The 70522-nt window shown below is 49.5% G+C and overlaps 10 annotated features.

Moving 5' to 3' along the window:
* Positions 1857-2109: a silencer, noted in NCBI's record as "fragment chr16:86960288-86960540 (GRCh37/hg19 assembly coordinates)". NCBI's record gives its function as "represses an EF-1alpha promoter that drives an FKBP-Casp9 reporter gene in an ReSE screen in K562 erythroleukemia cells {active_cell/tissue: K562}" and the evidence as "EXISTENCE:reporter gene assay evidence [ECO:0000049][PMID:32094911]".
* Positions 1857-2874: a biological region, named in NCBI's record as "H3K4me1 hESC enhancer GRCh37_chr16:86959523-86960466".
* Positions 1931-2874: an enhancer, noted in NCBI's record as "H3K4me1 hESC enhancer chr16:86959523-86960466 (GRCh37/hg19 assembly coordinates)". NCBI's record gives its function as "activates a minimal SCP1, AML or CMV promoter by ChIP-STARR-seq in primed H9 embryonic stem cells {active_cell/tissue: H9 hESC(primed)}" and the evidence as "EXISTENCE:reporter gene assay evidence [ECO:0000049][PMID:30033119]".
* Positions 2875-3819: an enhancer, noted in NCBI's record as "H3K4me1 hESC enhancer chr16:86958578-86959522 (GRCh37/hg19 assembly coordinates)". NCBI's record gives its function as "activates a minimal SCP1, AML or CMV promoter by ChIP-STARR-seq in naive and primed H9 embryonic stem cells {active_cell/tissue: H9 hESC(naive and primed)}" and the evidence as "EXISTENCE:reporter gene assay evidence [ECO:0000049][PMID:30033119]".
* Positions 16222-19030: an enhancer, noted in NCBI's record as "VISTA enhancer hs1613". NCBI's record gives its function as "enhancer in: limb[5/6]" and the evidence as "EXISTENCE:transgenic organism evidence [ECO:0001131][PMID:17130149]".
* Positions 26761-27263: an enhancer, noted in NCBI's record as "H3K4me1 hESC enhancer chr16:86935134-86935636 (GRCh37/hg19 assembly coordinates)". NCBI's record gives its function as "activates a minimal SCP1, AML or CMV promoter by ChIP-STARR-seq in naive H9 embryonic stem cells {active_cell/tissue: H9 hESC(naive)}" and the evidence as "EXISTENCE:reporter gene assay evidence [ECO:0000049][PMID:30033119]".
* Positions 27264-27767: an enhancer, noted in NCBI's record as "H3K4me1 hESC enhancer chr16:86934630-86935133 (GRCh37/hg19 assembly coordinates)". NCBI's record gives its function as "activates a minimal SCP1, AML or CMV promoter by ChIP-STARR-seq in naive H9 embryonic stem cells {active_cell/tissue: H9 hESC(naive)}" and the evidence as "EXISTENCE:reporter gene assay evidence [ECO:0000049][PMID:30033119]".
* Positions 32658-33440: an enhancer, noted in NCBI's record as "H3K4me1 hESC enhancer chr16:86928957-86929739 (GRCh37/hg19 assembly coordinates)". NCBI's record gives its function as "activates a minimal SCP1, AML or CMV promoter by ChIP-STARR-seq in naive H9 embryonic stem cells {active_cell/tissue: H9 hESC(naive)}" and the evidence as "EXISTENCE:reporter gene assay evidence [ECO:0000049][PMID:30033119]".
* Positions 58903-59406: an enhancer, noted in NCBI's record as "H3K4me1 hESC enhancer chr16:86902991-86903494 (GRCh37/hg19 assembly coordinates)". NCBI's record gives its function as "activates a minimal SCP1, AML or CMV promoter by ChIP-STARR-seq in naive H9 embryonic stem cells {active_cell/tissue: H9 hESC(naive)}" and the evidence as "EXISTENCE:reporter gene assay evidence [ECO:0000049][PMID:30033119]".
* Positions 59407-59910: an enhancer, noted in NCBI's record as "H3K4me1 hESC enhancer chr16:86902487-86902990 (GRCh37/hg19 assembly coordinates)". NCBI's record gives its function as "activates a minimal SCP1, AML or CMV promoter by ChIP-STARR-seq in naive H9 embryonic stem cells {active_cell/tissue: H9 hESC(naive)}" and the evidence as "EXISTENCE:reporter gene assay evidence [ECO:0000049][PMID:30033119]".

The raw sequence follows: 70522 nt of genomic DNA, 5'->3' as shown, positions 1-70522 counted from the left end.
CCATGTGCACTCTGGCTGATCTTGAATCCTGGGGCTAGGGTTGGACAAGAGGTCAAAAGGTCATTTGGTTCAATCCCCTGCCTCCAGGCAGGATTCCCCCAGCAAAGAGGAATCGTGTGTGTTCCAATATTCAAAGACACACGTGGGGGCTGCAGGAGAGGAAGTGGCCTCCGGAGCACCTGCGGGGGTGGATGAAGTGGTAATCCCCACCAGCTGTGCTGAGTCTCTGAGCCCCAATAGTGCTGTGGGTTTGGAACAACTGCATTGTGGGGAACATCTGTGCAGAAGGGTACGGTGTGTCAGGAGGGCCACTGCCACCCCAATGATGATGACAACGGTAAAAGCAAAAATGAATTGAGCACGCACTGATGCCAGCTGATGTCAAGTGGCTGGACAAATGCTGGTGAATCTCATTTAATCATAAAATAAACCTGGGCAGGGGCTGTCATAATTATGCCCCAACTGAGGCTCAAAGGAAAGGTGTCTGCCGAAGGCACCTGGTTTGTAAGAAGTAGGGTGGGAATGTGAGCCCAGGTGAGGCTGCTTTCAGAGCTCAGGATGGAATAGCTCAACTCTTCTGCCCTAAACACATGTGTTCGATTCATGAAGGTCTCTGTGTCTTGTTTATTGCCTGGTGGACAGGTGGGGGTGGCTGAGGGTGGCACAGGCTACACAGCTAATGAACAAGAGGTCAGGATGCTAACTCATATCTCTAGACCCCACATTCTCACCAACCCCTCCCTGTTCCCCCATAAGCAGTATCCCCCTGGCAAAACATGTTCCCTTTCCATGGGAAAAGTAATATTTATAAAGAAGGGCCTGTCTGCAGGGGACCAGCTAAATACATAGATAATGAACAGGCTGTTCGAGGGAGTAGTATACAGCCATGAAAAGGAATCAGAGCTCTTTACATGCCAACATCTACTTATCACCAAAAGAGATGACTGAAAACAGCAAGGTGCAGGGCAGTGTGGATAGTGTGTGTGTACATACATACATGCATGCGTGTGTGTGTGTATACAGTCAAGCACTGCATAACCACGTTTCAGCCAATGGTGGAGTGCATATACAATGGTGGTCTCATGAGATGATCATGCCATATTTTTATTGTCCTTTTTGTTGTTTAGATACACAAATACTTACCATTGTGTTGCAGTTGCCTACAGTATTCAGTGTATAACATGCTGTACAGGTTTGTAGCCTTGGAGCAATAGACTCTACCGTACAGCCTAGGTGTCTAACAGGCTGTACCATCTAGGTGTGTGTAAGTGCACTCTAAGATGTTAACAGAGTGACAGAAACATGTAGTGATGCATTTGTCAGAATGTATCTCTGTCTTTAGGTGGTGCATGACTGTGTATGTATATATATGTATGTATATACTTACATGTGTGGAAGGATATGCACTTACCTACTTTTATGCATGTAAGTATATGCTTACAGGCCTAAAACATCTGAAAATATAGGCACCCCTGGGAAGGTGGCTGTGGGAACAGGTGAGAGGGAGATACCTTTTTGTATCTTGAATTTTTAGCAAGGTGACTGACCTTAAAAAGAAAACAAAAACTCCATCCTGTTTTTTAAACAGAGTTGTTCTCATGAATAATAAACAGGCCCCCTTTGTGCAAATAAAACCTCTTGTCTTGCCTCCCCAGGTGTCTCAGAAGTGAGCCAAGGGCATACCTGTGGGCAGTGAGTGTCCCAGCCTGGAGCCGGGCATGGGTGCTCGGTGCCCACAGCTGCACCCCTGTCCACCTACCCCTGGATGGAGTTGCTCAGTCCTGGGGCCAGGTGATGCACTAACCCCGACAGGGTTTTGCAGCCCTGAGATTCTAGAACCCCCTATAGAAGCCACAGTCCTCAGTCCCATCAGCGCCCAAGCACACTTTCCTGCTGGTTCAGCAAAAAGTTTCTTGTAAGAACTTTAAATGCCTTCTCTGAGGCAAGAGGCTGGAACCCTGCAGGCGCTGACACCTAAGTATTTACCAGCCTCCCCAGAACTCGGACTTTCTGCCTTGCCCGTGGAGAGGGGCAGGGGTTATCTGCGGGTGGGCAGTTGGGGCTGCCCTGGGCCCTCCCTCCCTGTGGCATCTGCTAAAGCCATTAAGGTCCCTCCCTTCTCAGCAACAGTCAGTGTCTTCTTAGTGCCCAGCTCAGGTTTCTGACCTCCAAGGAGTCCAAAGTCTTCGCAGATCCCAGGGCCAAAAGGACTTTTCATAATTCGGATGAAGAAAGGCAGGGGACTCGGGATGGCCGGGAAGAGGAACAAAGGCAAACGCACCCCCTTCAGAAATAGATCTGAGGCCCCTCGGACGCTGCATGCTCCAAAGACAGCTGGCGGGTGGGAGGGTGACATTTGTTCCTGTCGCCCGGGGTCTGGAGGCAGTGCTGACAAATGGCCATGCCAGTGCCCTGTGGGAGGCTGGGAACAAACTTTTAAAAGTCACGGAGACCCCGGGTCAGACAGCTCGGTGAGGGGCCGGCGCTGCTCGCCGCGGAAGGTTGGACGAGTCAGGCAATGCATGCGGCCTCTGTGTTCCCATCTGCATGATGGGACCAGTAACTCCCGTTTCTCGAGGTGTCATGGTGATTGGATGAGAGGATGCAGGGCAACTGTGTGGCAGAGAAGATGAGCAGGACAGCAGCTCCTGCAGGGCATGCTCACTGCCCACCCTGCTTCTGAGAACTGTGCCCCTAGCAACTCAGTCCTCACACGACGCCCTGCAGCAATCCTCTATTCCCATTTCACAGACAAGGAGGAGCCAAGAGAATGAAGAAACTTGCCCCAGGTCTCAGAGCTAGTGAGTGGCAGAGGCTGGATTCGAACCTGGGCCTAAGCCTGCTGCCTTTATCCGTTGCCCCATCTGCAGCCAAGCCTGGCTTCCCAGAGAGTCACCGATGCGGGCTGCCTCCAAGGGCACGGTGGTTGTCCTCAGCAGCGGGTTCCTGCAAACTCACCCCCATCTGGTCTGTGCAGGTGAGCTTTGATTCAAGGCCTGTGGAGGTTCCCCAGACTCTGCGGAACCTAGAGGATGCCCTTTCTCAAGGCCCGGCGAGGGAGGAATCCATTCTCTCCGCAATCTCCAGAGAGATTTATGCTGCTTGGCGGGCCGGCATGCATGATTACATTTCCTTCTCTCTCATTAATCATCCCTGGGCTCATTCCTCCTGACAGCCAGGAGCCGCAGCCTGCAAGCCAGAGATCTCCAATCTGGCTGTTGAGAACCTGGTGAAGAGGCCGGCGGCTTATCTGCGGAGGAGGGCTTCGCACTGCCCTGCAGAAAGGGTGCTGGGCTGCCTCCCTACCCAAACCTCCGTGTCCTCCAGGAAGGGGCCCCTGCCTCCCTGGAAGCCAGGCACCGACGGGCTTACTCCACACAGGGCAGAAGAACCCCCGATACTGGCCGGCCATCAGCTCCAATGCCATGCTGGGATGGTGGCCATCACTTCTCATTCATTTTCTACTGTTTATTAAGAATTTACAACAAGCTGGTGCTGTGCCAAGCACTTTACTTTTATGGCCTTAGTGAATTGTCTCAAAGTCCTTTGAGGGACATAAAGCCTTCCGTCCTGCCTTCCACCATGGGGCATGGGGTTCCACCCTTCAAACCTGCTTTTTAACAGCTTTAGGGAGATGTAATTCGAATGTCATGCAATTCATCCATTCTAAGTGTCCAGTTCAATGGCTTTTAGTATATTCACAGATATGTACAACCACCACCCCAGTCAATTTTAGAACTTATCACCCCGGAAAGAAACCTTTGCATCCTTTAGCCATGATCACGAATCTTCCCATTCTCCAGCCCTAAATGGCCCTGTCTCTTGGTGCATATTCAGTTAACAGACAGTAATTGCTTATATGCCAGCCTGTGGCCCCAGCCTTTCCTGGGTCCTGGTTCCCTCACCCCAAGTCTCTGCAGCCTCCAAGGCTTCTTGCTGGCGTGCTAGTGAACCTCGGGTGGGGTGTGTGACTCAACCCGCAGAGCCGCCCCAGCTGGGATTCTGACTGGAGGAGGTGGGCGAGATGGGGAGAGGTGGGCTTAAGGCCCAGTGGGAGAGGGGCAGAGGAGTCACCAGGGATTATGACTCAGGGCAGTGAGTAGAGAGGAGCCCTGAGTTGTGTTGACACAGGAGGCATAGCTAGGAGTCGGGGCCAAATGAGGAGGGAACATGGGATAGGTGCTTGGGGTGGGGAAATGGCACTTGCAGAGATGTGGAGGGAAGAACACAGGGTCCCTGTGGAGCTGCAGCAAACTTGGCCTGAAGCTGCAGACCACCAGTGGGGTGAGGGAGGGGAGGGACAGGCAGGAGACAGTCCAGGAGATGAGGGCACGCAGGATCCCAGGGGAAGGGACTTGCCGGGGCTCAGACCACACAGTCTCTGGCCTCACCCTCCCCTGGGCGTAGACCCCTGGAAAGCAGAGATGTTTCAGAGGTCTCCATGTTCCCAGCTCCCAGGCCAGCAACCCAGGATCTCAAAGAGGAGGAGCTGGTTTGGCTGCAGAGCACGATGATGGCACCCACTGGAGGCCTAGTGGCAGTGACCACCTGGACCCAGCCTCGCCAGCACCTCGCCTATGCAGACATCAAAGCTCATGCCACAGGCTGGGTCTGGCTGCCTGAAGTAGGAGATCTGGGCGCATTTGCTGCTGGTGGGTTGCATTGTGAGGCATTTTTGAGGGTACTGGTGCCATAGGGATGGCATAGCTGGCTTTTGCAGATGCCATTATTTTAATACCATCATTGCCCATCATTTGGGAGGTGAGACATGAGCCCCAAATCACAGACTGACAGGACATCACAGAAAACACCCCACCCACGGCAACAGCTCCATGTTTTGCTCAAATGCCTCGCGTGAATGCACTGTTTTATGTGTGACCTCTTTTGCCTTCTCTGGCGGAGACCAATCAGTGGCTCATCAAGCCAGTTTCCTCTTTTTTATCCCCTGGAAATACAGCTGGACTTTCTGTTTCCTAGCCTCCCTTGCAATTAGCTGTGGTAATGTGACTGAGTCTAGCCAATGGCCCAGGAAAATCTCCCTTCCAAGATTCTCTCTTCCTTCCCTATTTTCCAGTGAAATGCAGTAGACTCTGAGGTCCTGGAAGACCACAAGACAAAATTCCCACCAGGAAGAGATCTGCCTGTTAGTTAAGTCAGGAACATTGGTTTGGACTTTACATGATGGAGTTATAAACATCTATTGTGCTAAGCCACTTTTATTTGGGGGGTTGTTACAGCACCTAGCATTAGCCTAATACACCTCTCTGGTTGAAAGATTTTGTCTACCAGAAAATTGAACTTATTTTTTCAAAATGAATTATTTTTTCCATTGTATCAATTAAAGACATATGTAACTTCAAGGTAAATAGGCATTTTTTTTGGAATAGCTATAAAGACTTTATAATAGCTTTCACAACTGTCTTCATCAACTCTTAAGGTTTGGGGCACCCAAGATGGGAACTCCTGGTCCAAGAGATTATAGATAGTGGAAATCCAGACCCAGGAGGGGTGTGTGATTTGTCTGGGATCACACATGTGTGTAGCTGAGTCAGGGCCACATTCCGCTGGGCTCAGGTAGAGGTGGGCTGTGTCTCAGTCTGCTTGGGCTGCCATAACGAAATACACAGACTGGGTGGCTTCAACAACAGATGTTTATTTCTTAGAGTTTTGGAGGCTGTGCATGGTTGGGTCTGGTGATGGTGCTCTTCCCGGCTTGTGGAGGGCTGCCTTCTTGCCAGGTCTTCATGTGGCAGAGAGAAGGGCAGAGAGCTTCCTGGTGTCTCTTCTTTTATGGACACTAATCCCAGCATGAGAGTCCCATCCTCATGACCTCATCTATACTGAATCACCTCCCAAATACCATTACGTTGTGGATGAGGGCTTCAACATATGAACCGGGGGGACACTGTTCAGTCCTTAGTAGATTGTGTCTGCATTCTCTCAAACTATTGGTTGATTTTTCCCTCTATTTTTGTCCAGAAGATTTTTGCTGCAAGGAATAGCCTTCAACTTTGAAGTGATGAATCAATAATGTATATCTGCATTTCCCATTTCATGAGCCATTTTCCAAGAACATTATTTTCCATGTTTACATCATGTTCGGTTTTAATATGCATGTCAGAATTTACATAGCCAATCTCTTATTGTTCGACATTTAGGTTCTCTATTTTTGAAAAGCAACTGGGCTTCTGGGGAACATTTTGCATTTTGCAGTCCTTCAGCCTTATTTCTTATCACTGTGGTTTTGCAGGCACGGCTTCCTATTGAATAAATTTTCTAAGGTTTTGGCAAGCCCCCGATCTTGGTCTTTAAAGTTAGATGCTGTTTTTGACCAGCATGAAAGCAACACTAGAGAGTGAGAGAGAAGGTCTCAGCCAGGGCAGAGGAAGTCTGTCCTCCCCTCCCCACCCTCCCAGCCACTCCCGGGGTCACCGAGAGAAAGAGTGGCCGGGAACCCTGCAGGTTATGATGGCACCCTGGTAACCCCTGAATGTCCTAGGACAGGAAGTGACCAGAATTGCTTTCAGTGACTTGAGGAATATTCAAGACCAGTCCATTGGTGACTTCGCATGCCATGACTTGAAGCTTGAAAATAATCTGGGTTGACTTCCTTAGCTTAAAAATCAGTTATAAAGGTGAAAAGACACTCGCCATTCTCTTAAAACATTTAGGATTTACCATCTTCCCTTTCCTTCCCCTTCCCCTTCCTCCTTCCCCAGAATTGGGAGATTGCTAATGTCTTCTTCTAGCTCTTTATTGTGGTAACTAATTCTCTCTCTCTCTCTCACACACACTCTCATGGATATGTATATATATATATACTTTACACATGAGGACATATATATCCATAAGAAATAATTGATGGTTTGTATGTGTGTTTATATAAATCATATCATACTATATGTATCAACCTAAAATTTAAGTTTTTTCAGAAGCTCTGTTACTGTGGACAGATCTAACTTGTTCTTCTTAACGGCTGCAGCATGCATCATCTGAATAGCTTTAGAAGTCTGTTAAAATGCACATGGGTCCCTAGGGGGAAGGCCTTCGAAATCAAAGTGGGGTGGTCTCCCTGCTTTTCTAAGTTGCCCTCTGCTTGGGGCCAGAGAGATCTGAACACAACTGGAATTTGAAGGGACAAAAGCTCAACAAGGCTCAGCGGAACGTGCAGGACAGGACCCATCCCAGGCGAGTGAGAGGGGAGTGGCTGGATAAGTCTCAATGCACTCAAAATAATGCAAATCTTAGCAGCCACAGCAGTAAGGACCACCAGTTACTGAATAACCGCCATGCAGAGCACAGCCTCATTCAGAGTCTCATCACCAGCTTTCACATGGGAATACTGTGTTCCTGTTTCAAAGATGAACACAGACATGGTCAGTAGCTGTTGGCCCAATGTTACAGCTAGTGTGTGGTGGAGCTGGGACTCACCCAGTCCTTCTGCTTTCAAATGCCAGTATGTGAGAGTAGGGGAGCAGCTGTCTGCTGGTTGTCACCTTTTATTTTTAAATAGCATGGAACACAAAGAGTGATGGGGCAGAGGGTGGCACAATAACACACTGAGGTCAGACGTGGTAGTGAACAATGACCTGGGTCCCACTCAGGGCTGGGATCGTCTCCACCTCTGTGCTGGTTGAGAGAACTCCCTCCCCCTCCATTAGAACCTGGTCAGTCAGTTCCAGTTCACCAGATTCTGAGCCCCGGAGCCTCCACCAAATGGAATGTTCCATGAGGTGGAAGGGGAGTACAAGACACGTCGCCACTGAGAAAGTTCGGGAGTTCAGACGCCACTGACTTTTATGTTCCTAAATCAGGGGCCTTCGAGGTTAGCCCTACTATAAAATCACTCTCATTTCAGATTGTCTGCTTGAGTGGGAGACATAGAGCCAAACCCATGGCTTGTCATGGGAAAATCACATGTAACCACCGCTGTACCTGCATGGGCTGCTTACGGGGGTTGGGCTGGAAAACTTGACCATAGTCTACAAGCTCTGCAGTTAACAGGAAGAATCTTCTGCACTCCTTCTGGTCTTACTGCCCAAGTCAAGCCTGGAGGACCTTAAGGAGAGTCACCAGCTTTCTCTTGCTCTGCCGTGTTGGCCAGCATCTATTTTACATTTGAATGACTCCTCAATGCCTACTACTAGGGAGAATCCACCTGGAATCCAGATTTTTCCTTCTAAATACCAGGAGATCTGATCACACCGGGCCCCAAATCCCTCCTGGCAATGACCGGAGCCCATGTTCTCTATAGGCAAGTCCCTGAGAGGCTGTTTTCTTTCTCCTCAAGGCGGGAGGCCAAGGGCCACTCATGCTTCATCTTCTCCCACCTGGCCTGCTTCCCTCACTGAAATAAGGGTTGATGTGTTTATATGTAAATGTATGCAGTACGCAGTCACCTCCCGCCCTGGAAGACCTTGGAGTTGGAGTCTGATCCTTCCTGTGAAGTGTTCATGGTGGACATTGAGCCACAGAGCTCCTGCTGGCAAGATGGCACCTTGGTGCGAAAGACAAAAGGGCCCCCTGGGGGAGCAGACAGTACACAGGTGCCCCCGTGGGTAATGAATTCCCCAGGGCTGTGCTGGGCTTGGCTTCATTCTCCTCAGCAGCCCTATTTGTGTGGCCATGGGTGAATCTGGGAGCCCGACAGCAAGGACATCGCCTGCCGTTACTCAGCTCTTCCGATTCGATGTGCACCGAGCCTGGTCACCTGCTAGCAGGGACACATGCCTGAGGTCCTCCTGCAGGCCAGGTTTCCTGCCAGTGCTGGGAGCCTGGAGTGGGTGTCGGCTAGGGTTTCCTCTGTCCTCCTCCCCACCCCTTGGCTCCCAGACCATCCATCAGCCCACAGCTCACCTGTGAAACCCAAGGCTGGGAACCGCGGTGCTATTCTGTTACAAAATCAAGATTTATCGGAACATGACAGGCCTGGAGGGGTTTTATGACATGCACGGCGCCAATCCCTCCTGTTGACCTATTTGTCCCCGGTGGGGCGGGGCGTTTTACGACTGCCGACACCACTCCATCTGCTCCTGGGCTCGCAGCGTTTTGACAGGGAGGACAAAATGTCCAGCCTGGGCCAGACTCCGCGGGCTGGATTATCACTTCAGCACTGAGCACTCAGCCCCTTCCCCTTGGAGAAAGACCTCAAGCCCCGCTCCCCCCGCCCCGGCTCGGCCTGGTGTGAATGAAATTCAAATCGAGCTCTGACAGCCCCATGAATTGTCTGTTTTCCAACCTGCCTCCCGCTCTTTCATCTTCATGGCAGAAACAGTGAAATCATCCGTTCCCATCTCTACAAAGGCCCCACCACACCCCAATTGCCTGTGTCTCGAGAGAAACGTGGTGTGGGGACCATTTGGAGCCTCTTTAAAAACGAGGTCACCACATCCTGAGGCTGCCTGGGAATTGCCATTCGGCAAGGTAGGGAGGGACCCCGGGGGTGACCAGGACACTGGGCCAGCTCTTCTAATGATTTAGTTAAAGAGTTAAGTCGTGTTTACATGAAATGGAACCCGTCAGGAAATTGGAAGCTCTCGGCCTTGCTGTGAGTTCTGCCTCGTCCAACACTGTTCCCCCACTGTATGTCCGCCCTGGGCGCGGAGCTGGGATGGGTTTTATTTTATTAAAGGGGCAGGGTTTCTTTCTGTTTACTTGGTGTGCTCCCTTCTTTATCAGCCTGAGTCCTGGCTCTGGGATGGGGAAGCTGAGAGATGTTTGATGTTCAGAAAAGGAGGCTGAAAAGGGCTTCTCTTGGGTGGGTAGAAGGGGCAGCACCCCTGAAGATTGCTTCCCGCTGAGAAGGGTCCCGGCCAGAGGGTGACGCAGGCTGGTGTGCGCTGAGACCAGGGTAGGAAGGGAGTGTGTGGGGAGTGAGGAATAAGAACAGCCGTTGATATTGCTGGCAGTGGGCGCTGCCCAGGCCTGGACTCATCATTTCCGGAAGCCAGTGCAGGAGAGAGTTTGTGATTCTCATTTTGCTGGTGAGGCCATCGTGCCACTGACTCACTCAGTATAAAAAAGATGGTCTGCAGCAGGGCTGGGGTGGGAACCCAACTGATGCCACCCTCGTTCCCAGGAGGAAGCAGTTTGGGCCTGCTGATAACAAGATCTTCTATGATTGCCCTGGTGTCATTTAATTGCCACATCTGTACATTGGGCTCGTGAAATCTACCTCACAGGGTTTTCAGTCTCAACTGAGAGTTGACATATTGATAAACATATTCAGTATGCAGTGAGCACTCAATAGTTGTTCACGGACTCTTGTTGTGAGCCTTGGAGTCAAAGGAACTGGGCTGGAAGCCCTGGTTTGGCCCCTAACAGCCGAGTGACCTCGGGCAAGTCGTCACCCGCTGAGCCTCGAGTCACGTTTCTGAGCCTCCGGCTCATATCTGTCCAATCGGGAGACACAGCACCCACCTCCTGGTCACGGGGGCTCTCACAAGATGCTGCAGGTAACATGCTTGGTGAGATGTGCAGTAAGGGCTCACTAGATGTTTGCCCCATGGGGAGAGCCACCAGGGGGTTGTTACTGCTGCGGTTTCCCAGGTCTCCAACTGCATCCCTGGAAAACAGCTGCTGAGAGCCTCCGGGCCGGTAAGCCAGAGGCCAGAGCCCAGAGGCCATGCCTTACCTGGGCGTGGGCTGCTCCTTTCCTGGATCTGCAGATGCTCCCGTGGGCCGGATCACACCACGGCTGTGGTCTGTGGCCCAAGGGCCCACGGGAGCTGCAGCAGCCTTTGCTGGCCTGGATGGTCTGCGTACTTTCGTTTGGAAATCAGAACTAAGAAACACCGGCCCAGGCAGCCCGCACGGTTTCATCCCCAGTGCCCGCTGAAGCCCTCGCCAGGAGACCGTCAGGATGCCAGGGTCTACAGAAGTTAACACAGCTGAACTGGCTGTGACCTGAGCTTAGACTCCGAGGGTGTGCTGTGCTGGGTCCATCTAAATGGGAAGCCCTTCTCCAGGCCCTGCAACCCCGAGGAGACAGCAGAGCTCCGAGGTGGGCCCGACATCACCCTCACAGGCCCCCAAGATGAGAAGGATGTGTGGAAGGATTCACATGGAGGCCATGGCAGCACGCAAGGAGCCCCCCTGCTGTGAGCGCCACCCACGCACCCGCCCGTCCCGCGCCGAGCGCCACCCGCGCGCCCGCCCGTCCTCTAGGCTCTTCAGCGATCACCCACACCTGGATGCGGGCGGTGCTGCTGAAAGGCCATAGAATCACGGGAATGCACAGGGGCACAGCCGCTCTGGAGGACAGTCCGAAAGTTTCCTACAAAACGGAACATGCTCTTACCGCACGCTCCAGCAGTCACGATCCTTGGTATTTACCCAAAGAAGTTGTAAACCTCTGTCCACACAAAAACCTGCACACAGATGTGTCGCAGTTTCATTCTAATTTTCAAAACCCGGAAGCAACCCAGATGTCCTTCAGCACCGAGTGGATAAATACGCGGTGGGACGTGGCCGTGGAATATTATTCAGCAGTAAAAGGAAATGAGCTGCCAGGCCTTGGGAGGACATGGAGAAGCCTTCAATGCCTACTGCTCAGTGGAAGAAGCCCATCGGAAAAGACCACACTCTGTAGGATCCATCTGGATGACATTCTGGAAAAGGCAAAACTACGGAGATAGTGAGAGCATTCGTGGTTGCCAGGGGTGATCGGAGAGAGAGAAGTAGGTCAATCACGGGGCATTTTTAGGGCAGAGAAGCTCTGGGTATGATCCTGTAATCGCGGGGTCAGGTCATTATGCAATTGTCCAAACTCATAGAATGTCCAACGCCAAGAGTGAGCCCTAATGTAAACTATGGACTTAATAATAATCCATTAATATTGGTTAATCACTTGTAACAAATGTACCACACGACGTTACTAGCAGTGGAAACTGTGTGCACATGGGAAAGAATGGAGACTCTCGGTACTTTCTGCTCAATTTCTGTAAGCCTAAAACTGCTCTAAAAATTCCATGACTTTAGAAAATAAGAAGACAGTCTGTGGACCCTGGAGCCACACACCCCAGTGCAAAGCCCTGCCTTCACCACCACGGGGGCCAGTTTTGTGTGTCAACTTGGTGAGGCTTCAGTCCCTGGTGATTCAATCCCACACCTCTGGGTGCTGCTGGGAGGGGATTTTGCAGATGTGAGTAAAGTCCATGATCAGTTGCCCCTCAGTAAGGGAGATTGCTCTAGATGACCTGGGTGGGCCTGAGTGGGTCAGCTGGGGGGCCTTGAGAACCAGACTGAGGCTTTGCTTACCCAAGGAAGGAGAAACCCACCTGTAGGCAGTAGCTCCCCTGCCCGCCCCTCGAAGTGAGCACCCTGCAGATGCTGGACCTGCCCAGCTGGCCCCACCACTGTGAAGCCTACCCTGGCAGTGAATCTCTTAATATGTGTCTTCCACTGATTCTGCATCTCTGCTAGGAACTTAACTGATTCAGCCACATAACAGCTGTGTGACCTAGGGCAAGTGATTTACCCTCCTTGCCTCAGTTTCTTTATCTGTAGAATGGGGTTAATAATAGTGCTCACCTCTGTGCTCTCTAGGACTTTAATACAGTCCTCTAGATGGGGACTGTATTAGTCCATTCTCACACTGCTAATAAAGACATACCCAAGATGGGATAATTTATAAAGAAAAGAGGTTTAATGGACTCATAGTTCCTCTTGGCTGGGGAGGCCTCACAGTGATGGCAGAAGGTGAAGGAAGAGCAAAGTCATGTCTTACGTGGCGGCAGGCAAGAAAGTGTGTGCAGGGCAACTCCCCTTATAAAACCATCAGATCTTGTGAGACTTATTTATTCACTATCACAAGAAGAACAGCACAGGAAACACTTGCCCCCATGATTGAATTACCTCCCAACAGTTCCCTCCCTTGACACATGGGGATTATTACAATTCGAGGTGAGATTTGGCTGAGGACACAGAGCCAAAGCATATCGGGGACGAAGTGAGTTACCACACGTCAGGCAGTGAGAATGGCTGGCACAGAGTGGGTGTAACTGTTTGGATTCCTGCTTTACCAAGGAAGAAACCGAGGCTAAGGAAAGGTGTGTAACTCACATCTTGGCACAGAAGTGGCAGAGTCGGCGTGGGATGCTGAGATCTGACGTGGCACCTGTGGCCTTAATCCAGCTCACACCACCTCCACTTGCAGGCAATACTGATGGCATTTGTAGCCAGAAGGGTCTCAAATGACATACATATTCAGTTCAAAGTCCATGTCCTGCAACAGAGGAAGCTGAGGCTCGGGAAAGTTGTCAGCTCATGAAATAGTCAGGACTTCCCTTTGGACCCTGGGACAGTAAGGTCAGGGTCACTGGGCTCCACAGGGCCAGGCAGGAGATGGAGCTGGAGGAGCCCAACTGTGGCTGGCCATGGCAGGCTGTGCCTGGTCAGCTACCCACTCGGCCCTGGGCAGGACCCCTGGCGCTCAGGTCCTCGCAGCTGGTGCACCTCGTCTTCCCTAGGACAGCGGGAGCTTCCCAGGGGCTTTTATTGGAGACAACAGAGGACCCAGCGGCTGCCGCTGTGCTTGGAGCAGCAGATTTTTCACATTCTTCCTTGACTTGGCACAGCCGGGACACTGTCCCCTAAAAAAATTAATAAATCTGGTATTTGAAATAAAAAAAAAATCACAGGCTTCCTCTCCTGGACTCATTTCCTGTGGTGTTTCCCTGGCCTAATCGAAACCTGACAGGCTGCCGTGTGGAGGAAGCCAGACGCCCCCACATCAGGGCAGAGTTCAGCGTGGAGAATGGTGTTTTTGTTCAGGGGAGTGGGAAGAGGTGACGGAGAGGGGGCTTCCCCCACTGACATCTAAAAGCATAGAGAAGGGCCAGGAGGCAAATGCCCTAGATGCAGTGTTGGACTCCACCCCTGAGGTGGCAGATAGTACCGGGGTGGCAGTGCCAAGAGATGGGCCATTTTGTGAGGGGTCCCTGTTCTCCTCCTCAGCTTGGAGGAACCATCAGAGCTCTTGGAGAGAAGTGACTGTTCCCCCAAAATACTCCTACCAGGACAGACAGCAGCAGATGAGCAAGCTGATTCAAGAAGCCCTCGTCACCCTCATGGGGCTGAATGGGAATAAGCCGATCATCAGCAAGGGAGCCAAGCTCAGAAAAGCCACTGCAGGTGTTCTGGAGGGGAGCAAGCATTTATGGAGGGCCACCCCTGCCCCCAAGAATGATGAAATTGGCCAACACCTTGTTGACCTCATCATAGCTAACCGGTGTCGAGCATTGGCTGTGCAGTGGGCATGGTGTTCAGCACTCTGCAGGCATCACCTCAGTTAATCCACAAAACAATCTTAGGAGGTAGAAGAAAGGATGGCTGCTGCCTGTTATGGAGGGAGGGCTTGGAAATATCACAGCCACAGGACCATGACGTGTCCAGGCCTACACTTTGAGCTAGGAGCTTGATGGTTAAAAGCAATAGTTGGTCACCGAGTGTTAACAGCATGACCCTTGAAGACTTGAACAAGTAATTTTCACTAGAGTCATAAATGGGCAGTGTGTGTATGAACAGGTGACCCAAATCATTACTCACCAGGGAAATCAACCTTAAAGCCACAGCGAGGTAACCACTACCTGCCCAGTATAATGATTGAAATTGAAGAGACTGGGAATGCCTTATTTTGGTGAGGGTGTGAGTTACTGGAGCTCACACCTGGCCTGTGGGGTGTGAACTGACCTGTGGGGTGTGAACTGGCATACTTTGGAGAACCATGTGATAAGAGCTATGGCTTCATCAGCTCTGTATCTCCAGTGCCTGGCGCTTAGTGGATGCTTAATATCTACTACAGCTCCACGTCCTCCTATCGTATGACCCAACGTATGCACCAACCACGTATGCAAGACAAGAATGTTCATAACTGCTTGGTTCATCATCACCCCAAGCCGGAAAACACCATTTGTCCATCCATGTCGAATGCATAAATAATTGAAACGTCTCCACGTAACGGACCACACTCACAGCAGTTACAAGGAATGGAGCACTGCCTCACACGATGTGGGTGAATCTCACATGCTAACGACGAGGGAAGGAATCTCACACACTAAACACAAGAGAACACACCGTATGTCCCTTCATATGAAGAGGGAGGGTGGGAAACACCCGTCTCTGGTGATGGAGATCAGGACAGTGGTGATCCTTGGGAGATGTTTGTTGGGAAGAGGTGCAAGAGGGCCTTCTAGGGTACTGGAAAACCCTCTATTTCATGTGGGTGGTAGTTACACCAGCCTGTACATATGTGAAAATTATTTATTGCTTTACACTTAATAGTTGTGTACTTTACTATATATTTAGAATGTTCCAACTAAAATTAGGGAAATGACACAGGTACTGCCCTCAACTGCGTTACAGCCTAGTTGGGGTGATTGGCACACTCTAGGGAGTTCAGATAAGGAATATGTCAATAGAAACTGGGATGGGACAGGCAGGTGCCATCAAAACCTAAGTTGGGAGACTCCAGAGTCACCTTTAGGCTGCTGTTGGTTCACGAGGGCATCTCTACCCTCATATACTATTTTCAAGGTACACGTCAATGTGTGTGCGTGTGTGTGGGTGTCTCTTTCTCTCCTTCCATCCCCTCTCTCTGTGTGTTGTGGGGCGGGGATTTGAGGTTTTATATACTTGCACCAATTGCAAAAAGTTTGAACTACCAATTTCATTGGCAGTGTTACCACCCGTGGTGTAAGTAGGCAAAGCAATTGTTCCATGGTCCTTGTTTTTCCTAAATACTCAAATCTACCATTAGATCTCTGACCATGTCAGTGTATATTTAGGCAGAGGGGAAAAAAAGGAACTTCCTACTGGCATGGGGCAGGTCTGTGGAGGCAGCCACGGGATGGCGCGGCCATGGCATTCACACTGCCCTTGTCACATATGGGGGCAGTGAGAGCCTTTGGAAAGGTCCTGAGCTTGTCGTTTCTCAGAAGTAACTCTTCCTGGCTAGCTCTCTCAGGCGTCCTTTGTAACATAACAAAACAAAATATGGCCATGAAGGAGGGCAGGTTGTGGGTTGATTATTGGCCAAACTTGGAATGATCCATCTTTCTTAATGGTTCAGAGCAAGTCAGATGAGAAATGGGAAGCTATGAAGTGTGGGGGAAGCAAATAAAGTAATAATGAGAAGATCACCTTTACTCTGTCTTTCAAAAGAAGTGTCAATTTATTTCAAAAGTAACATCAGTTCCCTTTGTACTAGATGTGTCAGCAGTACCTGTGAAACCTGCTGTGAGTAGACAGTACCGCTTGTAGAAGGCACGCACAGATGTCGGCTTGTGGATGGACATCATGTTAGTGAATGGACATTGTTTGAAAAGGTTGGAATCCATATGCATAATTCAGGGAATGTTTTAGACAAAGTTGGTTGTGCCTCGGGCGTACTTCTGCCTGAATTATGGTAACAATAAAATTAAATTTATTAATATGCATGACTCTGTTCAATGGAATGATAAAGCCCTTGAAAGCAATAACTATGGCTTAATCAGCTGTGTATCCCCAGTGACTGGCACCTGGTAGATGCTTAACAAATATTTATTGAAAAATTTAATAAGTGAGTGAGTGTGAGTGACTGAGTGTGCTCTTGGGAAAGCCAGCAGTTTCAAGATTTGGAAAATGAGGATAGTGAGGGCATTGCCTCATGGGGTTATTGTGAGAGCTGGGTGAGATTGTGCTTGTGCACCGTTTGAGGGGCAGGGTGATGATGATGGTGATGATGATGATGATGACAATGATACTGGAGAAAGAGAGTGGGAGGGAGAGAAACTGAGGCCAAAGAATTCACTTTGTTAATGTTCACTAATGAATCAATGTTAAGGTTGGAATTCAGATTCCAGCCCTAATTCTGGAGCTGTTTCTCTAGAAGCCTAAGACAAATGAGGGGCCACCGGCCTCCACAGTGGAACTCCATGTGAACTCACCCCAGTGGGCTGGGGTCAAACTCTGGGCAGTGGATTGGCTCATTAAACAAATGACCTAATTTAGTGCTTAAGACATCCAAAATTTACTAGGCTAATTTGTCAAGTCATCCAGAACAACCAAACCACAAATGGTAAGCCTCGTAGGTTTTAGTGGAATCATAGACGACATTCAGATCACCACTCAGTGAAAGGTTAAGTTAAAGTAGAAGCGACAATTTAGTCTTCAGAGCACTGCAGAGACTTTTATGGGCTGGTGTAAATCTCTTGGCCAACTCTTTCATCTTGTCCTTTCCATTTTTAGCACCTCTCAAGGAGAATGGTTTATGGAACTTGGGAGCAGGAAGCAGGAAGTAGGAAACAGGAAGTAGAAAGGTTCTCCTTTGGATGTGGTCACTGATAAGCACATGAAGTTACCCTTGGAGGGTAACAGTGACAGGGATTGTTCTATTTGCTGGCTCTCAATGGGGACTGAATGAACGAAGGGCATTTGTCGATGGGAACAAGATCCTTTAGCATGAAAAGGCTAGCTACAGAAACATAAAGAGGTGGAGGAAAGTGTGGTCACTATAGAAAGCTGTTACTTTCATTCACTCCTGGAATCAACACCTCTATAATTGCACCTCCTTCTGTAACTAAAGTGATGTTTGTCATTTTGCTGCAGAGGAAGGAGCCCTCACAGAGCTTGTGCATTTTGCTGGTTCAGGAAAGACAATGCAAGCAGTTATCCAAGGCCTTGTTCCTGGGGCTCTGTTATACCTCCCATCATCTGGACAGCTGTCTGTTTACATGGCGAGGGCTGCAAAGCTTCCAACTTAAAGATCCATCTGGTTCTTACATCAACCTAACCCGTAACCTTAAGGAGCAAGCCCAAACACGCCAGGGACATTTGAAAATTTAGGAACGAGCGTGTTTATATTGTATTTGCATTAATGCTTCCTAGAGTTTATTTTCAAAGTGAAGAAAGAACAATGCATAGTAGGCTATTAAACCCAAACATAATCAGTTTAAAGTTAGGGGCATGCTCCTAAGAATATTTTTCTCCTGTTTTGAAGGGTCCACTTGAGAAGGGAGTGGGGAGAAGGGGGTGCAGCGAGGAACCCAGGGCAGGGGAGGGGGTGGAGGGACTGTTCTGAATTCTCCTCAGGGTTTGGCCGGCCCCTGCGGGCCACTGCTGTTTGTCATATGGAATGGATTAGGCCTTCGCTCTCACACTGTCGACTTGGGTGTTCTGCACACAGGCTGTTTTTGCTGGGGTCTTGGTTTTGCTTTTTATAACGGCAGGAAGTGCCCCTCTAGGACCACATGTGAAATCGTGTGGGAACGGTTGGGAGGGGTGGGGGCCTGGAGAAGAGGTGAGTGGGGTGTGGGGATGGAAAACCTCATCTATGGCAGTGTGGGTGGAAGCCGGGGAGGGGAAGATGCTCACTGGCCAATTTAACTTTATGGGGTCTGGTTGGCAGGAGGACGGGGAGGTGGATGCTTCCTTGACGAAACCAGCCTGTCCCTAATAGATCTGCCCTCATATTTTACAATCCCGCACAGGATCGTGGAGGGACCATTAAAGCATGAGGGACTGCAGCTGCTGTTTAATTTGTTCTAAATTTCCTGCCGGCCTCACCAGACGTGTACAGGAAATGGGCGGTAAATGTTTAATAGGTCATACCTAACCAGACAATTAACGGGTGCTGTCATTTAGAAAATCCCAAACTGTGTGTGTGCATATTATGGGGTGGGACCCAACAGGGGACTCGACAGAATACAACTCTAGAGCGGTTTCAAGTGTTAGCCTGCCCGGCACAAGGATCTCACTGTTGCTAAGCTGGGCCTGCGTGTTTCTGCCGCCGCCTCCTATCCCTCCAAGAAGGCTGTCTCAGAGATTTCTGGGCCTGGTACTCAGAAAGCGAGCGGCACTTGTAGCCTCACTGGAGGCAGGAGCGTCCAATTCTCTAAGAAGGTGCCTCCCCACCTGCAGCTCTACTCACCCACCTGTCCTCTCAGTAGGTGAGGGGCAGGCAGGAAGCAGACAATGGCCAAGGGGCCTTCGATGGCAGAGGGCTCGTGGGACGGGGCAAGGAGCCAAACGGAGGCTGAAGCAGAGAGGGAAGGGTGCCTGTGTGTGGGGGTGTGTGTGTGTATGGGTGTTTGTGTGGTTATATGTGTGTTCGGGTGTGCATTTGTGTTTCTGTGTGTCTGTGTTTGTATGTGTGTTTGTGTGTGGGTGTGTTCGTGCATGTTTGTGTGTACGTGCGTTTGTGTATGTTTGTGTGTGTTTGCATGTATTTGTGTGTATGTGTGTGCAGTTGTGTGTGTGTGTTTTTGTGTGTATTTGTGTTTGTGTGTGCCTTTATGTGTTTGTGTGTGTATTCGTGTTTGTGTTTGTGTATGTGTGCATTTGTATATATGTGTGTTTGTGTGTGTATTTGTTTATGTGTGTTTGTATGTGTGTGCATTTATGTGTTTGTGTATTCGTTTCTGTGTGTTTGTATATGTGTGCATTTGTATATGTGTGCGTGTGTGTATGTGTTTGTGTTTGTATGTGTGTGCCTTTGTTTGTGAATGTGTATTGGTGTGTGTTTGTGTGTGCATTTGTGTGTGTGTGTTGTACCTGGGTGGGGGTGGGGCAGGGGTGTCTCAGCTCCCCCAGGTTTATCCTCCTGGTGGGTGCTGACAGTGTTTGTTCATTAGCCCCTTAATTTTGTCTAAGTGCTTTACCAGATTCATCCCTCCAGCCCTAGGAGTTCGGGGGTAGAATCATCTCCATTTTTACAGAAAACAAGGCACCAACCAGATAGGAACCCTGCCCATGGCCAGAGAACCAGCTGGTAGTAGAGCTGAGATTTTACCCAGAAATCTGACTCCCAACTGGCCTTGTGTTGGATTATTTTGCCCAAGGACAAGGAGACTCTGCCACCCAGCACTAACCTGTTATGATTTTGATTCAGTTTCTCTTGTGCTTTTCTGTGTGGAATACTTTTCTACAAAATCAATATTATGCTCTCTATAGTTTTTCAAACTTGCACTTCTAATTATTATTATATGGTGATTTCTTCCTGTTGTTCACATGCAAAAATATGGTTTTTTAATGGCAGCAAATACCTATGCCTAAGGATACACCCTCCATTATTCAGTTAATCCCTTCTTTTGACATTTAGGCTATTTCTAATATACTGAATTGCACATCCTGTTCATATCTCAGATGATGTCTCTGGTTATTTTAATACTTTTATATTGGAATAAAAGAAATATAAACGAAGTTCTCAAATCATTGGTGAGGATGCAGTAAGTGCAGAGAGGATGAGAGAAGAAGAGAATTGCCATCTTTTGGCTCATTTAAGAAGCAAATGGACTTCCAGCTGTGGCCGTGTGGGCTTGGAAGAAGGAGGATTGGGGCATAATCAGGTTCTCCCCTGGGCATTTCCATTGGTTGATTATCCAACAAGTAATCAAGAATATTCTCAGAAATGTAGACTGCACCAAATGGGGAAAGACTGGAAATGCACAGAAATGCTGAGGAAAAGAGAAACGCAAGACCAGGAGCCGTGGTGGGCGAGCCCATGTTAAGTGATGGCCCATTCATTCATTCATCCCTTCTGTTCAGTCATTCATCCCTTCTGTTCATTCATTCACCCCTTCTGTTCATTCATTCATCCCTTCTGTTCATGTGTCCAGTTGGCTCCTTCTGAGGGTCTGCTCATTCCTACAGAAAAAAGATGAGTGAGATCGAATCAGTTACTGCCCCCAGGGAGCCAGTTACCCAGCTCCTGGCTGCCCAAAGCTGGTCACTGAGCCAGCAGCAGTGATATCACCCAGTGCTTGTTAGAGATGCAGGATCTCAGGCCCGCCGAGACCCATGGGATCAGAATCTGCACTTTAACAAGATCTGGAGATTCATGATCTCAGACCCACCCAGACCCATGGGATCAGAACCTGCACTTTAACACAATCCAGGCATTCTCTCGCACAAGTGGAGCCTGAGTGCCAGCTGGAAGTTTTCACCCTGAGACCTCAAGTCAGATTTCTCTATCCCTTTTCTGCCTCCTACAAAACACAACACCAAGGAAGTGTGTGATAATGAGTGTGGCAGGATGACGGTATGGCTGTCCCTGAGTGAACTGGATCAGCATTGACTGCATCAGCATTGAGGGCAGGGCTATCCCCATCCAGCCTAACTTCTGGCTCACAAAAAGCCCCTTGATACGTGTATATTGAAATAAAATCAGCTGAGAGTGCAGCAGCCATATATTGTTCTTCCATGAAAGAACCCACGATGACCTTAGACCCAAGCAATTCTTTGCAACCCTCTTCAGACGTTGTGAGAACTCTAGATCCTTTGTGAGAACTCTAGATCCTCAGGCAGAGGTTTGTGATGCAGAGGACAGTTTCTTGTGAGGCTCTCAGATGATGGGGCTGACCTGACACGTCCACACCACCTCTGCATTCACTGCCAACCTTTGACAGTGAGAGATTGCCTTCGTGGCTCCTGGTTTGATGGGCTTTATAAAATTTAGGGCTGGAGGGAGGGTGGCTACTCGGGTTTTCCTGGGACATGGAACTTCCAGTGAGAAAACTAGGGAAGTTCAAGGCAAACAGGGATGTTGACCACCCTAGACAGAAGACGTCTGTGGAGCCCCAGGTTTAATGCTCCAGTCTTACAGCTGAAGGTGCTGAGGCCTGGACATGCCCGGTGACTTCTCCAGAGCTCTGCAGCTGGTTAGAGGGTAAATTAAAGTGTCCCCCGGCTCTCCCACCCGCCACAGCATCAAGCCTTGACAATCCCGTGCAAACGTCCGGATGGAAATTGCTGCAACGGCTACCAGACGACCCTCAGCTGCCATCCTCCCTGATATTACCTGCATGAAGTTCAAGGCTAATGGAGTTCAAAAGATGATTTAAAAACAACATCTAAAAAGTCTTCTAATAGTCCATGACTAATGGGCTGGGCTTGGCTGTCTAATAAATTGTCTACGGAGCATTTACAGTGACGATCCTCAGACGCCCTTATCAGCACTTGAGGCTCGTGTAAACCAACTCTCATTAATAACAGGATGAAAACAGAGACACTGCGCAGGCCTCCCGCCTGCTGTCCGCATCACGCTTTGAAGTCCAGCTGCTAATAGCAGTGTCGACTACTTACGTAAAGTCGGGTGGCAGGTTATACAGACATGTCCGATTTCAAACAATCGATGTCAGCTGTCATTTCTGCCAGGAGACTTCTCCTTTTCCTGGTCATGGCAGAGCGGGCCGTGTGGGGATGGCTTACAGTTTAGAGGCTCAGTGACGTCCCTACCTCAGATATTCTAATACTGTACAGCAGAGGGTGTGCCTGGTGGGTTGGGAACCGAATCAGTCCATAGATGTGTTTAAATTTTAAAAACTCATCTCACAGCACTTAAAAAGTCCTTCAGGAGCAATTGAAACAGGCTTTACAGCAAGCTGAAAAGGCTCAGCATCAACTTAACTATTTCCTACATCAAGAGAAGTTAGTTAAAAGTGAGGGGAAGACCGAGACAGCAATGGAAGTGGTTAATAGTCAAACAAAAGTGAAAGGTCACGATTCAACAAATATACCATTGGAGAAAGGAACAAGAAAATCACTGGTTTCAGATTCAGGTGGACAAAGGACAAATGATACAATCCAAGGATATCCACAGATCTCTGCCCAAAGTGGGAGACCAATTGAGAAAAGATCCTAATAGAGTTTCTGAAATACTTTGGAAAAGTCTCCCAAACCTTCAGAGAGTGGATGGGAGCGAAGTAAGGAGACCCCACCTGAGCAGATACATGGTATTGCTTACAATAAAGTATATTTTTGCTCTTAAAAAATAATAAACCCTAGATCTCCAGCTTTTCTTGATAAATCAGAAGATCTGGCTGAAGCTGGGCCTTCTGCCTAGCAGACACTGGCTGGAGGTGGGCAGTGGGCATCCCCTTTGGACAAAGCTGTGCTTTCCAGTGTGCCACAGTCCCCACCACACCCAGTTACCTCACATCTGGTGCACTTCATTTATTTAAACCACAGGCCTGGCTTCTGTAGATGTTTGAATCTGGGAGTCTGTGTGGCAGTCTCTCATTTTACTCTTCACATATCCTCAAGGGGAGAAAAGAGACTGAAGTGAGTTCTAATTTTTAGTCTTATAATAAATTTCTAAATTTATCCTCAAGGCCTCCAAATGGACTCACAAAGGAAAGATCATGAGGTGAGAAGCTGCTAGAAACTTGGAAACGTGGAAGAAGTGGAATACTGAAGAAGTCCAATGTTCTGGATTTGCATCTGGGCTCTGCTGCTGACACTGTGTTCCCTTGGGAGGACCTGGCACACTTTACTCTGCTGGTGCTCACGCTGGTGGGACACCGAGCACCACGTGATGCTGGCCCATGTGACGCTGGCCCACGTGATGTCTGATGTCTTGCGTGTGTGAGCACGAGCAGGACAGAGTGATTCCAAGATTTCTGCAATATCCAACTTCTCCTTCTATGACACTTGGAGAGCTCTGTCCTCCACTTCCCTCCCAGAGTGGGGAAACTCGAGCCAAAAGAAAGCAATGAAAGAAAAACCCACATGGGGGTCCCACGTCTGGTGAAGCCCTATCCCCTCCACTCAACAAGGATTACCTGAAGACCTCCTATGAGCCCGGCACTGAGAGGTTACAAGAGCCTGTATGGTCACAGCCTTTAGAAAAGGAGCCCTTATTTTGGGAACAAAATAAGGGCTCAGAACAACCCTCTGAACCTGTCTAGGCCTGGGTTTGCTGGTTTGGAATAGGCAGCATCTGAGGGGTCTTCTCTTTCTGACACCCCCCGAGACTCTGCAGTCCTTAGAGAAGACTGCCCCCTCTGTCTAGGGGGCCTGAGGAGGCTTCTCTGACTATAAAACAGAGGTGTGTCCCACAGCCTTGGAATGCGACTTGGAGAGTTCAGCCTGAAGTGTGGGTTGTGGGGAGAGCTGGAGCGGGGAAGGTGGGATGTTCTCACTGGGAGTTTAATTCCAGATTCCTCACCTCCTGGCTGGGTGATCCAGGCAAGGTTTTCACCTGTCTGGTTTCTGGTTTCTTTGTCTGTTGGATGAGGGTAGTGATACTCATCTTATAAGAGCTGTTATGGAAACACATAGAGTCATGGACATGATAGACTTGGCCCAGTGTCGGCCCTTATAAAATGTTATCTCCATAGTAAATAAAATGTTTCTACCTAAAAAAATCTAACATATTCCCAGAGATACCTGTGTGCTGGGTGGTCACATAACAGCCAAACCAGGAAAACCCAGCACAAATCCTGCAGTTGTGGTTGTTGATGGGAAGAGACATGGCTCACAGACATCGTATCAGCCTTCAGCTTAGAAACCAGACAGCTTAGAATAACCTGGTCACCGCCACTCAACACAGAATAACCCTGTCCCCTCCACTGAACACAGAGCAACTCTGTCTCCTCCACTTAACATACAGCAACCCTGCCCCTCCACTCAACATACAGCAACCCTGTTCCCTCCAGTCAACATACAGCAACTGTGTCCCCCGCACTCAACATAGAGCAACCCTGTTTCCTCCAGTCAATGAGGATTACCTGAAGACCTCCTATGAGCCGAGCACTGAGTGGTTAGAAGTGGTCTCCCGTGTGCTCAGGCAGAAGAGACAGAATTGGTGCACATCTAGCACGTTCTTGCATTGCTATAAAGAACTACCTGAGACTGGGTAATTTATAAAGGAAAGAGGTTTAGTTGGCTCACAGTTCCATAGGCTGTACAGGAAGCATGGCTGGGGAGGCCTCAGGAATCTTACGATCATGGTGGAAGGTGAAGAGGAAGGAGGCACGTCTCACATGGCAGGACCCGGAGGAAGGGAGAGATAGGGAAGGTGCCACACACTTTTAAACAACCAGATCTCGTGAGAACTCACTCACTTTCACAAGAACAGCAAGGGGGAGATCTGCCTCCACGATCCAATCACCTCCCACCAGGTCCCTCCTCCAACGCTGGGGATGACAATTCGACATGGGATTTTAATGGGACCCAGAGCCAAACCATATCAGCATGTTTCCATAAAGACAGGGTCAGAAGAGAGGGTGGAGATCCTATGCAAGGAGCAGTCCTCATTTTGAGGCGGTGGAGCTCACTGGGGAAACTGTCTCTCCATCATTTACCATGATGGGCATAAGATGTTCAAGGGTCAGGTGGTCTCACACCTGGTTGCACATTAGAGTCACCTGGGGAGCTTTTTTAAACGTAACCCTCCCCACCTGCAGAGACCCTAACTTAATTAGCCAGGAGTGGGACCTGGGCTGCTTGGATAATCTGAGTATGCATCTGTATTGAGACCCAGTGATCTAGTGAAAGGGCCCTTTGACAATTGAAGCTGCTTCACCTCTTTATGTCCCAGACTGAGAACCTACAAGACAGCGAGTTTGGACCAAATCATCCCTAAAGCTTCCTGTTCAGTGCCATAATTCCCCATTTTAAAAAACTCCTCACTTGGAACTCCAACTCCTCTAAGAGCACTGTGTGTCCCTTCACTTCTCATTTCTACTATGCTACACCCCAGTAATGGGTCAACAACCCCATGAGAAAGGTATTATTGCTATTTAACAGATGAAGAAAATGGAGAACAGGGAGGTCAAGCAATTTGCCCAAGGTCACACAGCTAGTAAAAGGCAAGGCTGGGACTCAAAGAGGGTTAGTGTCTCCAAAGCCCAGGGGGGTAACAGGTAGTGACTGCGTACCATTTTACCATTCCTCCCCTCTCCAAGATGAAGATGGAGATAGTAATTCTGCCCTAGAAGGAAGAACTCATTGGATACCTGTGAAAGTGTTCAATGGACTCCAGAAAGCAGAGCACATGCAAGTAATTACTCGTATCATTGCCCTCCTGGAATTGTATTTTGAAGGACCAGAGGAAGAGAGAGAAATAGTCTGGTGTAGACATTGATACATGCAATTGGAAGAATGCAAATTCCCCTGAACGTGAGGACAGTGACTTATGTAAAGGGAGACTGAGAGTTGAATACAATCACAGTAACTTTAGAGGCGGGGAAATCCTTGCTAATGAGAATGCAAGCACTGCTGATTTTGAGTACCCGCATTAATGCAAGGATGCAGGGTGTGGGGCACCCAGACATTGAAAGAGCCACACGGCAGGTGTTAATGTGTGGTTGTTTCCATGCCTTTCTTTTTGCATTACAAATTCTTATCCTGGAGTCTCTGGAGATGATTGCCCTGGTACTTGGCAGCACTCTGGCTTCAGTTGGGGAAAGGCTGGGGTGAAGAGGTGTGCTAGGAATGGACTCCAACGCAGCATGTAAGAATGGCTCATTGGCCGGGCGCGGTGGCTCACGCCTGTAATCCCAGCACCTTGGGAGGCCGAGGCGGCCGGATAACCAGGTCAGGAGTTTGAGACCAGCCTGGCCAACATAGTGAAACCTTGTCTGTACTAAAAATACACAAAATTAGCTGAGCGTGATGGCGGGCGCCTGTAGTCCCAGCTACTCGGGAGGCTGAGGCAGGAGAATCGCTTGAACCCGGGAGGCGGGGGTTGCAGTGAGCTGAGATGACATCACTGCACTCCAGCCTGGGCAACAACGCGAGACTCCATCTCAAACAAACAAGAATGGCTCATTTTTCTGGAGTGTCAGTTTTCCTAAAGGATCGGGGAATGTGTTTGCCAAGGTAGTTATCACTTACTGCCATGGTAACTCCCAGAGCCCTGGAGGTGTAAAGCAGTGAGTTCGCTTCTGACTCACGTCACAGACTGATGCCCTCAGGTGCCTCTCCTGGACGGCTGCCCTCCAAGGAATGACTCGGGCTCCCTGATGCTTCCGTCCTGTGACAGTGGCCTCGCTGAGGTCCTGCTCGGAATCCTGCTTCACAGCCTCCACGTTCTCTGCATGAAAAGCAATGAGTGGCCCAGGTCCCTTCCACTCACGATGCATTGGTTGGGACCCAAATAAAGGAGCCCACCCACCTGCAGAGGGGGATGGGAGATGTGGTCTCCCGTGTGCCCAGGCAGAAGAGACGGAATTGGTGCACGTCCAGCGAGTCCCCGCTCAGATAAGGAATGCTCTCAAACAAATGCAGACATGCGATAAGGCAGAATGCAAATGTCAAGCAAGTCTCTAAGGCACAAATTAAAGGCTTTAAAGACAACAGTAGGTTTTGGTGAGTCACTGGAAACTTCTACAAATGCCTGACCTTGGGGTGGAAAGCACAGTGCTGATGTCAGGTGGTTGATATAGTCCCCACACATTTCCTGATAATACTTCCAGTGCCAAGCAAGAGCAGGGCCAGGCCCTGGTACACACAGACCCGTCCTGGGGCCCCCTCCAGTGGACTGCCCAGTCCCAATCACCAGCCTCCCTGCTCCATCCTCCAAGGCTCCCCAGCACTCCTGGGTCAAGACTGGATTGCCAGGTGGCTGTTAAACCCTGAGCAACAGGGCTTGTTCTTTGCCTCTTGTTCAGCCCCACTACCATCATTTTCACACTCACCCTCTGGGGCCATGGGACCCTGACTCCTGTGTTCTCCATGCACATCCTGTGCTTGTCATCTACTGCCTTTCCCAGGCCACTCTCTCTGTCTGGAACCACAAACGTGCTTCCTTAGCTCCTCTCCACCCAACATGCATGTGCCCAGCCAGAACTGGCTCCAACATCATCACCTCCAAGACGCCTTCTGCTCACATGCCATTTTACTTATTAATGGTGAACACGCACATATGCCATGTCTCACCAAATCCACTCCCAGGTATGGACTCGAAAGAAATGTGTGCACCAAGAAATATGCACTGAAGGAATATCCATAGCAGCAGCGCTGTTCGTGACAGCCCTAACCCGACTGCCCAAATGCCCATCAATAGCAAGGTAATCAATTATACGTTCATGCAATATATACTCTAGAAGCACAAACAGCTACACCCAATAACCTGGAGGAAGGTCACAAAAACGTTATTAACCAAAGAAGCCGCACACAAAACGAGTATCTACTGTGTCTCCATCTATGTCAAGGTCAAAAAAATCTGGGAGAATTGTGGCCCTTGGAAGGGCAGAGAGGGCTTCTGGGGACCGCTCTGTCTCTGTTTCTTGGCCTAGGTCCCTATCACAGTTTGCAGAAAGCTGTAAGCTCATACTAGGTGCACTTTCTGTGTGTGCATCACACTTCTAAGACAAGTAATGGGCCGGGCAAGGTGGCTCATGCCTGTAATCCCAGCACTTTGAGTGGCCGAGGTGGGTGGATCACCTGAGGTCAGGAGTTCGAGACCAGCCTGACCAACGTGGCGAAACCCTGTCTCTGCTAAAAATACAAACTTAGCCGGGTGTGATGGTGCATGCTTGTAATCCCAGCTACTCGGCAGGCTGAGGCATGAGAATTGCTTGAACCTGGGATGTGGAGGTTGCAGTGAGCTGAGATCGTGCCATTGCACTCCAGCCTGGGTGACAGAGTGAAACTCCGTCTCAAACAAACAAACAAACAAAAACAAAAAGACAACGAAAAACTCTGTCCTTCCTTTGTGCTTAATTTCATTATCTCTTTTATTATCCTTTAGTTTTATATTTTGTTTCATAGGTAAAATTCACATAACATACAAGGAACCACTTTAAAGAGTGTAGTTCAGGGGCCTTCAGTGTACTCACAGTGCTGTGTCATTGTGTCATCACCACCTCTATCTAGTTTGATGAGATGTTCACCGCCCCCCCAAAAAGAAACCCTCTCCCCATTAACAGTCACTCCTCACATCCTCCATCCCCCAGCAACAGCGAGTCTGTTTTCTGCCTCCATGAACTTACCTATTCTGGACATTCATATAAACTATAAAATATGTGGTTTTTGTGTCTGGCTTCTTTCACGTAGTGTCATATTTTTGAGGTTCATCCACACTGTGGCATGAATCAGCACTTCACTCGTCTTTATGGCTGAATCATATTCCATTGTATGGCATGTTTTTCTTTGTCCATCATCTGTTGACAGACATGTGGACTCTTTCCATATTTTGGTTGTTGTGAATCATGCGGCAGTGAACATTTGTGTGAAAGCATTTGTTTAAATACCTGTTTCATTTCTTTTGGGTAGATACTCAGAGATGGAATTCTTGTATTAGCATGTATTAGCTCTCCTTCCCCCTCCCTATATCCTCCATCAGACTATATATAAATTCTGACTTATCCTTTGTGTCTCCCAGGGTTGATCTAGAGTCTAGCCCTGAGAAGGTCTTTGGTAATATTTATTAAATGGATGAATGAGTAATTAAATGAATGAATGAATGATGGGTCCTATCTATCTCCAGTTAGCTCTTCCCTTGGAAATAGCATATGAAAAAGACAAGCAGAAGAAAAGACTCACCCGCTGGTCCCAGCCCTGCCATCTCCTGGCTGTGTGGCTTGGGGACAGGCTGCCACAGGCCTCTGGCCTCCTTTTCTTTGCTGTCCACCCTGCAGGTTTCTGAGGGGCCTGTGATTCTGCAAGCCCACTTAGTTCCGGTCATGCCCACTTCTCTGCAGCATTGGCTGCTGCCATGGGGAACGCGTTGCAAGGGGCGTGGGTGTGCTGGCAGCCTCCTCCTGCATTTCCTTTGACTCTGACAGCAAGTGGAGCCACGCTGGGCTTGGTGGCCACTGTGGCTGAGCAGACCTCAGGGAGGTGGGGCTTGTACACATCCCTCAGGCCTCATTTCTGGAAGACAATTCCTGGAACAAAGCTGGTCCCCCTTTGGGGCTTCCAGGCACTTTGGGAGCTGCGCCTCTGTGCAAACATGGCTGGGCCTGCCTAGTTTTCAGGGGGTCTCTTTCCACCTATCCTATCCCCATCCCATTCTACCCCGGATGGATATTTGGCTGTGTTGTCGGGGTCAGACCTGTGAGTGCTGAACTCACACAGGAACCTCTGCTGACAGGCAGTCCCTGTTTCTTCTCCGTTCTTCCCTTTGAAGTCAATGGGGGCTCTGTGTGCAGCTGAAAGTGCGTGGGGTGTGGGAGCGAAGAAGCTGGCCTCACTGTTTCTGGCCAGGATGGAGGGCAGAGGTGTCAGAAGTCTCACTGCAGGGCTGGAGGGTGGCAGCCTCCCACTGCAATTTCTCCAATGTGAAAGGTTTGGAAAGGCTTCAGAGAAACCTCTGATGTCCTGGACTCAGAGCCTGACTCCACCTAAAACCACGGCCCACCCCGCTCCAGGAGGACTTTTCCAAGCTCACAGGGGATCTTGGATGGAGTTCCTCTGCAGCCTGCTCCATGGACCTGGGCCGAACCTCAGCGCAGGGAGGAGGTGAAGTCTTTGATGTGCAGCCTCACCCTTCTGTGCCTTCCCCCTCAGGAGGGACTTGTGAGGAGCCACTAATTGGATTTGAGCTTGGCTCCCCTCCTATGGGCTGCTGAGGACTGTGAAGAGAGGCCACCTGGCCCTGGGGCTGGCGTGAGGCCTAGCCTTTCACCAGGCCACAGGTTTGGGCAAATAACCCAGTGCCCTTGCATCCTGAGAAGTGAGTAACTTGGACATGAGGAGAAGGAAGCCAAAGTGCCATGTTGCTCCAAAACCTAGGGTCTTCCAAACAGCCTCTTGTCAGGTAGCACAGAGTAAAGCCACTGGGAGAAAAGACAGCTAATCCTTCAGCCAGCAGATGAGCTGGGTACACACATGTAATCCTAGGGAAATGTGTCTCTAAATGTTTCTCTCTCTCCTGCTCATGTAGGGGAAGGAAGGAATGCAGAAAGAGAGGCAGAGGAAGAGGGGGAGAGGGAGAGGAAAAGTGAGAGGGAGGGAGGGAGGGAGGAACAGGGAGAGAGATTGAGAGAGAGAGAAAGAGAGAGAGGGAGAATGGCTATATACAGGAAACAAAGCATAGACCACATATGACTACAAAATACATTCATTTATTCAACAGCTGTTTACCGAGCATCTCATCTATTCAGGAAACTGTGCTAGGTCTACAGCAGATAGAGGGAAGACAAGAAATAGTTCTTTCCTTCAAAAGTATTGCAGTATAAGATTCTGGATTTGAGTGGGCTTTTAGAGACAGACACAGATCTGGTGGGATTCTGAATCCACCGTCAACTCTGTGGGACCGAGGCAGGCTGTTTTCTCTCTTTGAGCCTCAGTTTCTTTCTCGTGGAGCCGTTCTGAGAATGCAGTGAGGATTTTAGCTTGTGTTAACACTTAATGGGTCAGAAATGGCAACAGCGAGCTGTGGCTGTGGCAGTGACCTGGCAGGGGATGTAACATACATGCACGGATGTGACTCTGTGCAGCTCCCTGGGGTTACCTGGGAGAGATGTAGACACTTTCCCTCCTGTTCCCACATCGCCTTCTTCTTGCCTCCACATAGTCCTTTTCCCACAGCGTGGTGATGATGGTTCCCATATTGGTCTCTCGTGATGGGCCGTGAGCTTCCTGTGCGCAGAAGCCTGGCCTTCCTCCTATCTTAACCCTTGGCTTCCAGCATAGAACTGGCCGGTAGTAAATCCACATGCACACTCTAACCCAGGTCTCCCAACCCCCACCCAGGCCTGGTTCTTTTTTTCCTAGCATGTTCTACAATTTACTTCTTCGCTACGTTTATCTGTCTCTCCCCTCTACAATGCCAGCGTTGGCAGAGCAGGGATTTTTGTCTTTTTTGTTCACTGGTTTATCTTCACCGCCTAGACACATCCTTTGTGCAGATACCTCCCAGTGCCCGACACAATAGCAACCCAGTAAGTATTTGTTGAATGGATTAGTGGATACATTAGTGATACTCTGTGAAATTACTGAGCCGACTATAATTATTTCAGGCAGAAAAGGCCATTAAGAAAGAACAGCCTCCCAATACAAAAGCACAGGGTGCCCAGGGGTCAGGCCGACATGGGTGCTCTGGCCCGCCCCTCTGTGATCCAGCTACGGGACTCACTCAAGCTACTAAACTTCCTGAAGCCTCAGCCAACATGGGTGCTGTGGCCCGCTCCTCCGTGACCCACCTGCGGGACTCACTCAAGTTCCTGAACTTCCCAAAGCCTCAGCTAGCCCACCAGTAGCATGAAAAAATAACAGTGTCTACCTGGCAAGATATTGGGAGAATTAAAAGTAACGATGGGTGTCAGCTGCTTCACAGAAGCCTGGCCCATAAGTCGGGGTGGCCATGTCAGCTGCGGTTTACCACGATAGCTCAATGGTGCCACATCACCCCCGGGAAAGCGAGTGTGTTTGTGGGAGCAGCATTATCTCGTCCCTCTTGTGATAACCAGCCCTGCTCTCTGTATCATCATCTGACTTAAGAGTCAGGGTGGAGTGTCTTCACATCCTCCACCTCTGCAGAACCCTAGTCCGCCGCGTTGCATTTAGTCTACGGTGTAGTTCCGCCAGCAATGTGGCCTCCATCACTACTGTGCAGTGAAACCCTCTGCTCCTTCGCTGTCCCTGCCCCCAGGCAGCCACCAAAATGCTCCAAGTGCAGGGCAGCAGAAACGTCTTTCTAGGGAATTCACACACACGCAGGGCTGGGCCTGAGTGCAAATTCTGCGATTTGGATTTCCACTGTCCAGGTGTGTGTTTACAGTGTGCCTGCTGTGTGCACGGTGGGGCGGCTTGCGGTGTCTTTTCATCCTTGGATCTAGGGCAGCCTGGAGAAGCCCCCAGCCCTCTACCTGGCCTCATCTGGCACTCATTGGTGCCGTCACGACAGTTTGTTTATGTGTAATTTCTGGCTGAGACTTGAAAGTTTAACTACCGATCCTTTCTCTAAACAGCCACTACTGTTATACAAAAAACAGACGACCTCCCTGCTTGGATGTGAGACCAAAATATCTATTCCCGGCGTACCTTGAGAGAGAAATCAAAGGGGCTTGTTTACTCCCAAATGAAAACTTGCAAAATTCCAAATCCTGCAGGATTGGCTTATTTCACTGTGAGGAAAATGCATGCCGAACAGCTCACAGTAAGCCTAAATGTTTGTTTACTGAGATGGCCCCCCCCGGTCAGGAATCAGATATTCTGAAATGCCAGGGCAGGCAGGGGCTGGAGTCCGCCAGCTAGGGACAGGCACTGTGCAGTGAGGGAGGGTCTGGGGCTCCCACCGTGCCCATCCCGCCGTCCTGACCTCCCTGTTTCCTCCCTCTTCTCTCCCTCTTCCCAGGGAAGGTCTGCAGACAGGGCGGGCTCTGAGAGGAAGTCTCCTTTGTTTCTCCCGCAAATGTTTTCATTAGAAAGCTGGTTCTCTTCTATATGTTGTCCCTGGCCCCTCGCAGAACCAGTCATCGGGTTTCAGGACCACGATTTGAACAGCTGCATGTGCTAATTTGATCAGGTATCTGACTTGGGGTCCCAGGGAGGCCATGGTGGCTGCCCTGTCCTGTCCTGCAGGCACAGCCCCTGGAAGTATCTGCCCTTCTGCAGACAGCTGTCCATCAAAACAGCTCCAGCCTGAATATGGGAGAATTCCAGTGTGGTCCAGCTTATAATGTAGTCAATGATGCCCCAAGGGAAAAAGGAAGGGAAAGAAGTAGTGACCGCTTGACTTTCATTTTTCTTTCCTGTGGGGTCTACAGGACCTCCATTCTGATACGGTTTTGGGGCTGGGGTGGCTGACAAGGGGCACAGTTGTTCCCTAATCGATGCCAACAACAACCTGTAGAAGATCCCCCATGCCACCAGCTTCTTGTAGCGGGTGGGACTGGCCCCTGTTATGCACATCTGAGAACCCTTTCTAGAGCTGATATTCACGTCCGGGGCCACTAACAAATGACCACATAACGAATGACCGCAAACGGTGGGGCTTACAGCAGCAGAATCGGGAGTCTGCCATCGAGATGCGGGCAGGGCTGTGCTCCCTCTGAGGGCTCCAGGGCAGGACGCTTCCTGCCTCTTCCAGCTTCCAGTGTCCCTGGCTCTTCTTGGGATTCCTTGACTCCGAGGTGCATTACTGCGGCCTCTGCCGTCTTCACTGTGTGTGTGTCTGTGTCCAAATTTCCCTCTTCCTATGAAGGCACCAGTCCCGTTGGATTAGGTCCACTCTCACCCCATATGAGCACATCTTGACCCAATTATATCTGCAAAGACACTGCTGCCAGATAAGGTCTCCCTCACATGTGCCCAGGGTTAGGACTTGAGCATAACTATGCGGGTGACACAATTCAACCCGGTACAGAGCTGTTTACCACAAGGGCCCTTTTCACATTGATTTCACATTGTCTCAGTTTTTCCATCTGTGAAATGGGGATAATAGTCACATCTTCCTGACTGGGCTAATGTGGGGACTGAATTGGCTCAGAGACGTTGCGTGCTTAGAGCTGTGTTGGACAGGCAGCAAGCACGACGTCAGAGGGCTCTGCTCTTGATCTCATCATCAGCTGCAGGCTTTGGACAGCACAGAGGGAGAGGGTCGGGGGTGGACGCAGGCCCTACTCCATCAGAATAAGATCCATACCTGTAGTGTGACCTTCCAGGCCGGCACCACGTAGCTCCCGGACCTCACCCTGCACCCTCTAGCTGTACCTCATGGTGCCTGGCACGCGGGCCTCTGGTCCTCATCGTGTGGCGGGGTGGTGGCTGCTGCCTGGAACCGTTGTCCTGAGTTCTTGGAGCCCATCAGGGTGGGCTTCCCTGTCCTGGCTTTGCTCCCCTGTGCCTCTTGCCCTGGCTGCTGCTGCTGCCGGCTGTTCCCTTCAGCACATGCGCAGTCGGTGCCTTTGCGCAGGGCGGAGTTTGCTTGTGCTCTGATCTGAATGCGTCTAGACTGTGAGTCCCACGAGGACAGGAGCTGCGTCTGATTTGTTCTTCTCTGCATGCCCTGGCAGTCGGGAGCTCGAAGTAGTCTTGGTACCCGTGCCTATGAATGAGATTGGACTGCTCGGTGAATCACCTGAAACCCTTTCACCGATGGGCGCTGTGTTACAGGGGCAGCCTCCATCCTGGGGGCAGCCCATGAGAGGGGCAGATGGGCAGGGAGGCTTGGCATGGCTCCCCTGGCTGTATTTTTCCCTGTTTTATTTGCTTTTATTAAATTTTTTATTTTCAAAAATGTGAACTTGTAGAAAAATGGTCAAATATTACAATGGCCTGCTATATTCCTTTGGCTGATCTCACCTGTCGCTGGCATTACTCCTGTCGCTGAACTCCCCTGCAGCTGGGCTCACCTGCGGCTGGGCTCACCTGTGGCTGGCATTACTCCTGTTGCTGACCTCCCCTGCAGCTGGGCTCACCTGCGGCTGGGCTCACCTGCGGCTGGCATTACTCCTGTGGCTGGGCTCACCTGTGGCTGACATTTACTGCACTTGCTCTTTGCTCCTTCTCTGTCACCATCAGCATCGTCATTGTCGTTGTTTGTTTATTTTTGGTGAACTCTTTGACGGAACCTGTGGAGGGTGTGTCCCTCGGCTGTGAACACATCTGTGTTCTCCTGAGGACAAGGACGTTCTCCTACATAGCCACAGCACCAGGGTGCTCTTAGCTGGTCTTCCTATTCAAACATCACCATTTGTCCCGATGCTGTGCTTTGGGGCAACTTTTGCCTTCCCATCCAGGCTTCAACCTGGAAGCACACCTTGCATTTGGCTATCTCCTTTGTCTTCTTTAATCTGGAACATTCCTCCATCTTTCTTTGTCTTTACTTCATTGGCATTTTGGAAGAGTGTATGGACTTGCATTTTGCAGTTTCACGTCTATGTGAGTTTGTTTGATTGGATTCAACTAAGGTTTTGTATTTTTGGAAACCTGGTGTTTTTAAAAATGGGGGAATTATGTATTAGGTAAAATATTTTCATCTTTTACAAATTCATAAACTTGGCAACATTGAGCCCCAATTCCCACTTGGCATGTTATCCACAATGTCCCCCTCCCAGCCCCCTGACCCAGGGCTATGAGTGTGTGAGCCCTGATGTCATGGTGGGAGGGAGCCCTGGAGGGGGACAGGAGGCTGGTGCCTGGGCGGGGCCCCCTCTTAACTCACCAGGTGGCTCTGGGCATGCCCCTCACTTCTGTGGGCCTCAGAGAACAGTAACAGAGAAAAAGTTTGATGAGAGTACATCTCTCCAGTGGCAGAGCCCAGAAAATATGATCCTTTCGCTCAAAATCCATGGAAGTCTATAAATAGATGCTCCCACTGCCAGAGAGAGGGGTGTTGCGAAGAAAGATGACACCCATGAGCATGAGCAGCTGGGAGGTTGTGAGGATTTGTGCAATCACAGGAGGCATGGGTGATAACATGATAATGCCGAGAAGTGGCTCTGTCACTCATCCAGGGAGGGCTTATCAGCCACGCTGATCTTTCTCAAGAAGTCGGAGACTGACAGCTTCCTGAAATGAGAGTATCAGTCCCAAAGACAAGGAAGGTTGTGCACATGCGGGTCATGGAGGGTCTTGGCTAGGACAAGCCCCACCCCAACCATGCTTTGCTACAACCTACCTACCCACAGTCAGAGCTGAAACTTCCGAAGTTTAGATGTGGTCAGGCTCTGTGCTGAGCAATCAGCTGGTGTGATGTTCATCCATTTTGAATAAATACATGAATGATTGCATACGTGTAAAGCAGCTGGTTTCTTAACTAACTCTTTGGCTTACTCTCCAAATAAATGTTTCTTAACCTTCTTAAACAGATATCCCCTTTGAGAAACGCAGAAATACATCCCATATTATATGTGATTTATACATCCACTCCCCCAAAGGGCTATGGAGAATATGTCCTCACTAACCATTGTGATCCCACCTAAAAATCTCCACCTGCCAAAAACACTATGTTACTCTGTGTTTTCAAGTTATACAGAGAAAAGTTATTTTCCCTTACATTATATAATATCATAAAATGGAATGTTTGAAACTTTTTAGACTTTAAATCTAACTGGATTGCTGTCCGTCCTACATCTCCACTCTAGTGGTTCAAATTGCCCGCCCTGAAGGTGGGGGAGTGCATGGTCCCTTCCCAGCGAGCACCTCACGCCTAAAGCTTTAGGATGGGGAACCCACCCATGGCCTCCTGAAGCATTAGGATGGGGGAACCCGCTCATGGCCTCCTAAAGCTTTAGGATGGGGGAACCCGCCCATAGCCTCCTAAAGCATTAGGATGGGGAACCCGCCCACGGCCTCCTAAAGCATTAGGATGGGGAACCCGCCCACGACCTCCTAAAGCTTTAGGATGGGGAACCCGCCCACAGCCTCCTGAAGCTTTAGGACGGGGAACCCACCCATGGTCTCCTAAAGCTTTAGGATGGGGGAACCCGCCCACGGCCTCCTTGTGCAGGTGCCTGACTTTGGTGCACCATTGAACCTTGCAGTCACTGTTCTGGGATATTCCCCAGGAAGCTGGGCTCTAGGGCCAAAAGAGCTGGTTTACTCATGGGAACAGGCCTCAGGGATCGGCACGCAGTCCCAGTGCCACCGCTCTGCACCCCATGCTTCTCCCACGTAGAATAAATGCCAAGCCGTGGAAAGGGAAAACAGAAAACAGGGACAGCCGCCACCCAAAATGCTCAACTGCAAATGAAATAAATCATGCATGTTCTCAAAACACAACAGAAAAAGGCGTTTGGGGTGAACTGGGCTGTTTATCTCCATCCCTTCTGTGTGTTTGGTGATAAAGATCTTACTTGGAAACTTTCACAGAGATTAGGACACATTTTCCAGTTCACAATGACAGATATTAGAAAATCGTTAGCTGACTTGGCTACGAGACAGCACAGGAAGGGTTTCCTCTTCATTTTTAGCCATAGTAATAATAGCATCAGCCAATTTGAGAAAAGATCAAATGGAATAGCTGATTCGAATTATCCAACGTAATGGTCCAATGTGCTAAATTAACTGTGAAATCTTCTAATTTTATTCAGGCGTGTAAATAACATTTTTGTGCCTAAGTACATCCAATGGCATGTTTTCAACTAGTTTTCAACAGGCATTCTACATTCAGAGAGGCCCACATTACTAGGGTTCAGAACCCAGGCTCTGGGACCAGATGCTTGGGTTCAAATCCTGCCTCTGCCACTTCCTGCCTGGGTCAGCCTCTAGCAACTTCCTCTCTCTGTGCCTCCGTCTGCTTCTTGGAACAAAGGGAGTAAGGATCATAGTGCCCTCACTGTGCATGGGAGGCTCTGTGGGATTTTGATTTTCACAAAATCGCTTAGTTTCCAACACATGGAAAGTACATAGTAGAAGCTAGAGATGATGGGGAGGAGGAGAATGGTATTTCCTTAATGTACACTGAGCTGTTTGCACCCATAGGTGCCATACAAGTGTGAAACACACACGGGTTCAATTAATTCTCCCAGAAACATTGTTGTTCCTATCTTTTGATCGGAATAGATGAGGTCTAGGGAAGTTAGGAGACTGGAGAGCGGTTGGACCCAGGCCTGTTGGGATCGACTAAGGCCTCTCATGGCCAGTGTTGGGATAGAGATGGACAGGATGTGACCCCTGACTCTAGGGGTCCATGATCCCCCAACAGGCAGGAGGGTACAGATGATCATAAGACAACGTTCTAGTGCTGGCATCCGGGATAGCAGGCGTCATCATTTGAACCCACAGACACCCTGTCATATGTTGGGAGCAGAGACTCTCACATTCATGCAATTAAAGATGTTTTAATTGGCCTATTGGTTGGTTCCAGGCATGAGAATCATCATAGCGCCTGTGAACTGGGTCCAGAAATGAGTCACCATCTCACCTGTTGGCTGGGCACTGGTAGGAGAGTCACATCTCCAACTTTTGACTGCGTTCAGGTGTGAGATTCAGGACCTCACCAGTGGGATGTGTCCACGTGTGAGGGTGACCAACTCCACATGTCTGTGCCCTAACTTAAGTTTATCTACTAATGACTACTTAATTTGCCAATGAGAAGACCAGGTTTCAGTTATCATTTGCAGTCTCAGGTAAAGCTTTGCTTGTTTTTAACTCAATTTCTTCTTTTAATTGACACAATAATTGTACTCATTTAAGCTTAAGTGAGGTTATTGTCCTCAATAGCTCTTAACACAATTTACATCGTAAGTCTTTAGTCATTAGACTTATGATGCTCTTTGATTATAATGAATGTCCCTAATAACATCAAGTGGTTTTGCATCATGTATTTAACATCTATCTATCAATCTATCTATCTATCTATCTATCTATCTAATCTATCATCTATCTCTATCATCTGTCTATATCATCTATGTATCCATCTCTATCATTTGTCTATCTCTATTATCTATTTCTATCTCCGTCTCTCCATCCATCCATCCATCCATCCATCCATCCATTCATTCATCCATTCATCCATCCATCCATCCATCCATCCATCCATCCATTCATCCATCCATTCATCCATCCATCCATCCATCCATCCATCCATCCATTCATCCATCCATTCATTCATCCATCCATTCATTCATCCATCCATCCATCCATTCATCCATCCATCCATCCATTCATCCATCCATCCATCCATTCATCCATCCATTCATTCATCCATCCTTTCATTCATCCATCCATCCATCCATCCATCCATCCATCCATCCATCCATTCATCCATCCATTCATTCATCCATCCATTCATCCATCCATCCATCCATCCATCCATCCATCCATCCATTCATCCATCCATTCATTCATCTATTCATCCATCCATTCATTCATCCATCCATTCATCCATCCATCCATTCATCCATCCATTCATCCATCCATCCATCCATTCATCCATCCATTCATTCATCCATCCATCCATTCATCCATCCATCCATCCATTCATCCATCCATCCATCCATTCATTCATCCATCCATCCATTCATCCATCCATTCATCCATCCATCCATCCATCCATTCATCCATCCATCCTTACATCCATCCCCAGCCTCCTGCTAAAGATTAGCAGACACTTGTTAAATAAACAAACAGATAGAAAACCGCAGTCCACAAAGGCACCCTCAATATTTGATTGGTCTTTGACAATGGAGACTTTCAGATACACCCAGGGATTACAGAATCAAATGGTGAAATTGGTTTCGTTTATTTACTGGGGAAGCAAGCCATGCTTGTTATATCAATGAATCATCAGGGCTGGCTCTGTAAGACTATTTTAAAATCCAAACCTGCTTCTGAAGATAAAGGTTTGCTGTCCCTAAAGATGCTCAAGACAGGAGTCACATATAAATGTCTTTAAAGAGGCAAAAAGCAGGCATTGTTCAAAGACCCTTTCTAGAAGCATGTTGGGCTAGATTCCCTCTAAAGGGCAAATGTTTTAGCAATAACAATAATGCTTTTTTTAAAACCTAGCATTTATTGGGATGTATTGCTCATATTTGGGCCACCATGACTCACACATATCACCTGCAGCCTTCACAACAATCCGGCCAATTCAGCATTATTATTTCCATTCTATGGATAAGAAAGTGGGTTGAGAGGGTTCAAAGTTTGCCTCGAATCTGACAGCCATTAAGTCCTAGAGTCAAGATGAGAACCCAGGTATGCAGCCTCTGAAACCTGGGCAATGTTTAATCTACTCTTGCATCTGTAGTCCTATTTGATGTTTGTTCTGATGGGTGAGTCAGACTTGGTTGGTGGAAAAGGGCTGGAGAGAGCATTGCATTTGGAGGAGTCCTACATGTAGATAAAAGGAAACATGAGACCCCTGGGGCATCTGCAAGAACTCGGGGTGGCTGGAGGATTGGGGCAGGAAAGGCAAAGGGTGTGAAGGGGGTGAAGATGCCAAGACAAGGAGCTGGGGAGTCAAGCAGGGACTAGAGGTGCTCCGCCCTGGGTGCAGGTTACAATCTCCTTTGGGAGTCACACGAGATCCATGACTCCACACTACATGGAGTAGGACCCCCCACCCCAGGTAAAATTCTGTGTTTTTTCAAAGCCCCCCAAAGGGAGTTCTAATGAGCCGCTGGGATTGAAAGCTGCTGGGGTGGAGCGTGAAGGGCCGTGTTGGCCATGATTATAAGGAGTCCTGATTTAGTCTATTTCAATATACACTCTCTTGTACAATATCATGCCCGGGGGAGAGATTTCCTTTGTCTTGTACCTGGAGGTGCAGGGCAAGTGGGTGGCACACAGAGTAGAGGCTGGGTGGAGGACCGGGGGGCTGACTGACAGTTGACAATGTCTTCCTGGTCAGCTGGAGAAACAGCATAAACAAACTGTAAAATTTTTCTTCTCCTTTGCCTAGGGGTCCTTGGCTGACATGGAGTTGTCAGCCTCTCAGAAAGCAGCTATCTGCTCTAGAAAGGCCATGGGAACGCAGAGGCACGCACTGCTCCAGGGGCCACCCTGCAACAGCCTCAACAGTGTAGTAGCCCGACTCTCAGAGCCACCTGGTCAACCCGCAGTTCCCCAGGGAGACTTGGCTCTGACCTGAAGCCTGAGTGGGGTCCGGTTAGAGCTGCAGTCATGTTCTTCCTGGATTTCCCAGGGAGGTAATGAGCAACAGGCTGGGGAACATCCCACGTTTGCAAGGCAGGTGGTTTTGAGACTCTCTTCTTGTTAGTCTTCCCTGACCCCAAAGAGGTACATCCCACCGAAAACGCTGTCCCCAGAGGTTAATTCCCTTAGCAAAAGAAACCCTTTTCTCTGGGAAGAGGCTTTTTACAACAAGTTAAGGTGGTTGAATATCCCTTTAAAACAAAGTTCACTGTAACTTTGCTATTGGACTTTTGGGGAAGCAAACCACTCCCAAAATATAAATCTGGTCACTAAATATTGAAGATAATGAAATTAAAGAAGCCCTCGAGTATCATTTCTGTACTTCCCATAGTAACCCCTGACATTCTAAACATTAACATTCCTTGCTCATCTGATTGCAGTGAAACTAGAGCATTCACTGACTCTTGGTAGCCTGGTAAATTTCACAGAACATGAGCGTAAAGCATTACAAAAAATGTTGGTTCTCTTCAGGCAACTGATTCTATTCCTAAGATTTTATACAGAGGACAGGTGGTATTAAAAGTTAAAAATCAAATGTACAAAGATAGATGTTCACTGCCAGGTAATCTAATTGCCAATATCTGGAAGTATCTAAATGTTCTAGAATGGGGGAGGGCTAATTTCTTCTTAAAGGCAAAGATTACAGGTGTGAGTCACCGTGCCCAGCCAAAGGCAAAGATAGTAAGCACTTCTGGCTTTGCAGACCACACACAGGCAGTGTCTGTCACAGCTCCCCAGCTCTGCCATTGTAACACAAACACAGCCACAGACAGTAAGGAAGCAAGGAGAGTGCCTATGTTCCAATAAAACTTTATTTACAAAAACAGGCAGCAGGCAAGATTTGGCCCATAGACCCCTGTTCTATAATAAAGAATATGATTCACAAATTTTGAAAAAGCGAAATATGATTCAACATTTAGCAGCCAATTTAAGATCCTATAGAAACTTGAAAAAAATGTAAAAGATGCAATGTTAAAATTTAAAAGCCAGTAAAAGATGTACAATTGCAATTATGAGAAGTGTGTATAGAAATAGAAAATGGCAGAATGGGAACGTACAAATGAGAATGAAATAAAGATGGCAGGATGATGGGTGTGCCGATACTTTGAAGTTTGCCATGAAAGCCGTTTACACTTCAGACTTTTGCACAATGCTTCAGGCAATAAACCAACATTTGAGGTGAACAGGACCCCATGGTGCTGGCCTGAGGCCAGATTGCCTTGCTGTAGCGTCCTCATCCACTGCACCCCAAGACCATATGTTCCTTCACTCAGTTCTTCATTACTTTATTTAAAACTGGTTTATTAACAAATGGTTGAACATTTGTTCCATGCCAGATGCAGTGGGAAGTGATGGAGAGACGTTATGTGTTTATTTTGTTGTTGTTGTTTTGAGATGGAGTCTCACTCTGTCACCTAGGCTGGAGTGTAGTGGCGCGATCTTGGCTCACTGCAACCTCCGCCCCCCAGGTTCAAGCTATTCTGCTGCCTCAGCTTCCCGAGTAGCTGGGATTACAGGTGCCTGCCACCACGCCTAGTTAATTTTTGTATTTTTAGTAAAGACGGGGTTTCGCCATCTTGGCCAGGCTGGTCTTGAACTCCTGATCTCGTGATCCACCCACCTGGCCTCCCAAAGTGCTGGGATTACAGAGACGTTACATATTTCAAAACATCATGTTATATACCATAAATACATATGCTTTTTTTTTCTTTTTTCTTTTTCTTTTTTTTTTGAGTCTCGCTCTGTCTCCCAGGCTGGAGTGCAGTGGAGTGATCTCAGCTCACTGCAATCTCCACCTCCCAGGGTCAAGTGGTTCTCCGGCCTCAGCCTCCTGAGTAGTTGGGATTACAGGCATCCACCACCGCACCCCGCTAACTTTTGTATTTTTAGTAGAGATGGGGTTTCGCCATGTTGGCCAGGCTGGTCTTGAACTCCTGACCTCAGGTGATCTGCCCTCCTTGGCCTCCCAAAGTGCTGGGATTACAGGCGTGAGCCACCACACCCAGCCTACATATGCTTTTTGCCAATTAAAAATGAGCCAGGCATGAAAATAAATAAATAAACAAACCCTGCTAACACTTTCTGATTGTGATACATACTGGGAACAAGATGGACTGGAGCAAATGGGGCAGAGAGAGGAGGACCTTAATCAGGGTCGTCAGGGAAGATCTGGGGAGGCAGAGACAAGGCCAGTGTGGCTGGAGCCTGGGGGAGGGTAGTGAGGCCGGCGGTGGAGTCGAGGGAGGCAGGGCCCTGGCATCAGCACCGCTGCATGCATATATCCCACAAGTGATGCAATGTGAGCCAGTAAAAAGAATCACGTGAAATTAATTTTAGTAATGCATTTTATGCAACCCAATGTATCAGTATATCATACCAATATGTAATCAATGTAAATATTATTCATATCATACCTTCCATTCTTTTCTTTCTCTGCCTTTGAAATCTGGTGTCCAGCATGTATTTTATACTCCGGTATCTTTGTTTCAAGTGCTCAGAAGCTGTGTGCGGCCTGAGGTGCTGTCCTGGACAGTGCGGCCCCCAGATCTTCGGGGCTTTGGTGTCCGGGAAGTCCCCGTGAGACGAGGAGGCTCTTTTCCTGGGAGAGGATGGCCGTTCGTTGGTCAAATATGTACTAACCTCTGCGAGGTGCACACTTGGAGTAAAGACAGTTGAGACAGGCCCTTCCCTGGCGGATCTGACAGTCCAGGGTCTGAGAAGGGCATTGAGGGTGAAGTTACTGGGTGTCTGGAGGAGGGAGAACTGGGAATACTAAGTGGGGTGAGCACAAAGAAAAAGACCTGGGAGGGGCGAAGGGAGGGCGGGCACTCACATTTCCTTGTTTATTTCATCCAGACTAGGGTGTTTTCTTCCTCTTTTCTACAGAGGAAACTGAGTCACAGTGGGTCGGCTAAGTTGCTCAGTGCTGGGCAGCTAATAAGTGGCAGAGCTCCGGGAAGCTCTGGGGACTCCCAGAGGGTTGTGGAGAATCCTGGAAGTTTTGAGAAGATTTGCCCACGGGCAGCTCTCCGGGAGGCCCCCTGGGCCCTCTGGCATTCCCAGTAATGCCTCATTTGGCAACCCCACATTCCTGGGGGCAAGATTCCAAGAGAATGGGATGGAACAGTAAGGTTGCAGTGGCTCAGCTGCTCCTGGCTGTAAATAATAAAATGCCTGAGCGAGAGTGGTGTAAGCAATGATGGCCTTGAGTGGCTCCACAGAAGTCTGCAGGCAGGAGGATTCTGCAGGCAGGGGGATTCTGCAGGCAGGCGGATTCTGCAGGCGGGGGATTCTGCAGGCAGGCGGATTCTGCAGGCGGGGGATTCTGCAGGCAGGCGGATTCTGCAGGCGGGGGATTCTGCAGGCAGGCGGATTCTGCAGGCGGCGGATTCTGCAGGCAGGGTGATTCTGCAGGCAGGGTGATTCTTCAGGCAGGGGAATTCTGCAGGCAGGGGGATTCTGCAGGTGGGGGATTCTGCAGGCAGGCAGATTTTGCAGGCAGGGGGATTACAGGTGTGGCTCAGCAGCAGCATCAGGAGGCAGCACCTCCTGCCTTCCAGTTCCCTGGCCTCTGTGTGGCTTGACTTTATGAAATGCGGGCTCCAACGCCAGGCCCCGCCTTCTCACACAGTAAGACCCAGAGACAGGGTTGCAGGGGGGACTCTTGTCCCAGGAATCTCTTCACTGGGGAGAAAGCACTTTCCCAGAAGAAGCTCTTTCCCAGAGACTCCCTGTGGAGCTCCCCTTGAGTTCAGAACTGGATCCATGGGGCAATTCTTAGCTGCAAGGCATGTTGGGAAAGTGAGTGCCTCTAGCAGATGTCAGTACCTGTTATGGGATGTGGATTGTGTCAATAAGGAAGGAAGCTGATAACTAGCAGAAGAGCTGTGCCTCACAGTACGGCATCCACAGTTTCACATCCACAGTTTCAACCAACCTCAGATTGAAAATATTCCAAAATCAAACCCAATAGAAGTAACAGTGCAACAATAAAAATAATACAAACAAAAATACAGTATAACAACTATGCACCTACCATTTACATTGTATTAGGTATTACAAGTAACCTACAGATGGTTTGAAGTATATGGGAAGCTGTGCATTGGTTATATGCAAACACTATGCTGTACTACACAGGGACTTGAGCATCTGCAGATTCTGGTATCTGAGGGGGACCTGGGATCAATTCTGTATTCCTAGGATAAGGAATTGACTCCTCCCATATTCATCACAAACTTACTTCCTTGGGAGTCATCTTTTAACAGTCATCTGTGTGATATACAAGTTTTCCCAGCTAGACTGAGAGGTTGCCTTGTTCATCTCCATATCTTCAGGTTGAGCATAGTGCTGGGCAGATAGTAGGTTTTGAACAAATGGATAAATGGATGAGTGATTCAGAGTATCCCAGGATTAAACTGCAGACTCAGCTCCTCCTGGCTTCAGCCCAACTCCCCAGCTGCCACGTGGGTCTGCCTGGACTCTCTGGCAGCTAGGAGCAGGAGTGGAGGATTTTGCTTAGGCATGAGTTATTTCCAGGAGCCTGCCAGGAGCCAGGTCCCACTTAGGTGCTGGGGATGGTGAGTGGGACACATGAGGATCCCTGTTAGATAGTCAATGAATCATGCAAATGAAGGAGACACTTGTGATGCTGGGGGGCAAGTCACCCAGAGAACTTGCCTGGCGGTCAGGGGCACTTCCCCGGGGAGGTGACAGTGAGTTGGCACCGGGGGAAGAGGAAGCTGATGGGTGAGGAGGGGAGGGCAGAGGCCGGCAGAGCTTTCCAGGTGGAGGGACAGCACGTGTTGTCAACATTCTAGGGCAGGAAGGGGAACTAGAAAAAGTGCCCTGTGTCTGTGGCCCCTGGAGGTAGGGGCACCTGGTAGCCCTGGATGAGGCTCAGGTGGGCTGCAGATCTGGAGGGAAGATGATGGTGGGAAGCCCACCTGTGCCCACTTGGGACAAGGCAACCCTAAATTAGGGTGGGGAAGAGTTATGATCAACAACAGCCCCCACCTATTGGGAGGGGGTTCCCTAGAGCAGGTGAACCCCACAGCCGCCCCCCACTGCCTCCCCACCATCTCACCACCCCTCTATTCTCCTGCCCTTTCTTTCTGCAGGGCTCTTTTCTTAGACCTGGCCTCTTCCCCAGTTGTGCCTGAGGGCAAGTGTCAGCTGGGCACCATCTAACCTTCCAGGAGGGCACTTCAGTGGCTGCACCAGTCTTGCCTGGGTCTTGGGACAGCCTGAGATTTATGTCCAAGATCTGTGAGCTTAAAACTCCTCATGTTCGCCCTGCGGATGTTTCACGTGCAATTTGGGAATTTGGGAACGCTCAAAATAGCATTTGCTCATAAAATCGCCTGAAATGCAGTCCAAATGTGTCTGTAAAAAGTAACCAAATAGCTATTTATTGTTATTAGTTCACGTTCTTCGAGCTTCCACATGGGGCTGGGCGTTGATTTAATTGGGTGCCAGACGAGTTTGGGGGTGACCTCAGATGCCGACGCGGACACACTGGGCTCTGCTGTGCAGAGAGAAGCTGGCAATCAGCAGATTCTCCCCGCTGGCTCTGACATCTGACCAGGACACATGTGGAAAGCCCCGTTGGCCTTTTCAAGACATTCTCCTTAAGGTAAATTCCTAAAAACCCCGGCAAGAGTCCAAGGCTGCTCATACAGATGCCAAAATCTAGAAAAAAGGAGCAGGCTGGAAGATGATAAAATTATAATTAGGCAACCCCCTTCCAAAAGAGCCTGTAGCAATCCATTACTTCTATTCTTATGTCAGTAAAGTACACCTCACATACAAGTCACCATTTTAACCATTTCGAAGTGTGCAATGCAGTGGCATTTACATTCACAATGCAGGGCAACCATCACCGCCAACTCCAGAACATTTTTACCACCTGCAGAGGAAACTCTGCACCCGTTCATAGTCCCTCCCCATGGGCCCTCACCCCAGCCCCTGTCAACCGCACGTCCACCTCCTGTCTCTATGGGTTTGCCTTTTCTGGACATTTCATGGAAGCGGAATCGTGTGCTCTGCGGCCTTTTGTGTCCAACGAGCACATGAAAAGATGCTCACCGTCACAAGTTGTTGGGGAAAACGCAAATCAAAACCACAAGGAGATGCCACCTCACACCAACCAGGATGGCTGTCATCCGGGAATGGAAAATCACCAGTGCTGGTGAGGATGTGGGGGAACTGGAGCCCAGGTTCACAGCTGGTGAGGGCCAAATGGTGCCACCGCTATGGACAGCCACCACTTCCTAACAATCACTTATGACTTAGCAGCTGGCTGGGCTCGCTCAGGCTGAAGGAGAAGGAGCCAGTGGATGTTTTGTGCCTGTTGGAGCCTCAGACCTCCCGCATAGTAGCCGTGTGACCTTCAGGAATTCACTCGACCTCTGTGAGTCTTTGTTCTTCATCTTTTACCTTCCAAGATTCTGTGAGGCCAAAATAAATCACATGTATGGCTGGCGAGGGCCTCCCCATGTGTCCCCTGCTGCCTGTCTGGCCTGGTTCCTTCCTGAGTCTCTCCCTCATGCACCACCCCCCAACCAGCCACACGGCTGGGGCTCAGTGCCTCACACAGGCAGTTCCTGCCCCAGGGCCTTTGCACTTGCTGGAGCCACCTGGAATGTGCCCTCCCTCACCTCCTTCACACTTCCATTCAAACGCCGCCTTTCAGTGACACCTGCCCTGAGTGCCCTACTGAAAGTTACAACCCCTTCCCTACCCCTGGGCAGTCCTGCCACTTAACTCCTGTCACTTACAGCATAATAATTGACTTTTACTTTTCAGCTTTATGAAGTCACTTTCTTACCAACAGAACGTGAGCACCACAAGGGCTGAGTCATGTTGGTCTGTTCAGCATCAGCTCCTGAGCATGAGGCCGGTGCAGGGGAGCTATTCAAAAGATGCTGTTGGATCAATGGACAGGCTGTTGGCTCCACATGATGTAGGCATCTTGAATGACACGTGTGCAAGGCAGGTTTCCTTGCACACACGGAGGTCAGGGTCTTCCTCGCGACATCCTTGTCTCCCTCCCTGCACGTGGCCCAGCACACCCGCATTGTGAGGGGTGCACAAGAAGGGAGGCCGGCTGGTGGGGGATGAGTTCGGCTCTTGTTGGCAAGCAGCACAGACACCCTGGTTCTGGCTCAGGTGACAATTGGGGAATTTATAAGGATACAGGGATGGAGCTGAATCTTGGAGAGGGATGGCACAAGGCCCCAGGAAGGTGCAGGAATTCTGTCTCTTTTCCTCCCACTGTCCCTCCCTTCTTCTCTTTTTCCTCTCTCTTCTTCTCTTTCTCCTTTCTCTCTTGGTCTCTCTTCTCTCAGTCTCCTCATGCTGTTCTTCATGGTTCCTCTCCCCTCCACCCATGTCGTCTGTGTCTGGGAAACATTTTCCCAGCAGTGTGCGTACCTAGCAACCTAACGCAGCTTGCATTCTCTCTCTCGGTCCCAAGTTCAAGTTCCCTGGGTGGGGGATGCTGATCTCCGTTTGGGTCAGGCTGCTCCCTGGAGCCCATCAGCTGTGTGTGAGGGTGTCAGGCACATTGTAGAAGAAGGCTTTAGGGTGGGAGTTGAGGGACAGAGGGGTGAGCCTGGCAGTTAGGAAACTCCATCGTGAGCCGGGAAGCCTTTGCAAAAGCTGCTCACCACATGAAGGTAAAGGGGACACAGGCTACACATCCCCATTTCCTCATTAGTCCACTTGTCCATCAAATACCTCTTGGGCTCCTACTTCGTGCCTAGAACAGTGAGTAGCTACTCACTGTTCTAGGGTCTGGGTCTACATCGGTGGATGAAATATATGGATACTCCTTCCTTTATTAAACTTATAACCAAGTAGAGGAAAGGCTGCATAAAGAAGTAAACACACGACTGAACAGTCCTTAGTGCTTGGCGAAGCTCAGCAAGGTGAGATGGACGTGAGGGAAGCAGGGCAGCTATGGCTTGGCCCGGGCAGGTGGGGAAGGCCTCTCTGAGGACCTGAGTGAAAGGGATGAGCCTGGCCACACTCCAGGCAGGTGACCTAGTCTGTGCAAAGGCCCTGTGGCAGGCGCACGTGTGTGACTGAAGACAGGAACTTGGCTGGCGGGCCTGGGAGGAAGGAGACACCTGAGTCTAGCAGGCCATGCACAGGCAGGAGAGCCCGTCCACTTCCGGGCCTTTCTGCAGGTGTCAGGCCATCCCCACGCTCTTTGTTGTTGCCATGAAAACATCTCAAGAGAACAATGGGGCTCCTTTGGGGACACGAGACTGGGACGGAACCTGCAATCGGGAGCTGAGTTGCTTAGATTGGAGTCTCAGGGAAGCTACTCACTGCCTCTGAGACTCTGACCTGCTGCTCGGCCTCTCGGGCCTCGGTTTCCCCATCTGTAGGGTGGCACTAAGAGCTACCCCCCATGGCCGTGAGTGTCCCATGAAGTCTCACCCAGGACCTCACAGGTGCCCAGAGGTCACGTCCCGCTTCAGGGCAGCGTGTGTGCATCTCTGGGCGCCGCTCAGGAAGGTAAACAGCGGCAGGAAACATAAGGCTGCAATTGTACACCCGCTGACGGCAACGATTACAGAGCTCGTTTTTCAGGGATCTGCGATGACAGTTGCGGCCCAGCGTCGGGGGAGCCTCGGCCCGCTTCCTACCCGCTGCTCCAGCCTCCTCGCCGACCTTGCGGGAGCTCGGGGTGAAGAATGAGGGCCGTGCCTGGCGGCGCTCTGTGTGCCTGTCGGACAGATGGAGGCTGGCTCAGAACGAGTGACTTTCAGGCAGCTCCAAGGGGGACAGGGTGTCTCGCTTGTCAACCCCCTTCGCTGTGTCCCAAGCAGGAGGCAGGAATTCTTGACAGGAAAAGCTGAAAGATAGGTCCCCACTGGACCATACAGATAATCTGCTGGGGGCCTCTAAACCCCAGGAAAGGTCAGGGCCTACCAGAGGCCTCACCCTGAGGGTCCCAGGGGCCCTGTCAATCACGGCTGATGCAGGAGCGGTGGGGACGGGTCAGGCCGGCGTTTAAGAAAGCCCGGTATTGTTTTTAAAGGTTAACCCGTTTGCATCTTGGGTTTCATCGGGAAGTCTGTGTGGTCACACCAGCCAATTTAGCATTTGTTGGGAGCTGGGTGAGATGGGCCATGAGGAACAGCCCCCTGGGGGCCCTTAGGTAGTTCTGTGGTCATGACTTGTGGGGAACGCAGGCGGGGAAAGGGCACATTTGTATCCCATATTTGGTGATGTGGTGGGCTTCAAGTTCTTCTTTCTCTCTCATTTGTCAGGATCTTAATGAGAAACCCCAAAAGGATTTAGAGATTTCCCTTTCCCAAGGACAGGAAATAAATGGGAACGTTCTATGAAATTAGGGGAAAACCCATTGCAAGTTAAGACAGTAGAGTCTTTGTTGTCTACGTGTGTGTGAGTGTGAGAGACAGAGTGTGTGAGAGTGTGTGAGAGTGTGAGAGTGTGTGAGTGTGAGAGAGTGAGAGAGTGTGTGAGAGTGAGAATGAGAGAGTGTGAGAGACAGACAGAGACAGGGAGAGACCAGAGACAGACAGAGAGAGAAACCAGGAGAAAACAGAGACAGAAAAACAGAGAGACAGAGACAGGGACAGGGAGGGATGGACACAGAGAGAGAGGGACAGGGAGGGATGGTCACAGAGAGAGCAAGACAGAGAGAGAGAGAGAGAGAGACAGAGACAGGGAGGGATGGACACAGAAAGACAGAGAGAGAGACAGAGACACACAGAGAGACAGAGAAACAGAGAGAGAGAAAGAGACAAAAAGAGACCAGAGAGACAGAGAGACCAGAGAGAGAGAGGGACAGAGACAGATCAGAGAGAAACAGAGACAGAAAGAGACCAGTGAGACAGAGAGAGAGACCAGAGAGGGGCAGAGAGATACTAGAGAGAGACAGAGACAGAGACAGATCAGAGAGAGTGAGAGACAGACAGGAAGAGACCAGAGAGAGACCAGAGAGACAGAGAGACAGGCCAGAAAGAGAGAGACAGAGATACGAGAGTCACGGAGAGAGAGACCACAGAGAGAAACAGAGACAAGAGAGAGAGATAGCAAACAGAGAGACAGAGAAACAGAGAGAGAGATAGAGACCAGAGAAAGCCAGAGCCACAGCCAGAGCGAGCGAGCGTCCCCGTCTTTGGGATGTGCTCTCTGGCATTGAGGCCAGGACTGTTTAGCGAAGTTTCATCTTTTGTGCGTTCTGGACTCCACTCGTGACAATGATTCATTCTTTGACATTCTCAGCTTCGAATAGACAGTTTGTCCCTCTCTTCTCAGGCATTTGGACACCAGGGGAAGCAAACTTTCGCAAGCAGGTGTAAATGTATGTTAAACCATAACTACATTGAGAAATAAACAGAGGCTTGTGTGCCATAAATACTATAATCTGTTTCTTCCATGTGACGTATCTGGGGTAAAAAGAAGAAGAAGAAAAAGAAGAAATGCTGAGATGCTGAAGATAAGATGGAAATAAGTCTGACCTGAGCGAATTACTTTACTGTCCTTTGGAGTTTCTTGAAAATAAAATGTATTCATTTGAAGTGTAATGGGCTTTTCCTTAACCAAAACTTCTGGCCATTGATTTGTGTAAAGAAAAGCCGTGCACAGGCTCAACTGAGGAATAAAAGTTGTTTCAGAGTCGTAAGTCTTCTGAGTAAAATCATGTTGTTGTGACTTTTTACCTATCCATGTAACATTCCACATTGTCGTCAAGTGATTCCGCAGGGAATGCAACGCTCAGCTTCCCAGACACCTGCCCTGGGTGACAGAGGCACCAGCTCCCAGGTTAGACTGGCATCTGGCAGCTCTGAGCTCCAGCCCTGGCCTGTCACTGCCACGGGTCAAGGGACCTTGGCTGAGTTACTTAATGTCGCTAAGCCTCGAGGTTCTGAGCTGTGAAGTGGGCATGCAGCTCCTCTTCCATTCCACACGAGATTGACATGCACTGCATATTGACACTGTGGCTACCTCTATACATACCGTACGACTCACCCATTTAATGTGTACAATTCAGTGGTTTCTAGCATAATCTCAGGTAGGCAGCCATCACCACAGTCAGCTTTAGAACATTTTCCTTTTTTTTTAAATTTTATTTTAGAGATGAGGGCTCACTGTGTCACCCAGGCCAGTATCCAACTCCTAGGCTCAAGCAATCCTTCTGCCTCGGCCTTGCAGAGTGCTAGGATTACAGGCGTGAGCCTCTGAGCCCAGCTAGCCTGAGAACATTTTCATCACCCTAAGCAGAAACCCTGTACCCATCAGTAGTCAGCTCCATTCCTCTTTCCTCCAGCCCCTGTCAACCACGAGTCTACTTTCTGTCTCTACGGATTTGTCTTTTCTGAACATTTCATAGAAATGGAAGCATATGAACTGTCATCTAATCTTTTCTATATATGATCGTAGAATATTGGGTCCTTTGTGACTGGCCTCTGTTGCTCAGCATCACGTCCTCCGGGCTCATCCCTGTTGCAGCATATGCCAGTGTTTCCCTCCTTTTTATGGCCAAATAATAATCCATTATATGGACAGATCACATCATGTGTATCCATTTATCTTGAGGGACATTTGGGTTGTTTTCACCTTTTAGCTATTATGAATAATGCTACTGTGGACATTTGTGTTTAAGTGTTTGTGTGGACATATGTTTTCATTTCTCTTGGGGATATTCCTTGCAGTGGAATTGCTGGGTCATAGGGTAACTAGGTTGAAGTGTTTAAGGAACCGTTAGACTGTTATTCACAGCAGCTGCACCGTCTTGCATCCCCATGAGATTCCTTCTTAACCTTGACCAAAGAAGCCCTCATGAGGTGGGGAGAGAGTCATCGTTCTCTGACGTGGTCTTAAAAGTGCCTATAGACCTGGCCTCTAGGGATGAAGAAAACATCAAACATGACCACGATCCCTCTGTTTGGCTATTTCATTTTTTCCTAAGACGGAATGTTATTTCACTTGGGAGTCATTCAGTTTCAGATGATAGAAAACAAGCCCTGAATTGGTTTCTGAAGTAAAATAAATTATTACCTTATCTAACTGGACAGTTTGGAGGTGCTGACTTCAGGCAAGACTTGATCCAGGGGTTCTAAGAAGCCACAAAACATCATTGCTGAGTCTCCTCACTCTGCCTTCCAGGGCATGGGCTTCTTCCTCAGCCTCTGCTGGGTGTCCCATAGTTCCAGACTCTTGTCTTAGGGTTCCAGCAATTCTACTCCTCAAATCCTCATGGTATACAATTGGGGTGGGGTGGGAGTGGGAATGGGTGGTAGGGAGGAAGAGAAACAGAAAGGGAGAGATAGGGATGGGGTAAGGTAGAAAGGAGAGCGGGGTGGAGATTATTTCTGTGTATCTCTTCAAGTCCTGCCTCTGCCTAAGCACACAGCTAGGAAGATGCTGATCCGATTAAGTCAAAAGGGCCCCATATTAAATAGGGCCACTCTGCTGATCTCATTTTAACTTGATCACCTCTGCAAAGACTGTTGTCAAATTAGGTCACATTCTGAGGATCCAGAGTCAGGATACCATCATATCTTTTTGAGGGGACATAATTTACCCCACAACAGAGAGGAGGAATCTTCTATGGGTCTGAATATTGTTGGCACCTTTACTTTTCAACACGCATAGGACTCTGCCGCCTCCCGCTCCTAAGCCTGGCTGCTGACCAAGCAGCACCTGCAGGGCTCAGGGTTCCAATAATGTGGGGACCCCCCCTTTCTACGTCCAGTTCTCCAGAGAACAGGCTTACTTGGGGCCGCTGGGCCCTGGAAGTCCTTCTACTTCATTTATTTTATGTAAGAGACTCATCTGTGTCTCATACACTTCTCTTTGCACTTAACCATAATCCTGGTGTTAGTTAGAAACTATCCAGAAAAGAGACAATCTGCCTGGTGGCACGGGAGGTCGGAACTGGAAAAGGCCTTAGAGGAAATCAATTTCCAGCCCAGTGTTCTTCAGGCTGGGCTTTGTGCTATCGCAGAATTCCTGGGAGTTTGGTGGCCTCTGTTGGGTCTTAGTTTGGGCTCCTCAGAAGCATACCCAGAGACAAGGAGTCATGGGCAAGCTGTTTATTTGGGAGGTGACCCAAGGAAACCCCCAAGGGAGTGGGGAGGCAGGACAGGGAAGGGGAACAGCAGCAGAGCTTTAGTTCATAGGCAGCCACTGCCCCGGGCACCTGGGGTTCAGTACCACTGTGGACCTCTGGGGGTCAGCGTAGAGCTGGCCTCAGTTATCTCAGTGAATGAGTGAGGGAGCTGGGATATTTATACATCAAATCCTCTGTCTGCTACTGGCAGTGGGCTGATTCTGTTAGAGCCACAGGGATTCACAGTAAATGGTCTTTTGTGAGGCACATCAGGGGATGAAGAGGGGGCACCAACAATTACTATAAGGGGGCACCAAGGTATCAGATTCAGATGTTGATTTAAAGGCTGAGCATCTGCATGAGGATTTTAAAAAACAAGCTACAGGTGTGTTAAACATAACAGCAGTGTCAATGGAGCAGAAGGGCAATGAATGGAAAGTAATTCTTCCCTGGAGTCCAGTTCCCAGTCCCTCCCCAGAGCACTGAGTGAGTGTCTCAGGGGTCCTTCTGATGTTTTCTTTCTGTATCTGAGCAGATGCAAAGAAAAGACACACTTTCCTTACTCAGTGGTAGCCTGCTATTGATGCCTCCAATGCTTTGCCCTTTTCCTCAGCAATTCACCTGGAATTCATTCCTGTCCGTATGCTTGGTGGTGCCTCATCCTTTTTATTTACCATGGCAGCATAGGACGTAGTACTCCAGTGTGTGGACATGGTACTCCAGTGTGTGGACATGGTACCCCAGTGTGGGGACGTGGTATTCCAGTATGTGGACATACCATGACTTATTTAATCTGTCTTCTAATACTGGGCATTTTGGTTGTTTCCAATCTTTTGTTACTACAAACAAGGGTGTAACAAAATGTTTATCTCTTTGTACAGAGGCATGAATTGATCCATTGGATAAATCCCTAGAAGTGGAATTTATTTGGCAGAATCTTCTGTTTTTAAGTTTTTGGCAAATACTGTCCAAACACTTTTGAAAGAAGTTGACCGATTTGACATTCTTGTGGCAAGAGCCCATGGGGTACATGGCTCAGATGTCCCTCATGTCAGGAGAAACCCTGCTGTGGGGTGAGGGTGGCTGGTGCCTCCAGCTTCCAGTGCCCTCTGGCTCTACCTCTGCTCTCCAGCCAAGGCCCCATGTCTCCAGGGCAGCTAATGGTCAAGCATGGCAGAAGCACAGGGCCCCTCCATTTCTGCCTAGCAGGGGCATCCTCTATGGGGCACCTTCAGTCTGGGGCTCTCGGTCAGCATGGCTGAGACATCCTCTGAGATGCACTGCAGGCTGAGGCTCTTGCTACTGCATGCTCCTTCCTTCCCCTCTCCTCTCACGGGTGTCGGACCAGCATTGCAATCTGAAGGCTCGCCCGCGCCCTCCAGCTCCCCTTCCATTTTCTGCAGTGCACTAGCACCACCTCCCTAATACATAGCTCACATTCCTGACTCCATCGTGGCATTCCTTCCTGAAGACCCATGCTGACACCCACTGACAATGTGTGAGGATGGGCTTCTGATGGTACTCGGTGAGCAGGGGTCTATGGCTAAGTGGTTTCTGAGCTCCCAAGCTTATCCAAATCTCTCACTTTATAACAGGAAATCTAAGGCCCAGAGAGGGCAAGCCACTTGCCTGAGGCCACACACTCAGGGGTAGCAGGCCCTGAGTGCCACACCAGGCCACACCGAAGTGCTCCCTCAATCTCAGACACCAGCTGACCTTGATTGTCCCCACTCCCGGCCAAAACCAAGCCCGGAGCAGACATGTGTGGCCTGGACTACCTCTCCTGCTCTCCAGATCTTCTCAGGGACAGGGTTCAAAGTTCCCCAAAACGTGTTGGGGGAAATTGCATCCCAGTTTTTGGAAAGCCTGGCCAATTTCTTCCCATGCAGCCATTTCTGTGTCAATACGGGCTATGCACAGATGCCAGTGCCAGCTCCCACTCCTCCGTGGTCAGCCGAGCAGGGACCAGAACTCAGAGAGAAGCACTTTCCAGAGGGGCAGAGTGGGTGAGGGAGACGAGGAGGGAGACAGTGGGCCACAGATTCTCATCACGTTTTCCCCTCCCATGCTTTCAGGGGCTTAAACAGCAATAAAAGAATGTGCGATTGTCAGCATAAATCAAGAAAATCAGAATTCTGCTGAGCAAGCGAGAACATTGGACTTGAAAGAGCCATTTGCTAAATGTGGAAGGAGCCCTTGAAAGTGTTCCTGGAGGCCTCTTTCCAGCCCAGCTAGTTTGGGACTGAGCTAGATCACGGGCTGGTGCTGAGGGCGTGGACTCAGGGCTCAGGGCAGCCGCATTTGGGCTTGGCTGTGCCCCACCTGGTACGGCTCTGCAGGCAGCTGGGTGGTTGGGTCCTGGCACCAAGATGAGTGAGGGAGGGAGGGACGAGGAGATGGCATGGAGATAGGGTCCTCGCCAAACATACTTGTGTAAGCCCCCAGAGGGCAGAGCCAGAGCTCATCTTTTATTCATCTCTAAGTTTCTCTCAGCCCTTAGCATAAGGGAACTCCTGCTCACTGGAGTTTCCTTTGCTGACTGAGTGAATAAAAGAAATAGAAAGGCAGGGAGGGAAGAAAGGGGGAAGGGGGAGGGAGGGGAGGAGAGAAGGGAAGGAGGGAGGAAGAAGCAAACCCCTGTATTAGTCCATTTTCACACTGCTATAAAGATACTACCCAAGACTGGGTAATTTATAAAGGAAAGAGGTTTAATTGACTCACAGTTTCCATGGCTGGGGAGGCCTCAGGAAACTGACAATCGTGGCAGAAGGCAAAGAAGAAGCAAGGACTTTCTTCACAAGGTGGCAGGAAAGAGAAAATCCCAGGGGAAACTGCCAAGCACTTTTAAACCATCAGATCTCATGAGAACTCACTCACTATCAGAGATTTTAAACCATTGGATCTCATGAGAACTCACTATAACAAGATTTTAAACCATCGGATCTCATGAGAACTCACTATCACAAGATTTTAAACCATCGGATCTCATGAGAACTCACTCACTATCACAAGATTTTAAACCATCAGATCTCATGAGAACTCACTATCACAGGATTTTAAACCATCGGATCTCAGGAGAACTCACTCACTATCACGAGAACAGCCTGGGGGAAACCGCCCCCGTGATCCAATCACGTCCCACCAGGTCCTTCCCTCCACACGTGGGGATTATGGGGATTACAATTTGAGATGAGATTTGGGTGGGGACACGACCAAACCATATCACCCCCAAGTGCTTTTTCCTGTTCACCGTGAGTCATTTTAATTAGGCGCTGGCCTAACCTTTCGGCTCAGCAGATGGGACCCGGCCACCTGCCCCAGCACCCCCTGGGTGGGCACAGCCATGGCCTGCAGCAGACAGTCCTGAGGTCAGCGCCCAGCTGTGGACCCACAGATGCCCTCAATGGAGAGCAGAGACCATGCCTCGGTTTCCACACTGGCCTCAGGCTTTGCAGACGAGCGACGTGTTGTCCAGTAGCTTCGTGGCGATCATCAACATCCAGGCCATCCTTGACTGGACTAGTGCCATTCACGGTTCTTATCTGTACCATGTCCACATGCTGGGGTACCCCTGAGCTTAAACCTGTGCAACAGCCTGAGGAAGAACCTTGGTCTGGCTTTCCCAGGTCTGCACAGGCTCTGCTTCTCTTTGTGGGCTGCATTGTGAGAAGGTGGGTGTATGATGCTGGCCACAGCCGCATCCTATGTCTTCAAACAGTCAGCCGCAAAATGCACCAACAGGCAGAGAAATGCCACCAGGTGTGCGTGATCAGCGAGGTGGCCGTGTGGCTCCAAGACTGAATCATCTCTCCATGTTGCTCCTTCCTGCCTGCTTCAGCTGACAGCATTGCCCCTGAGCAATCCAGTCTTTAAATCCCACCGGGACTTAGAAAGCTTCTATTTCAAAACACAGGATCATAAGTTATCTATTTAAACAATGTCGCTGTTAAGCTGCGCTGTCTGTGATCTATTGGAATTATTCCTTTCAGTGTAGTCCAGCGAATGTCCCTTGCTAACCAGGGCACTGAAATGGAGAAGGCAGCAGCTTAATGAGTCCTGAGAAGGGGATCGAAGGCTTGCTAGAGGGTTGTGCAGAGGGTAGGACAGGGGTCCGGGGACCTTGACGACGGAACAATAAATACAAGTGTCTCTGCTCAAACTGGCTTGTCTCAGCTGTCACACAGGTGAGACCTTAACCCACCACAGGTGGTTGGGAGGATCTAAGATGAAAGTATCCCCCCACCCATCTCTGAGCTTTCGATGGGAGTGGGTCTGGGAAATCAGGTGGGTCTAGGTCCCCAAACCAGGCCCCCCACAACTGGAGCCTCCTCCCTGGTGCTGGGAAGTTAGGTGGTGCACACGTGTGTGTGTATCTGTGAAGATGTGCGGTGTTTGCGTGGATGGGGTGCATGTGTATTGTTGCTGCTGCCTTTTAAAAATTCAGATGAAATTCGCATAGCAGAAAATTAGCCATTTTAGAAGGGAACAACTCAGCGGCACTGAATGCATCACATGTTGTGCGGCCATCACCTCTACGCAGTTCCAAACTGCGCCTGCGCGGCCATCACCTCTCCGCAGTTCTAAACTGCGCCTGCGCCGCCGTCACCTCTACGCAGTTCCAAACTGCGCCTGCGCCCCGTGTGTTCGGGGCGTGGAGGACACGTGGGTGTGCATGTCTGTGGACATGCGGGTGCGTCTGGGGCACGCCTGTGCCAGCCCGAGGGGCTGGGAGCACTTGCAGGACTTTGGGGTTTGCCGAGCAGCCACACGGGCCCTTAAGGTAAAGCTGTCAGCCCCGCTCTTATTCCTACCTCCCCCTGGATGTTTATTTGTTCTTGTCAGGGGACAGTGAGTGATATTTTGTTTGCTGGACGCATTTGGCTGTGAGTGACAGCCGTGGGGGGCCTGCTGCTCCCCTGCCCACTGTGGGAGAAGGCCTGGCCCCCCACAGGTGCAGTGGGAGGCTGACCTCACCCCCTGCAGTGCCATGGCTTTCCTCCTCCCCGCGGGCAGCTGGCCTGGCCTCCTGGGGACTTGGGTGGGGACAGGCTGGCTGGGCTGGCGCTGGTCTCCTTGGGATGTTGGGCCCCTCAGCTCCTCTCAGCCTGGGTCCTGGAACCTGTGAGGAAGGAGCTGCGTGGCCCCTGCTCATGCCACTCTTGGGAGAGGTGGGCACACTGCAGGTTTCAGCCAGTGCTACCTGGAGGAGACATCCCCCCAGGGGTCAGGACCGGGGGTTGGATGCAGCTCAGCTAAAAAGACATTTGATATCATTTAACCGAGTTGCCACTTCAATGGGAATTAAGTTCTAATGTCAGCACGTAAGCCCCCAATTAAGAACTGCATAGAAAAAATAATCCTCGAAAGAACAGTTAAATCATCTATAAATCACGCTGCTTCTGCTGTTGAACAAGCAAAAGCAGCGGCTTCCACAGAGCCTTACAGTGCACAGTAAGGATCCGTCTGCAGACTGACCGGGAACTCACATTTGCCTTCAGGGCTGCAGGCTGTGCTTTCTGGGTGGCCGCGGGACATGGGAAAGGACGGATCTCCAGTTTCATCTCCAGGCGTTAAGTCCACTGGGTGAAGCAGAGGGCAAAGCCCCCAGGCTTTTAGAATCATTTTCCCCTCTACCTCTCTGCCTTACCTTCTCTCTGTCTCACCCCCTCTCTTCCTTTCCCTCTCCGTGTCTCTCTCTGTCTCTCTGTCTTAGCTCTCTTTGTCTTCCTCTTTCTTTCCCATCTCTCTTCTCAATACCTAGAAGCGAATTCACATGCACACAGGTCATGATGCCAGCATAAAATAATTTCATGTTTGTAATTTACCCCCGCTTCAGTAGAGAGCCCAATAGTCGGCTACAGCCCATTGTGGCCACAGCCGAATGCTGGCCTGGGTTGGCCATATCTTCCTGCATTTCAAGAGAAGCCAGAAGTTTGAAATGGTTGGCGACATCTCCCATTTTTAGAAAAATGTGGCTCAAATTAAAAATAAAACATAAAACTAAACAAAGGAGAGCAGCAGAAGCTGCTCCGAGGTCTGGAGCGTGACCTCCGTGTGATGGGTTCTCCCTGGGAGGGCTTCTGGGAAGCCCCTCCTTCCAGGGAGGGGCCGCGGGTGTCCCGAAGCTGGGCCAGCCCTGGTCCCTTCCTCACCCCCTCCGCCCACCTCACCCTCACACAAAGGTCAGAGGGTGTCGGCCGCCCTGTCTCCAGATGCCATTACCATTGCCAGCTGTGGGCAGCGGCCACTACGAGTGGCTGGACCTGGGGGGCAGTGGCCTGGGAAAAGTGCCCTCAAGGGCGCAGTCCCCTTTCCACCATCCAAAGGGGATCACCCTGAGTTTGGATTGAGAAGTGTTGGCATGGGGATTTTAAAATTGCCCCTTAGATTGGCTGCGTTATTATTTTTGGCAATCCATGTCATTTGAAAGAATGGCCATTTCTGCTAGCTAACAAAAATGGCAACTGGGCGAGCAGGACCTGCCCGGGTGGAGGAGAGGTTGAGACCACACCCACATTGCGGTAAACCTGTGTCTAAGCCGTCAGTTTGAAGGATATCCATTCCTGCAATTAAGGATTGGGGTGCACGTAGCAGCACTACCCGTAGGAACCCCAGCTGAAAGCAACTGAAACGCACACCACAGTGGAATGGGTGATTAAATGTGTCTATTCACAGCAGGGGACAAAACTGCACAGACTCCTGCCCTCAGGGGCTTATGTTCTGGAGGGAGGACTCAGACAATAAAATCAGTAAGTAAAGTGCACAGACATGAACACATGGGGAGAAAATAGGTGTAGGGGGGATGGGTGTGGGGTCTGCATTGTAAATAGAGAAGTCACTGAAGGCTGCAGAGAGGGCGGCATTGTAGAAGTAAAAGCGTATGGAAGGGAAGATGGGAGCCATAGAGATATCAGGGGAAGAGCATGCCAGGAGAGGGAGCAGAAAGAGCAAGGGTCTTGAGGCAGGTTGCTTATGGAGGAATAGGAGATGAGCCTGGCTGTGACATGGTGAGTGGGAGCAGTGGAAATGAGGGAGTTCAAAGGGAAAGGGGGAGTGGGGAGAGCAGAGAGCCCTGGGAGCCTGTAAAGACTTTAGCGTTGACTCTGAGGGACAAGGGGCTGTGGCGGGGTTCTCAGCAGAGGGAGGGCCTCTTCTACTCAGGATTTACAAGGGCCACTGTGATTACTGGGCTAAGGGTAACGTGCAGGTGGACAAGGCAGGGGAACAAGAAGACAGGAAGGAGGCCAACACAATGCTCCAGGGAGGTCCAGGCCGGAGGTGCTAACAGCCTGGGCTGGGTGGCTGTGGATTTGCAGGTGGAAGAAGTGGACCCACCTGGGCAAGTCTGCAGCATTGGGTGCACAGAACCAGGCAGTGGATGTGTGGGTGGGATGGATGCCAGTGGAGATGCCTGCTAGGAGGTTAGGCCAGAGACCTGAGCTCTGGACCTGGAAATGATCAGCTCAGACACCAGGTGAATGTCTGGGAGCTGTGGGGTAGGCCTGAAATAGTACAAGGAGGAAGAAGAGGACCAGGGACCAAGCCCCAGGAAACCTTCATATTTAAGGATTGGAAACGTGACCCCATGGGGGGAGTTACAGAGGTAGGAAGAAGCCAGGAGCTGAGTGACGCAACAAGGCCATTCTCACTCTGAGACCTTCAGTGGCTCACATCTTCTTCTCTTTTCCCTAGTCTGGAAGCTCCATGAGGACAGGGGTGAGTCCATCAAGTTCTCTGTTAGGTCCCCAGAACTGAGCACAGTACCTGCCCCGAAGGGGTGTAGCAGACCTTGTCGGATGAATATACGGCAATGTGGCTGATCAAAGTAACAAGGCAATGACTGTCCATCAAGGTCTGGGGCTGGTGAGGAAGTAGCATGTGCATTCAGTAGGCTGCAAGTCTCAGCTCCTGCACACCGGGAGGCTCAGCGGCCTGTCACGCACATTGGTGGGAAGGAAGGACAGCTAGTCCAGGCTCTGCCAGTGGTGCCGATGTCATCCCATCTCATGCAGACACGGGCTCAGCCAGCCCACCGCCAGAGCCTCCCCTGCGGGAGCCACATCTGCTCTGCCTGTGTTCTTTCCCTGTTTTTTGCAAACTGTTTTTATTTTGCCATCCAAGAGACACAATTGGGACTTCTGTGTCAATGCAGATACGCGCCCTCCCCTCAGATCCTGGTTCAACATTGGACTCATAAGCCAGGCTAAGTTAAAAAAAGCAAAATGTGTCTGGCTTGATAGCTGGCTCTAAGTGCAATGGAAAAAGCCAAAAATAAACACTGTAAGTTGATGACATCCGTACCATCCGTGGGCATGGGGCCCAGGCTGGGGCCAAAGCAAGGGAACAGTGTACAGCCCAGCGTCACGCACAGCCCATCAGGGCTTCCTAAGGCAGTCTCAGGGCCCGGGTGACCGTGAGGGTGCAGTGCTCTGTTACGGCCACCACCCTCCCTCGGGCACCAGGTACTGTGATGCCAGTTACTCAAGCCTCCTGCGTTTGTCTGCTTGCCAGAGAACCACTGCCCGGGGCAGCCTGAATCGTCGGATTTTGTTTTTCCTCCCTGGTATTTTTCTTGCCATCTGAGAGGTGCCAGTGCCCCTGTGGGGTGAGTTTTGAAAATGGCTTTGTCTGGACAACAGAAAGTCACAGACGTGCTGATGGCATACGGTTACCTTGGTGACTAGAGAAGAGTTTGCTCTCCTAATTCCACAGATGAGGAAAGGGTACTGGGAAGTCCTGCCTTTTACCTGCATGGCTGTTGCCGGCTTCGCCTCCCTGGGCACTCTCCCCCACAGTCTGGGTGTCCTGCGACTGCCTTTGGTTACCATTTTGGTGAATATTTTCTTGGAATCAACTTTGAATTGACATGACACCCTCTTCTTTGTCTTTTTACTCAACTTTATTCTAAACAGTACAATTATTTGTGTTGGTTATGGGATCTTTTTCTTAAAACACAGTATTATAAATACAAGACAATTGAAAATGTGAGAACATTTCTTGCATACCCCATGGGAAGCCGCCCCTGTGTCTATGTGATCCTTGTCTGGGGGCTGCTGCCCATGCGCCTCTGTCCCCCAAGCTTGGAGCCCTCTGTGCCCTCCCAGCCCCTGCAGGGGGTTGGGTGGGAAGGCGGTGCTTGGGTTTTGAGGAGGAGTTATCGATCGCATCCACCTCCTCAGGGAAATAGCCTGGGGTGCAGACTTTTATTTGGAACATGAAACATGAATTTCTTGAAATGTTTTAGACATTGTGTTGACATAAAATGCACACATGGAAAGGGCACAAACTACAGCCTGGCCCCGTAACCCCCCGCCCAGTCTCATTCCTCTCCATGTGTGTTACACACGTGACTTCTACGTTTTTCTCACTGCTGCCTCCTCAGGGCCAGAACAGTGCCCGGTGTGCTGCAGGTTTTCAATACACGTTGGTTGAATACATGTGTCAATGAGTGGAGACTCAGTGGGGTCTCTGTCTCCAGCCTTGTTCCTTTCTAATCTCCAGGCCACTCAGGAGCCAACGTAACCCTTTATCATGCAATGTGATCGTATCATCTCCCTGCTGAAAATGCGAGTGAATTCACAATAGCAAAGTCGTGGAATTAACCGGAATGCCCACCAGTAGATTGGATAAAGAAAATGTGGTACATGTATACCATGGAATACTACACAGCCAGAAAAAAGAATGAGATCATGTCCTTTGCAGCAACATGGATGGAGCTGGAAGGCCATTATCCTAAGCAAACAAACACAGGAACAGAAAACCAAATACTACATGTTCTCACAAGTGGGAGATAAACATTGAGTACGCATGGACACAGAGAGGGGACAACTGACACCAGGGCCTCCTGGAGGGTGGAGGGAGGGAGGAGGGTAAGGATCAAAAACCTGGGACAGGGTGTGATGGCTCACACCTGTCATCCCAGCACTCTGGGAGGGCGATGGGGGTGGATCACCTGAGGTCAGGAGTTCGAGACCAACCTGGCCAACATGGCGAAACCCCATCTCTAATAAAAATACAAAAAATTAGTTGGGCATACTGGGGCGCCTTTAATCCCAGCTACTTGGGAGGCTGAGGCAGGAGAATTGCTTGAACCTGGGATGGGGAGATTGCAGTGAGCCGAGATCACGCCTTTGCACTCCAGACTGGGCTACAGAGTGAGAATGTCTCAAAAAACAAAACAAAACAAAACAACCTATCTGGCACTATGCTTATCGCCTGGGTGACTAAATAAAATAATCTGTACAACCAACCCCCCATGACACACAACTTAACTATGTAACACACCTGAACCTGTACCCCTGAACCTAAAAGTTAAGAAAGAAAAAAAAAGGCAACCTCAGGCAAATGTAAATGAAAATATCATTCTATAAGCCTGACAAAGACACTAGGCATCTGTATAAAGCTAACTGCCCAACGACTATTAAAGAATTGCTGAATTGGTTTAAAATATATATACATATGCCTGAGCGACTCTCCTTGGTCACTGTGATAAAGAGCACCCCTGTAGGGTGCAACCCAGGGCTCCAACTCCCTCCCCTGTAGGCTGCACCTGCGTGCTCCGCTCCGTCTGCTCTGGGTGCTCCCGCCCAGTCCTGGACATGCAGAGTCCTCCCCCAACACCTGCATGTGCTGTTCCCTCTGTCTGGAATGCTCTTCCTCTGCTGGTCACCTGGCCAGCTCCATCAGGGCTCAGTTTGCCTCTCCTGTCCATGGGAAGCCTTTGCTGAGCCCCGTCTACCCTGCCATCTGCCTCTTGCCCAGAGCACTGTGCAACTGCTCCCTTGTACCAGCCAGGACCAGCGAGGTTGGGCTGCAGTCAGAAATAAACCCTGAAACCTTAGGGACTTCATGCAACCCACATCTGCTTCTCACTCACATGGCATGTTCCAGAAAGCCCAGGTCCCTGTTCCACACCATTGTTAGGGACTCAGACTGAAGGAGGCACCACTCCTGGGCACAGCAGGGAGCAAAGAGTAGAGAGAACTCATTCCTGCCTCAACTGCCCAGGATCCAAAGTGGCCCGTGTCACTGTTGCTCACAGTCTGTTGTCCAGAGCTAATCACCCAGCTGCCTGCAAGAGAGGCAGGGAAGCATGAACTCCTTGTGTATCGTCAATAAAGTGGATATAAAGTGGAACGGTCTCAGCTGTACCCCACCACGGACTGTCCCATGTGACATTGTAGTTGCCTATTTACTTCTCTGCCCACCCCACACCCTAGACTGAAGTTCCTTACGTTCACAAATTTCAGGCTTCTCCTCCATTTGACTCTTAGCAGCTAGCACAGTGCCCTTCTTGAAGGCCCATGAAGTTTCAGGGAGAGCCTGTCACACGACCCGCCCGGCTGTAAAGCACCTCCAGGCTTCCACAGAGCCGACTCTACTGGTGCGGCACGGCTGTGACGGATCTTTCTTCATCCATCTCCTCCCTCTGCCAAGTCATCAGAAAATGCTGAGCACCTATGGAAAATCCTGAACATACTCCGCCTGTTCTGCCTGGTTTTCATTTTATGTTGTGCTGGGTTTTTTTGGTACAATAAACAAGGTGAAAGCAAGGAAGTAAACAATGTGGGGTTCGAGGGGGTTTCAACAAATGAGCGCCACCTCGCTGTGTTCTGTTTTGAGCACGTGCATCCCTGGTTTACACTGAGAGCTGGAAAATGGCGCTTGGATGGCAGCCAGGTTTCCAGGGTGAATAAACACCTCCAAAGGGACAAATGTTTTTCACAGACTGTGAGTGAAATGGAGACTCAAATATTTAAAAATAAATATATAAAAAAGAAGAAAGAAAAGAAAAGGCAAGGAGACCCTGCTGACCTTAGTTCCCAAATGAGCTAAAAACAAGTTTTTATAGTAATATTTTCTGCATCCAAAGAAACAAAACTTCTTATTTTCACTACTCCCAGAATGAGTATTTCTGTATGTCACTACTCCCAGAACGAGTGTTTTTAAAATGTCATTTTTGAGATTGAACAAAGGGCTTCACCCTTTAAGCCTCAAGTTAGTCATCAGTAAAATAGGAATACTGATAATTCCTCACTCCCTGGGTAATTATGAGAATGAAATGACTTGTTATACAAAGGACATAGATCAGGGCCAGCATGTGGTGAGTTTCATATAACTGTTAGTCATCGCTGTCTTCATCATCACCATCATCATAATCACTGTAATCACCACAATCACCATCATGATCATCATCACCATCACCACCATCATCACCATCACCACTGTCATTATCATCACCTTCATCTCCACCATGATCACCACCATCACCGCCACCACCAGCATCACCATCACGACCATTGTCATCATCACCACCACCATCATCGTTACCACCATTGTCATCATCACCATCACCATCATCACCATCACCACCATCACCATCATCACCACCACCATCATCACCGTCACCACTGTCATTATCATCACCTTCATCTCCACCATGATCACCACCATCACCACCACCACCAGCATCACCATCACGACCATTGTCATCATCACCACCATCATCGTTACCACCATTGTCATCATCACCATCACCATCATCACCATTGCCACCACCATTATCATCACCATCACCACCATCACCATCATCACCACCACCATCATCATCACCATCACCACTGTCATTATCATCACCTTCATCTCCACCATGATCACCACCATCATCTTCAGCATCACTGCCACCACCATCATCACCATCACCACCATTGTCATCATCACCACCACCATCATCATTACCACCATTGTCATCGTCACCATCACCATCATCATCATCATCACCATCGCCACCACCATTATCATCACCATCACCACCATCACCACCACCATCATCATTACCACCATTGTCATCATCACCATCACCATCATCACCATTGCCACCACCATTATCATCACCATCATCACCACCACCATCGTCATCACCATCACCACTGTCATTATCATCACCTTCATCTCCACCATGATCATCACCGTCATCTTCAGCATCACCGCCACCACCATCATCACCATCACCACCATTGTCATCATCACCACCACCGTCATCATCACCACCACCATCATCATTACCACCATTGTCATCATCACCATCACCATCATCATCATCATCACCATTGCCACCACCATTATCATCACCATCACCACCGTCACCATCATCACCACCACCATCATCACCATCATCACCACCACCATCGTCATTACCACCATTGTCATCATCACCATCATCACCATTGCCACCACCATTATCATCACCATCACCACCATCACCATCATCACCACCATCCTTATCATCACCATCATCACCATCATCACCATCACCACCATCACCATCATCACCACCATCCTTATCATCACCATCATCACCATCACCACCATCACCACCATCCTTATCATCATCATTACCACAATCATTATTATCACCACCACCATCATCACCATCATCACCACCACCACCACCATCATCATCACCATCATCACCATATTCAGAAACCTGGGAATCTGGTGTGATTAGAAATCACAGCAACCCAGCAAAGGGAAACTGGAAACCCAAAGTTGACTACAGGCTGAGTATGGAATTTCCTCTAGGCCTTAGTTTCCCCAACTGTAGAAATGGAGACAGAAAAACCTCGTGTCACTAGCTTAAGGGTGTTTGAGATATGGCCATGCAGTTACTATTTCCACGGCTGCAGACAGGAAGGTGTTAGAGCCATTATTGTTAATAGTTATGTTTATTTTGGAAAAGAGGGTCAAAGTGGGATGAGTTAATATATTTATAATCTGTATTTGTTCTCAATCTATTTATGGGCCCAGAAATGAAGGTGGTCTAGTTTTCTAAAATGCAAAACATTGATGATAAACAGAACCTCCAAACTGGGCAGTTTTCCATTACCCCTCGCCTTGGGTGAGTCTTTCCACCTACTTGGAATACCCCACCTCCCTGCTTCTTCTGACAGTTCCCACTCACCCTCCATGCTCAACACGGCCGCTTTTCACTTACCAAATAGTCCAAGAATCTAAAACACAATCATCCCATCATTGTCCCTTTACACCCAGCAGTCGGGGTGGGGGGATTAATTTTCACAAGGGATGGTTGGGTAAAGCAGGGCTGAAGTATTTAAAAGGAGCCCATACCTTTCTGCCTAGCAATTTAATCTTAAAATTTACATTTTAAAAACTAAGCATTTGTCCTGGAGAAATAATCATGGATTTGCATCAGGCACTGGCTCAAAGGATGATCACCCCAGCACTGTTTTGACAGCAGAATAATGGGAGACCATCAACATGTTCAGCTGAGGAGATGGCACGCTTGCATGCTGGAATACTAGGCAGCTATCAGAAATGTTTTTATGGGAAAAGAAAACACTTAGTAAAATAGAAAGATGCTATGATGTTTCAAGTGGAAAAAAGACAGGATTCAAAATAGCGACGGTGGCCTTACATCCTGTTGTCCCAGCAGGAGTATCTGACTCTTCCCCTCTCACTCTTCACACTCCCACTTAGGACCATGAAGTCCATGGTCACCTTCAAATTAGAATGCAGAGCAAGATCCCGTCTTCATGGAAAACATTGTCTGTACTTCTTCGTAGAAAAAGGGCCAGAAGAATGTGCTCCAGACGTTGGTGGTGGTTGCCGCTGGGAGCGGAGTTAGGAGCAGAGCTCCCAGATGGCCCATTTGGCTCCAAATAGCACTGCTTCCTGCCGGGTTTTTCCTGGTGTAATTAATCAATTAATCACAGTGTCTTCTGTCACTTCCAAAGTGTCCCAATTTGGCTAATAAATTACTTGGTCACCATAATTTTGAGAGATTCTTATGGTGCTTTTGCTCATCTCTATTTTGTGAGCGTTTGCCATCAAGAGAATAAAACCAGAAAAGTGTGGAATGCATCAGCCAAAGCACCACCTTCCTCAGAAAGAGTTCCCCGATCCTCCTGCATGAGACAGTCAAGGCTGAGTCCCCAGTGTCACTTCTTACCTGACACATGGCAGGTGAACGTTAAATGATGGTATTCACCAGAAAGTTGGAAAGCCTACCTCTAGGGCCAGGTGTGGTGGCTTATGCCTGTAATCCTAGCAATTTGGGAGGCCTAGGCAAGCGGGTCACTTGAGCCCAGGAGTTTGAGATCAGTCTGGGCAACATAGCAAACTGCCTCTCTGTCTCTACTAAAAACACAAAAAATTAGCCGGCTGTGGTGGCATGCTCCTGTATTCCCAGCTACTCGAGAGGCTGAGCTGGGAGAATCACCTGAGGCCGGGAGTTTGAGGCTACAGTGAGGTGAGATGGTGCCGCTGCACTCCAGCCTGGGCAACTGGAGTGAGACCCTGTATCGGAAAAAAAAAAAAAAAAAAGAAAAGAAAAAAGAAAAGCCCAAAGCCCACCCCTAGCCACATGGATGACGCTGTCCTGCTAGCAACGGGAAGAAATTAAAACACTCCTCATGCAGACATAGAAAACATGCCTCCTCCAAGGAAGCCATTCCACCGGATGATGGGCAAGGCCGCCCACTCCCTTTGTGGGTGATATTTTCCTGGCTCCGTTTAGCTGGTGTTTGCACCCAATGAGGACCCTCCATGTGGGAGAGGAAGAAATTGACCCAGGAACCAAGCCTGAGGCAGAAGCACCGAGTGTCCACCTTTGTACTGTGCAGAGCTGCAATGCACGCCTGTCTGTTTTTCCAGGGATTTTTTTCCATCCACCTTTGAACTACCTTGAAACAATAAAGTGTTCTCTTTTGACAGGCTGGCCTAATGGGAAGGTTGACCTGATTTCCACTCTCCTACCGAAAAGTGACAATGCAGCCGCTGGGCTAAGGAGGGACGTTGTGTGACCAGTTTAGAGGCAGGAGTTCACGCGGCTGCAGTGAGGAGGGACGTTGTGTGATGAGTTCAGAGGCAGGAGTTCACGCGGCTGCAGTGACCCTCTGCAAAAGGAAGCAACTGGACATTTCCTCTACACGTTGTCTCTTTTGAAAAGTTCCAAGTGAGGAATATTTGTACTTGATTGTTTTTCTTTCCTTGCATGCCAGCAAAAACTTACTCACTTTAAGAGAAACGGAGAAAAAGCCTGGGTTATTAAATTTTAGCGGACAATCACGTTCAAGCCAAGAAAAGTGCCTGCTGATTTCCCCAGGCAGGGCTACCTCTGCCCAGCACCCATAACCACCCCAGATCAAGAGCCTGAGC

The sequence above is a fragment of the Homo sapiens genome, chromosome 16, assembly GCF_000001405.40.
Source record: "Homo sapiens chromosome 16, GRCh38.p14 Primary Assembly".
Lineage (NCBI taxonomy): Eukaryota > Metazoa > Chordata > Mammalia > Primates > Hominidae > Homo > Homo sapiens.
This window is presented reverse-complemented; position numbering and strand designations above follow the sequence as displayed.